The following is a 72,089-nucleotide window of genomic DNA, read 5'->3' as shown; positions in this document are numbered from 1 at the left end:
CATCTAAAAATTTTCTTTGGTGCAATGAAAGGTTTTGTTTTGCTTTGTTTTTATTTTTCTGGTTTGCCAATATGGCTATTTCAAGACAAATCCTCTGTTTGCACAATTCACACCTGCCTAGTTATATCCTTCTGTCATCTTTTTTGTTTCTGCAAAGACTGTGAGGAAAATAATGCAGAGTTCAATCATTCATATGCTTTTTTTTAGGACTAATCTGTCTTCACAGTAAAAAAAATCCTCAGTAATCTCAAGAGGATCCCTAGCTATTACTTGCTTTAAAGAATCTGCATCTACAGCCTAGGAAATATGTAAGCTGCAAACAGCTGATTTTCAGTTTTAAATAGATGTTTTTGCTAAATATGATTCCTTCCAAAATCATAAAGTAGCAGCAAAACTCCTTTGGGAACTCTTGCAAAAGTACGCACCAGAGGTGGGTGTAAAAATTAGGGACCAGGACTAGAAAGCTGACAGGACAATATTACAGTATAACAGAAACACAGGAGCTTGAAATGTACAATCGTCATAGTGACTGAGGGGGAAATTGGCAACTGACATTTCTTCTAAAAAAATTTTTAATGATTCCTGTGTTCAGGTACTGAATACTGGCACAAAGAAAGATGAGTCAATAATAGCCAAAACTGGCAGTTAACTTTGGCCAGCAGGGCCTGAAGAGAGATGTCCTAATAGCATGTATCAGTGCTGTAAACTGTTTCCACAGCTCAAAAGTTCCGGCGCAGCAGGGATGCCAGAAAAGTTGTTGTGTGGTCCCACAGGATGGCCTGGCAAGAGGCACACCGTCTCATTTAGTTCTAGTATCATTGTGCTATCAGTGATTTGCCAACCTATTACTTTCTATAACATTTCTTCAGGAGTATAAAATTTGTGGCAGACTGTCTAATCTATGGTACTACACTGAGGAAGACAGGACAGCTTAAAATGACTTAAATTTGATGCAGGGTATCTTCGGTTTCCATGATTTAATTAAAGCAGGATAGGAGACCACTTGGGGCAGACACCTCATGATGTCTTCACTTTCGGAATTAATTTTCCATGCCAGCTGTCTTGCCCCTTCTAAATCCATTTCACAGGCACTCCACTTCTGTTCTCCTTTCTTATTCAAAGCACTGTATGCTGTCTTGTCCATGCACTGTACTGAAGTCTTAGTTACACTGACACTATTGCATTCACCAACTATATTTGTACCTGAAAAAATGTATCAGATTTGACAGGTTCTGGATGCTATGAATTCATGGTGATTGACACTAATTATATTTCCTGCCTTCAGTTACTTGCTAATCACGTAAGTCTCTCCTTCTATGGGGTTGTGTAGGACTTCAGATCTGATGGGAAAAACCTCAGAATAAGGCAATGTGGGATAATGTTGTTCCAACTAGTAAATAGGCAAAAGTACCAAAATCCTGGAGCTAAATGAATGATCTTGCCAAATAGCCAGTGAAACTCCTCTGTTCCTGTCCCTCATAGTAAATATACCAAACAGTCAAAATTCATCTTCAGCTCTTCATTGGAGCTTCCTGGAGTGCTTTAATGTGTATCAGGATGAAGGTTGGTTTTAAGCTTTCAGATAAATTCTAGTTGCAGTGCAGCAAGCTTGCCCACTAGAAAAAGAGAGGGATGTGGTTTGAGTCCCATTATATGTAATTCTCTGAATAAAACCATTGAAATTCAAACTCTTTATTGCAGAAATGAAATATGAGACCCGTTTTTGTAATGCTGCTGAAGACTGCGTGATGCTTAAGCCTCGTTACAGACAATGTGAAGTGACTACATTGTCATAAGTGGGCCCTGTATGTGACAGTGGGGAATGTAAACCACTTCCTTTATCTGTAGCACTGAAAAAATGTTAGGAAGTAGGGTTTGTATTTGAACTGAATGGGGCCATAAATGCAGCCATCCACGCTGCTTGCTTTGCTGTCTGCCACAAAAAAAATAACAATAGATGAGCCCTGACCATACGATATTTATGCTGCATTAACTTCCTGTTAGATTCCACATATGTTTCAGGCCAGCAGGATGAGTACTGTGTATCCTTGCCCTCTCCCTACCAAAAGAGTGGGGAAACATCTTCTCTCTGACTGTAGACCTCAAGCCTAAGCAGTGCTGGAGTCAGACAGTACCATCCCACTGAGACAGCTGGCTTCCCTCTACAAGGCAGCAGGTTTTCACGTGGAGGGAGCTCTCCAGAGTGCTCCTGCTGAGTGATGGAGTAGCCTTGGGGCTCTCTCTCACTTCAAATACTTTCGGAAGGAATTTCATCCTCCCTGAATTTATAGAAGTATCTTGTGAGGAACAGGTACTTTATTAAATTTTCTATAAGAGTGCCAGGAGAAAAAAAAGTCATGAAGGGAGAAATGAAAAGGCTGAAAAGGAAGGGAGAGGTTAAAGTTGTCCACCTTCTGTAGGTTTTGTTTTTGTTTGGGGTTTCGTTTTGCACTCTTCTTCTCATTCTGTTAAATGACTGCCTTGCACTAAACATCTCCTTTGGCAAACTGCAGTAAGAATTATAGAAAAACCTTTAAATTCCCACATGAAACTAAAAAGCACTCTACCAGATCTGATTTATTCTAACATAATCAGTGTTGGCTTCCTTATATGTACAGCTTGCATCGGGTTAAGATAGATGGAGCATTGAATAAAATTTTATAGGATATATTACTCAGGTCTCACTGTATATCAGATTGAGTACAAGCATGAAATCTTTGATTTTGGGATACATTCCAGCAGCTTCTGACACTGGTGGAAAGAACGTTGTGGGCTTTGATGTCTACAAACTCAGCTCAGTCCTTAAAAGAAATGTAGTGAGGGAGAACCAATTCTAATTTCTAAACATTTCCATGATCATAGTTATGTGACAACTTCAAACCCAATTTGTACAGTTTACAAGGAAAAAAACATTTTTCTTTTAATTTTGAAAACTCAACCTGGGATTAGAGACCCAGGTGAATTTTTCCAGCTCATGCATCAGTTTGGAAAAAAAAATTACAAACATACAGCAGTTACAGCTTGGCTAACAAGTTTGCAAGTGATGCATAAGGCAGAATATTTCTCATTCTCAAAAGTTTAATTGGCTCCCTGGGGCAAACTGTCAAGAAAGGAAACCAATAAAACTCTAGATTTGAGATGGCCTAAAAGCAGTTTCAGATCAGAGAAAATGTAATCCTCAGCTCTCTGAGTTACCTTATTGGTGCACCTGGAAAGCAGGATTTTACACAATTTGTGAGTGTACAAAAATATTTACTGCTTAATAATCGTAATCGGTTTATGGGATTAACATGTTACTAGGTTCAACATTTCTGGGCTTACCTCCTCCTTGTCACTACAGGTACTACAGATGAGTCTTAGGCCAACAGGTAAACTTTAAGGAGACCTTGGGGTAGAACTTTGTTAATTGAAGTAGGCTGATCCTTATTTTTGCCAAGCTGCTATTTTCACTCAGCTTTTTTTTTTTGTATCTTTTCTTTTCTCCTCGGGTTCTTATACCTTTACATGTCAGCATTCATCTCTCAAAACTTTGAGTTACTGACTATTCCCTAATCATTCCTCTGATTCTATGTTTTTTAACTTTACATGATCTTGCTTTACAGATTCTTTAATTTATGGATTGACAATGTTTTTGACAGTAAAAGTGAGCCTATGTTATATAACTGACATAGGGTAGGATTCACTCCTGAGAGACTGCTGAATCTTTGTTGTTCTTACTCTTATTCTTGCTTACATTCCAGCTTCTACTTCCATAAAGAAAAGGTTCAATACGCAGATTTCTTGAGAACAGTTTCAGTTCAGAAGACCAGATTTATGGCAAAGCTGGAGAGGACTTAATTCTTTTCACAATGGATCTAAATTGTTTCTGAAAGGGGGAATCAGTTTCATTAAGCCTGGCTGAGGGATAATGCCAAACTATCACTGAAATTGAGATGACTGACAAAGCAGGAACTGATGCTGAGGGCCAATGCTGTGTTTTAATCAGAGGACCCACTTGAAAGCTCACTGGTCTCATGAGCACAGTGCTGCCACAGGGCAGGCTGGCTGTCACTAGCTTTCTCTACCAGCCAAGGGTTGGCTCCCAGTCCTGCCCATGCTTTGTTCCCTTCCCTGATCAAGAGCTGACTGCAGGCTCTGTAGGACTTGGAGTGGAAGCTGACTTCTGCTTGGAAGTTCTGCCCAGAGCCAACTGGCATGACAGAAGAGCTGAATATCAATGGTTTGTTACAGCTGAATGACCCTTTTCAGGACCAAGCACCAAGTGTTTGTGTTTTTCCAAACACTGACACTTTCCCAAGCCTTTTTTTCTTGCTAGCTGGCATCTGTGTTAGTGCCCAGAAGCTTTCCAGATTTGCTGACTGGCTGGAGTTAGGCTTCTGCTTCTTGAGTTGCTGCTCTCTTCAGCCAGTCCTTGTGGGAAAGAACTTGTGTGTGTACTACTCTACCTGCTATTTATGGAGGTCTGTTGTGGGTTGACCTTGGCTAGATGCTAAATGCCCATGAAAACACTCTATAAGTCCCCTCCTCAGCTGGACAGGGGAGAGAAAATATAAGGAAAGGTCAAGATAAGGACAGAAAGTGATTACTCACCAATTACAGACTCAACTTTGGGATTTGATTTCTTACCAATCAAATCAGAACTGGATAACAAGAAATAAAAACTAAATCCTAAAAGATCTAGAAGACCTCTTCTGAACAGAGTCCCATTGACTTCAATAGGTCAATAAATCTGTGGAACTTTACTCCATAACTTCTGAAATTAACCTATTAATTCATCATAATACCTTTTCTGCTGTGTTTCTTACACTTACTCATAATTTTCCTGTTATAACCTCATAAATCCTCCAAAGCTCCAATACAATATCAAATTCTCTGCTTGCTACAATTTAAACTTAAACTCAATTACCCCTGTTCCCAGCTTGTTTGGATAGTACAGTCCTATAGGACAAAAAGCCAAGAAAATGTATGGTAATTACAAAGCCTACAGACAGTATATCACCCTGTGCCACAGGCAGTGGCTTAAAAGGTAGTCTGATTTTTTTTATAAGTGGGTCATCATTTTATTTGATGACATAAGAAACACAGTAAACTGGATTTTCTGCCAGTAAAATGGGGTGAAACTGTACCCATTCATAGCACCTGAGAATTTTGCACAGAATTTTTAAAGCTCCCACAGCAGCATATAAATTTATAGTTTTTTCTATAATAATGTTCACTGTTACACAGTATGTCTGAAACCAAACCAACCTTTGTGAGACAGATGGTTCTTATTATTGGAACCAAAATGATTTCCTAAAAAAAATAATATCGCATTCATATTTTCCCAGAAAGGGTCAGTGATGTTATTTTGGGGTTTTTTTTGGCTAAGGAAATAAAAATGGGCACATGAAGAATGAGGGAAGTCTGGGCCAAGTTCTCAAACTGTACTCCCCATTGTACAGCTTTAAGATGGGACATGTATAAACTCTGTATTCATGTAATCTAAATATTGGCCTATATAAAGGCCAAACTTAGAGGTTCAAATTCTTTAAAAATATGTATGTTCTTTTAGCTGCTTTTTCCTTGTCTTGCTGTGGAGAAAGAAGGCACTGTTCAACATCCTACAGACCACAGGAAACTTTGGGTCTTCTGTGTGTGCCTCAGGGTTCGTCGGGTTTTATGTCTGTCTTGCAAACTGCTGATGAATCGAGACATTTCAAGGCCTCTTTCCTTTGTTAGCATGCCATAATAGTACAGCTAACCTCAAAATTAAAAATCAGTCTCTAGAAGAGATCAGACCAGTGAAACACTTTGAACACGGCAAGGGGTAAGCACAGAATGACACTTGGCAGAAAAATCCACTGTTCCATTTAAGTTTTTGTTTCAATTTGAAAAAAACTTCAGGAAAAATCATGGAAGTACAACTCCATCAATTTTAATTTCAAAACAAACAAACAAACAAACATACATTTAATTTCCAGCATGATGTTCTTGAAAATAGCAAGATATCACAGAGTAATTTAGAACATTAGCAAAATTCTTCTTCCAACAGGTAAAGTGTGCTGGTGCTCTGAGTCCACCCCTCTGAGGTACACAGTGGCACAGAGGGGAAGAGGAGAAATAGATGCTTCTATGTATTGACTACTGGTCATGATACTGATATATCAAATGAAAACTCAAGGCTTACGTTCTTTGGAGAAGTGCAGGACCTAGAAGCCATGTTCTATGCTTTGCAGTGATTCAGTTGTCCACCTTTACTATATGCACAGCCTGGATGATTAATTCCAGCTCTCAGAATAACTTTGTTAATTCAGTGAAGGGAATGTGTTTCCTGTTTTGTGGCATCTCAACAGCCTGATTCTCCAAAGGTAAGTATAATTTACCTCTTTTGCCTGGTTCATTTCAAGCTACTGGTTCCATAGAGAGAGAAGGAGCTGAAGAAATACCAAGAGAGCTAAAGACCATTTGGAAGTCAGTTTCTTAAAAAGAGTAGGAAAAGGAATTTCCTCCAGGATATGCAGCTTTTGAGTGATGAGTCACATAGGAAAGTATACTTTTCCTTCAGAGTAGCTGAATGATAAACACTCACTTTCTTCCATACTATGGGGTCTCCATTTGAGAGCCAATTACAGCAGTGTCAGGATCACACAGCAGTCAAGACCACAAGTTCATGCTGAGCTCTTGGGGCTTGGTGGCAGTTGACCTATGAGGAAAACAGTATCTACTTTCATACTGGCCACAAAACTCACAAAAATTTGGTATCATAAATTAGTTGATGGAAAATCTACCATCCAGCTATGTGAGCTGTGGTGATAACATACCTGGTTTTTTTTGGCTACTAGATTTTTGTAAATGCAGATCTATTGAATTCAATTCTCGCTTCCCACTCGCACAAAGAGGATTTATTTTGGGATGGCACGTGTAACAAGATTTTTGTTCTTGTGCACATTATATTTTTATCTGTTCTTCCTTTGCTGGGTGTAAGTGTCAACAATTTATCACTGGCAGAGAAAAAAAGTTTTATTCTCTATGGCAAAACAGCACAATTTAGAAAGTAGACTTTTATTCACATTTAGATGAAAGCAATTTTTTTCTTATTTTTGCATATAAAACCTTCTCCTTTGCTTCTAGTATAATGGTACAGCTAGCCTCAAAATTAAAAAGCAGTCTGTATCCAGAAGCCTTAGTGCATATATTAAGGAAAGTTTGTGAGAAGCATTGGTAAGAAGGGTCTCTTTGCAAAGTATTTATGCTTTAGGCAAGTTTATAACTTTTAATGCCTTATATTTCTGTACTCAGGAAGAGTTCTGTGACAGAAATATTATCTTTAGAAATTGTTGGTCATCTGCATTACCAGTTGTTTGAGAGACACTGTTTGTTCCCTAACAGAAAATTAAAATAACTCCAAAACCCATATAGAAAAGATGAATACATCACAGAATGCAGGTTTCCCTATTGCAAATATAATTTCTGCATTCAAAGTTTACCTGAGCATTTTGCAAACAGAAGTCAACTGTGACGGCAAGCCAAAAGCACTGTTAATCATCTGATTGTACATGCAAATCAGGCAGGTAGGGACACGATGATTCAGATTGGCACCTTGAGGATTCAGATGTTGCGGGCAAAAACTGTAGCTGGAATAAAGTAAGCTAATGTATCAAACATGAAAATGTATTAGTTAATAATTTACTATCCATAAATAGTACTCTTCCAGGAGCACAATTATTTTTACCCTGAGATATGAGAATCCATTTTTACGAGCTACTCTTTTATTGAATTATGCAGTCAGAGCAATAACAAAAGCTCAGTTGCAACTAGGCAACTGGGTGTGGATCTTTTTCTTTGAACACCTCTGTAGAATGATGATAGATTCTAGCTGCAGGCCACAATTTCTATGTCTCCAGAGTCTTGTCTGAAAGGGATCAGCTCCAGCTGCTCAGTCAGGCTTCAGATCACCATTGTACTTGACACATATGTTAAGATGATGAGCTTTGTCCCACAGAGATCATGGTCTATTAAAAAGAAAAAGAATGGAAGCAAAAAATTATCATTTCCTATGTCACCTCACCCAGTAGAAATCTACCTTTATTTTTTAATCCTGTTTATGTCATCCAAATTATACCTTGAAAATGGGTAAAAAGTAGTTTTTCTGATGTCTAAGTGATTTAGGAATGCAAGCCCAACTGGAGGGTCACTTCATAAAGATATTTCTCATCTCTCTAAGATAATAAACAAACCTGGACAATGAAAGTTAATGCTAGTAGAGTCAGAATATTTAGTAGGATATATATTCCTAGATGGTAAATGTAGAAGCAAATTCTGCAGGTGAGCTGCCTTGATTTTTCAAGTGTCCAGGGGTTTCCTTTATTTTAAACTTTGTAGAAACAAAGACCAAGGGGAGAAAAGAGAATTTTTCAAAGAGTGTCAAACATTGAAGTAATGCTGGGGGAGTTATTCTGACTATCATTATCTCAGAAAAAGTCACCCTGACAACCCAGTTATATTTAGTTTTACCTTGATAATCTGGGTTCATGGTTTGATTTTCATCTGGGGAGTCTTTTATCTTTCTGTCATTTTTAAAACCTGTGACTTCTAATTAACAAGATGACTCCTGAAAGCATCAGAAGTACTTCAAATGCCACTGAAACTGCAGGGCTTACAGAATTAAATTACCCAAATGTTTGGCCCAGGCAAGAAGGATTATTTCACTGCTCTTTTAAGAACTGATGCAGTTTCATGATATGTTCACATCTTCACTTTCGTATGTAGTCGACCTACCTGTGTGATAATGCATGCAAGGAAGATGTTTCTCCTTCCTCTCAGTGCACTTGGCAAGTGGTAGAAGCCCAAGATGTGTTTAGCTCATAGCCTGTTATGGTTTGATTCCCTGTTTTCCTCCCTCCTTCCTCAAAGCTAGTTATGTCCTAGCAGGCAATCCCAGCTTCAGACAGTAGATCAAGGTCTTGAAATCTCCAACTGTTTTAAAATCTTGAAAGACCAACAGTTTTAATGTGGGCATTTGAGTCAGGATGATTTCATTTATGTACCTTATGGATGGCAGAGCACTTTAATATATGCTGTTGTTTTTGTACCAATGTGGTGAAGAATACAAATGGCTGTTCAAAGAATATACAATAGTCACTGTATCATTATTGAATTATTTACTTTAATCAAATAATAGTACCAGGATATAAGCCAAATTAACAGTGTTCAACAGTGCTTACTATTCACATATCTTAAACATGTAAGTTTAAAAATTGTTCCTGTCTGACTGAGCAATACTCCAAATGGACACCCTTGTACATGCTATAAAACCCACTATATCTGATTTGTGAAAACCAAACTGTTTCTAATTACAACAAACATTTTCTGAGTCTTTCTTCACATTTCATAGATGTAAAACAGAAGGGCTTATAATTGAAGACTCAGCCAGGAATCTTGATGAAGTGAATGGAGAAAAAGTATTCGTAAACTCAAAGCTTATCTCTAAAAACCATCCTGACCAATAGAATTTTAAGCACCGTAAACCTCTGTCCATATTCAACCAGGGTTTAGAGCTGTATTTGGTCCTTTAGGAACTGTTCATCAATCACTTTGGTTCTTCTACTTGTAATCAAAGCAGTTTTGAAGTAATGAAACACCAAAAAGAAAGATCTTTGTCTATAAGATACTATTCTAATCTTGAAAATGTGGATTTCTCGCCTTGCCATATCAAGTGTTATGAGGTTACATGTAGCCAAGTTGTGATAAAGAACAGGTTAAATTCTTCTCCTGAGTACCTAAGCAGTGAGAGAACTTTACAAGACGGTCTTTTACTGATGAGACAGATTAGAAATTTGTCTGAGATGGCAGGGCAGTAGCCCTAGTGTCAGAAAGGACAGAGTTGCTGATAGGCTAGGGATGAAGATGTAACTAGTTTATAGTGATGTTGAAAAGTATGATGAGTATGATTAATGTGATTATAATACATGTAATCTTAGTGTGTACTTGACTGGAAGACTAAAATATAATTTATGGTTAACGTCAGGTTCCTTTCTACTAATGTTTAGCTTCTATTTCTGATGCTTAAACAAAAGAATAGAAACTTCTCCAAACTTTTATGTTACAATTTATTTTGATAAATTTAATCTAAAATAAATTATCATTCAATCCATCTCTAAAATACACACATATTTAAAACTTCTGGAAATCATAAGCTGAAGTTGGAAAAATTATATTAGCCTCCAAATAGTTTTTTTTAACTTCAGGTGTCCAACAATTTTGACTAGGCCACTAACTTTATATGATGAATTTATACTCCAGTCTTGGATCCAGAAATGCATTGATAATCATTCCTTTGGTGTTAATAAGTTTTGGACAAAACAACTCTATGCCTCCTTCAGATTTTCTTAATATGAGTAATAAGCTATGCCTATTATTTGTTAAGCAATATTGAAATGGATGATTCAGTCAAACACGAAAAATTCTTACTTTTATTTTAATGGTCATATTTTATTATGATCTGTTGTTTTTGATGTTATTTATTGCACACCATGCTCTAATCATGTTTGCTCACTGAGGTGCCCTGTTTTCTACAATAGGGACAGAGGTTTTTTTGGATTTACTTATAAATGCCTATGAACACTCTTAAAGATTAATCTCAGTCTAAGTGGTTGGTTTTGGGCTTGACCAGGTGGCTACTATATTCACACATATACTGTCTATGCATAGCTTAATTAGAAGTGTGTAATAGTGATTGTAACAAACTAAGTTGTTTCCATGCGTCCAAAACTCCCAAGTTTTTGTGTTCTCCTAGGGATAGCAGTCCAAGCCTGAGGAAGGATCCATTGGGGCGGTCTTTGAATAAACAGAGAACACAAAACATCTCCTCTTTTAAAGACAAAGAAAGTATTCATAGATACATCTCAGCACACCAAGAGTCTAACGTTTTCATCTTGGTAATTATTGTGGGTGTTACAGAGTAGAATAGTTTCCTTAAAGAACACTCCCTTATTGACGAATGTGCCTGTCCCGTTCTCCTTGCCTTTTACTCTGCCTTTTCTGCTCTATATAGAGCAGCCTCATGCTTCCACTGCTTTGTGTGAAAGTCGCGCATTCTCTCCAAAAAAAGGCTCAAGCATCAGCTAAACCTTTACTAAATTGTATGCAAGTTTTTAACCTGGGCTGGTAGCCTTTGGCATTTCTCTAGGTCTGCTATCAGCCCCCTGAGGTACTTATCCTGTTGGGGTATGGCTCTCCTGGCAAAGTGCACTCTAAAGGTTAATGCAAAGTTTGGGCACAGCTTAGCTCAGGTCCGATCATCCATACTGCAAGGTCATCTTGCACTGTCACAATTTTTGCTCTCAGTGCATCTCTACTTGGATATTTCACTGGAATTTCTTTGGTCATATTCCACAGCTCTTACCCACAACAAATTCTGTAAAAAAAAGTGTCTTTTCTGAGCACTGTGGGAAACTGAGATTAATCTATTTCAGGTGAATAAACTTCTCATTGTAGTGTGAATGATCTACAAACAAGAGAAACAGTGGTAAGTACCTTTTCTATTTAGGACAAATGGAAAATGTCACTACATCTGTGTGAGAAGGTTTTGTGATTGACTGGAAAGCTTTTGCTGGGGTGGCAATGCCTTCATTCTCAGACACTGATCCTTTTGTCAGTTCTCACTACCAGGTAATCCTATGAGCAGCGCTGTTTTGGATTTGTGAGCTTCCCTGTACATTGCCACTTCATGCTGTGGTCCGAACCTCTCTCCAGCAAGACCCTTCCTTGCCATGACAACAATATGTTTTATTTCTTTTGCTGATGTCTGACAGAAGAGAATCTTGCTCCACTGCAATTTGGCAAGCCTACAGGTTGCCAGTTCCATCCACCAGGGAATGGGGACTAGGTGGATGGAGGTGGGCAGTGGCAAACAGGGGCCGTCAGCAGTGCAGCAGGCTCAGTTTCCCTGCTTGAACCTGGCTTCCTGCTAAAGGATGAAACCTGCAGGTACAACCACTCCCTGCCTCTCATTTCTCCTTTCTTGGCTCAATGATCCCTCATGAGCACTTTCAGCCACACCCAACTACTAATTGTTCAGTAGATTGTTTTAGCAAAGCTTTAATTATCAGCTTATTAAGATTTTAATTACTAGGAGACTGGCAGAGGCTTAGGTCAGACTACCAATGATGTATTATTTTTTATAATCGTGGAATCTGCTTTCTGTTCATCCAGGAAGAAATCTGTTTACAAGCATGATATTTATAAGGTTTTATTCTTGTTTTAGGCAAGATTTACGTGAAGAATCATAAGGCGCTTCTAACATTTACTATGCAGCCAACTTGGATTAAACCTTGCATGAAAGATTTTATCTCTTGGTTTCCAAATTTGCAGAAGGTCTTATCCAAACTTGTTTTAAGTGTATAAATGCTCAGGCAAATCACTGCCTGTAACAAAAAGATAGAATGGCTTAAAAAACATGACCTTACAATGGAAAAACTTATATGTGGAGTACATTGGTGCAAGGAGAAAGAAAATCAGTTTTTGACTTGAATCTACAATGAACAGGAGAAGAAGTAATGAGGCTAAATTGTATCAAAGGAGATTTCAGATAGACATTAGGGAAAACTCTCTAATGGTGGTGATAATTAACTGCTGAAATAGCTTACCTTGAGAGAACATGGGCTCCCCATGGTTACAGCTTTTTAAGATTGAAAAACCATCTCTGAGAACCTGATTATGTTTCCCTGTTCCTAGTTTGCTGCAGGGTAATACACTACATGCCTTCCTGCAATTCTGCCTGTACCTTTATCAGCATTAGTTTGTGAAGTCAGAATGAGACTATAAATTTAATCAATCATTGTGATTTTATACTCAATTATATGTAGAATTGGTGATTTAGATGCATTTACATAGTGCAAACATTTTGACAGAATGGTGTTCGGGCAAAGCAGATACTGCAGTTCTGAAGTACTTAATAGAATCAAAACTACTGGCTTTTCTTGATTCCTCTCTAGAAAATAATTGCACTGTTTGTTTTATGGATGTTTGGAGATGTGTTTGCAAGGTATTTTGCTGTGAATTGCAGATTTACATGCGTTTTTTTCCTCATTAGGCTATGAAAAACATTTTGTGGACTGCTTAGGGCACACTGCTAGAAAACAAATGTGTATACTATTCTTTCACAAAGACAAAACTTTGGGGCATTGCGCTAATAACTCCAAGAGTATCAGAGAGGTGTCCAAGTGCTCAACAAAACTTTTGAGTGTGGTCTAATCAGTTACATAAAGGAAGGTTCAGATCACTCAGTAGCTTCCACACTTAGCAGGTTATTTCAACTGCTTTTGTATTCTGTGAATTGGCTAAATCAGATTGGGGGTTTTTTTTCCTATTTATAGCTCTGGGGAGAAACTGTTGCATCTGCTCATACTCACACATAAAACTTCACATTTCATAGGAAAAAGTATTTGCTACATAAAAATGTTACCTGCTTCAGAGGACAATGGATTTTTCTGCCAGCAGGGCCTTATGGTTTTGCAAAAGCTACTTTTGGAATCAGCAGATGTGCACACATGTGTGTATGTGTCTAAATTTATTTGCATAGGACAATATGGAGCCGTGCTTCAGCAAGGGATCTGTGTGAAGATTAAAGTCCCAGCTGGAACACAAGAGAGACAATCTTCAGGGGTATGTAAAACATCAAAGGAAAAGCAAAGACAAGTGGGCAGGCAAAGGAGAGAATGATTGGCAGAAGAAAATAGAAGGAAGGAAAGTAGACGGATATGAAAGTAGAACTATAACTGAAATACAGCTTCAAAAAACTTCTGAAAAGACCAGATGCTCAAATATGGTGCCAAGAGTTAAAAAAAAAAATAAAATCAAGAGTCATGTGACTAAAAATGACAAAAATATAAAGCAAAATGGCTTCAAAAGCCAAGTCTGAAGAATGCAGCTCCTTCTGGATATTTTTAGAGTGTTTCTAGAAACCCTCTCTCATCAACAAATGTGAGAAACTCAGAGGAATGTTGAACCAACTACAGAGAAGTGAGATAGGAGCTAGAGCTGCCAGTGCAAAAGAGAGTTTATAGTGATCAGGAATGGTCGCAACATTGGGAACTCTTCCTCATAGGACAATAATAAGAAAATCATGACTCCTAGAAACTGCTGAGGATATAATCAGGCCTGGAGCACGAATTGCTATTATTAAAGAGAGTAATGTTTATAACTATGAGCTGTAAAAAGTAGCCAACTAAATAAAAAAAAATTAACCAAACTAAACCAAAAACCAACAACAAACAAACAAAAAACACAACAGGAGAAAAAGTCCTAAATAGCTCCAGGGTAGCCAGGCTGTAGAGTCTTGTACTCTAAATATACTAACAGACACATTTAGCTCCATTATGGCCACAATTTGGGCTATTTGCATGGGTTTAAATGGAATTACTTACAGCCATGAGAATGGCTCTCTAATGGTGATCTGAACTCAAGGGAATCCCTGGTCATAGCATAAATTTTTTTCTAGCAAGCCTTGAGGAAACTGGTTTATTTTTAGGCAGATAAAGAGTTTAATATTGAAATCTCAGAGCTGTTCATTTATTCTGGATAGATTGTTTCTATCCAGAGGCCTCATAAAATGTTAATGAGCATATCTCTTATTTTCTCAGTAGAATAGGAAGCAGGGATTTAGGCAGCTAATTTATTGTCACTTACACAAGCATGCAAATGAAACTGGCCTTTTCTGAACCTAAAGTAAGAAATATCCTCAGAAAAAAATGTGAATAAAAATAAAACCAAAACTACATTCCTATTACATCTGTGATTCTCCTCCAACGAGCCTCTTATTTGAAAAGTAATATGTTTCCTGCACATAGTTTCAGGAACATTGATGTTTCTTCTTTCTGGATGTCTGGCTTGGATAGGTGTGAGACATAGATGGCAGATACAAACATCATGAAGGGTAGTTGGTGCTAGACCTTCCAGACTGTGGCTGCAGAGTGTGCAGGGGCTTGCCACTGCTGGCTTGGCAGCTACAAGGAGAGACACAATCCGCTGTCAGTGGGACACTCCAGTACATAAATGCTCAAGTGGCTTGCCAGAACTAAGCAGCAAATGAAATTTTGGTGCAGGAGATAATTGAAAAATGGAGAAACTGCTGTAGGAACTGAGAAAAAGACCTGAAGAGGGTTGCAGAAGGAGGGAACATGAAAGCAAAGGAGATTGGTAAGGGAGAAGGGGCAAAGAAAGAGGGAAAGAATATTTAATCCACCTAATTATCTTACAGCCTAAAGGCACCAAAAAGGACTGATGTAAAGTGCTCACAGTAGCACAGAGTGTAGCAGGAGACTAGAAAGTAATAGAATTTTTCCAACATGTAATATAGATCAAGTGTTAATGATGCTGAGTAGGAATTTGTTTTGAAGGATAGGCTGTGATATCTGCCAGAACTTTAGTATGTCTACTGGGAAATTTAACCCACAAGTGGCGTCAGACAGCAACTGCTGAAGATTTAAGAATTTTATCAGGAATCTGAGACTGAATAAGACATCTGAAGTGATGCAAATATGAGGTCTCTTTTAGTTATATTACTGATCTCTACTACAATGAAAATCCCCTGTTAAAAATATAGTTAAGCAAGAGAGCATCAAACCCAGTAAAGCCTCAGTATTGCCTTCGTATTCTTCTGCACTGTTTCCAACTGCTCCTCTGGCCCACCACAGCCTATGTTTGGTGGACTCCCAGGTTATACTGGAACTCAAATCCTGTCTCCAACTCAGGCTAACAAGAGAGAGAAGGAAGGAGATACTCATAGCAATGGTTTTCCATAGAAGCTGTAAAAACATCTTGAACTAGAACTAAAATATTATTTTGTCACATCTGTCTTACAGATGCCTGGTCTTTATCTATCCAAGTTGTAGGAGTTGACTCTGGGGAAGCTCTGTGTGAATGTTCAAGGTCAGCCAGGCCTTGTATAAATTATGGCACAGATTTCTCTCAATTCATAACCCAGCTGAATGACGGATGTTCTTTCTTTGCTTAACAGTACGTTAGGTCATAGGCTAAAGGAGGAATGAAATGTGTCCATCAGGTGCTTCTATTCCCTCCCTTCCTGCCATTAGTAGTCCCCACTAGGACTCTTTTCCTCCCTTAGTCCTTGTATAGCCCAAAGTAGCTCTAGGTCATAGGAGAGGGCAGCAGGAAATCCTGAAATAAGTTGCATAGATGCAAAATCCTATGTCTGCATTAAACACAAAACTTTATACAAAGAGATATAATAGGAAGTCTGCTCACTCTGTGTGGATCCAATTTCGACACATCTGGTTTTCTACAAAGCAAAAAAAATTGTTAAGCATGAGAGAGTAATTCAATTTTCCCGTTCTCAGTTTCTCCCATTAATTATGTGTGTAATTAATATTTCATTTGTTAATTATCAAAGGCATTTACAAAGTTTTTTATCTTAAGAACATCAGAAAGATATAGTATGAAGCAATGTGACTTCTGTGTCCTGATGTAGTGTTAATTTATTTTGTCTATTCAAAACTCTTCTACAAAAGAAATTAATCTGTACTGAAGAAGACATTTGCTAAATTATATAATGAAAAATACAATGAGCCTTTTTCATAATTCCTATTTTATATTTACTTTTATTCCTAATTGGGCAGTTCAATGTTAAATAATTGAAGGATACTTTTTAGAAAACAAATGGTGATGGAGTCAGTTGTTTCTTTGATGTCTCCTCATTACTTTAGTAAGCATGTTTCTACACCCAGGAGGACCTAAGAGTAACATTTGCCTTTACTACCTTTTTGACACCTCTTTTATTCACCATTAAGCCTGAAATGTGCCATTTTTAATGTTCTGCTCCTGGCCAATCTCAAAGGATTGGCTTAGGCTAAAATGTAGGTCTTGTAGCAGCCTCCTCTCTGGCTTGGTTGCTCAACCCTTCTCTGGTGCCTCTGCATGGACATCCTCAAGCCAATCAACAGCAAAAATCCTTGTGAGTTTTCATGACAAACCAAGCAGCTTCAGTGCTGCAGTGCATTGGCATGAAACAACTCTTCCTGCTGTGGTAGTTGGCTTGTCAAACCGACTCTCTCTGTCTCTACATGCCACTACCTGGTTCACTGTTTGCAGTAAGAGACTTAAATTTATGGTGGAGGAAACCATTTTTTTATAGTGGGATCAGAACATGTTTTTGAATGTACTTTAAGGTCTTGTGGCTATAACAGCCCACATATTTCACTGAGATTAAATGAAAACTATAATATTACTTTATACTGCCTTGAGGGTTTGTTTTTTAATCTGCAATTTGTATAATTGTTATAGAGAATAGGGTTGAATAAATCATAATAGGAAATGTAACTAAAGATATTATCCCAGCAGTAGGCCAAGCATGTTGCATTTTAAGACCAGGGAATTCCACATGGATCATGTGCATATGGTAAGAAGGATGAAAATTAACATTTATAGTAAGGCATTATAATTTTTTCTTCTCCTAAACTTTTGTTTGTTGCAGATCTGAGATAATGATATAACCTTATACTTGGATGACACAGAATACTTGTTGGCATATTGAATCAAAAATCATTGATTTCTATGGAATGACTGAAATTGTTTTATCACTTTCTAAAAAAAAGTCTTTTGTAAAAGTGTTGTAGTGTTAGCTGAATACAGAAGAGCTATTACAGATCATTTAGATCTGTATACATAAACAAACATGAAAGAAAAAAAAATTTCAAAACTTGGCAAGAATTTTCTCTAGTTGTGGGCCATTTTCAGTTTTATAATGAAAATAGAAAGTTTCTGAGAGCAGACATTTCTTCTTAGTAGAAACCCATATTTTCCACAAAAAATACCTCATCTGAAAATTTCAGCCATCTTTAAAAGATCCAGTTTCAAGGAGTTACTGATTTGTACCATCTACGTGTATAGGAAGAAGGATATTACATTTTAGCCATGTAATTTTAATGTCTGTCTGGCAAAGTACAGGAATGAATCACAGAATATTCTGTGCTGGAAGGGACCCACAAGGATCATCAAGTCCAACTTTTTAGTGAATGGTCCATAGGAGGATCAAACCCACAACCTTGGTGTTATTAGCACTGTGCCCTAACCAACTGAGCTAATCTCAAGGCTATTGTTATAAGCATGCTGGATTTCCTCAGGAAAGAGAGCAAATATCCTCAGCAGTATTGTGTATTTATTAAAAGACAGAGCGAAGAATTGACTTTCTGCATCATCCAAGACTGTAGTGTTGCAGAAGGTCCCTCCTTTTCCTTTTTGGTTTTTTTTTGGGTTGGTTTTTTTGCTTGTTTTGTTCTGGTTTTTTTTTTCTGTAGGTTTTTTTTGGGGGAGGGTGGGGGGAGTTTGAGAAGGATAAGCCATTAGCTATTTATGTTTCTATTCTTCATTTCTGAAGTTGGTCTGCAGAAGACAATTCCATTTTCTTACATCCCCAGTAGTGGCATTTATTTCACAGAGGATAATTGTGTTGTGGTCACCTGCAAGTCAGCACAGAATATAGGGATATATTACCAGATAAATCAGTCTTTTGAAATTCTCCGTACTTGCAAGAGAATCATAGGAAGCAAAAAAACCCAGCACTACTCTTTGAATCTTACCCTTCCTTCACCACCTCCCTGAATGTGAGATTTGCTTCTTGGTCCTGTTTCCAACCCAGACAAACCACTGCTACAGCCATTTTTGTAAGATATCTGTCAAGCAATCTTTACACATGAGAATGAGAGGAACAAAGCAACTGAGGACACTAAAGGATGCTAGCAGAGTCAGTGCCCTTCCAGGAGCTGCTGTCCCGAGGTGGGGGGCCCTCTTCCTCCCAGAAAAACACATTGTTACATAAAGAAAACCTTCCCCTACCCACTCAGCATCTTCAAGAAGGTATCCCCAAAGCATCGCTCATCTTCCTTTCTTCTTTCCTCTGTCTGGCTGGAAAGTCCTCACAGCAAAGTTCCCATTGATCTCTTGAGCCTCTGAAGATCCACTCCTGGGTGATGATGCTGAGTCAATGTGTGATGATGCTGAATCAATATGCTGCGTCAGGGCTGAAAAGGATAGGGCTTCCAAACAGATCCTGAGGTGACAAAATAGTGCCTAACCAGGTTTTGGCAGCATAGATGCTGTAGCCAAGCTGGTCCCTTGCTCTCCTCACTAGCAGCAACTACAGACACCTACTTGTTGTAGATTGTAAAGGTTGTCCTTTGCTTTCCTGCTGCTTCAACAGAGCTAAGACAGAACTTGCTGCCACCCAGAAACCAGCCTGCAGAGCATTGCAATTACAGCTTTTCCCTTTCTTTGTCTGCTTTATCTATATGCTTATCTCTGTGTACCTCGGGAAAGCTAGCTGAAATCAAAAGTTCACTATTACTTCCTCCAGCCACAGTGCATCAGCTACTCAAATTAAAGGACAGACCTGCTGTGAAATAGAAAGTGTTCCCCAACTTGAAGCAATTTCTCATAAAGATACTGTACCAATCAGTTCGATACCTGTGGCTTCCTACTAAAAGCAAATGATATTTCACAGCAGATAACCAAGCACACAAGGATGTATAAATTAAGCAAAATGCTCTTTATTTGCTTTTTGCCTTTAAGTTACCACATTGTGTGCATGGAAATACAAAGGGATTTTTTTTTTTTAAAGGCAGCCAATGGAAATACCTAGTCTTTTGGCTCTAGTACACATGAATTCTTCCAGTAATAAACCACGGTTAACTTTCTACTTACAATTCAATTTTCTACTTGAATTGAAAATTTTATTTGTATCAGAGTCACTTCCTGGTAACTAGTAAAGAAATGTGCCCAGTATATGAAATCCTAAGCCCAGGGACATAATAGTAAAAGTTGTTTTAATTTTTGGAGTAAGGTTGGATTTTGTATCATTTGTTCTTCAAGAACTTTATATGCCCCTTGAAGAATATCAACCCAGGTCATAAGTTTAGGTCATAAATACTAATTCTGAGTTCTTTTAAGGAAGCCTATCCTAACTACAGGTGAAGACAAGTCTTTTCAACAACTATATGTAGATTGGACTCATCCAGCAACTCATTTACAAAATTCATTGCCTTCCACTAGAAATCCCAGGCACGTCTATGCCCTTGCCTTCTCTAAAATAGAAGTATAACTGGTAAATGAGTTGACAAACTCAGATGTATGACATGAGTTGTCCTTATCATCAGAGAAGGAAAAGCACAACATTACAGGTACTAGCCATGATGTACACTGTGCTGCTAAAAGGCACTTGGATGCTGCATTAGAACGAGCTGCCTCTCTGATGTCCTGGGAGAGTAAGGCCAAGAGACTGTTCAGTGTTTCCGCAAACCTTTTATAAGATACATATGAACTGTTCTCCTAAAATATCACTTCCCAGTAGAGTGAGCAAACATATCCTTTGCATATTTCTATTTATAAATCTTACATATTTAGCCTTTTAATTATGTTTATTGGAATATATTACACTGAATTCTTACAGCATCTTTCATTAAGATAGAAGGATAATGGTAATATCTTTGGTGTATTCTTACGCTGCAATCATAATTAACTGTTTACTTCTCCTGAACTTTCTCCAGGATTTTAATGAATCATACCTTTGCATTCACCAAACTCCATTTCCTCCAGTTTTTCCTGTAGATTTTTCAGATTATTTATTTTTCTGTGTTGAAGGTTAAGGTTTTCCTGTTTCTGCTTGATGTCCATTGCCTAATTCCAAAGAACATGAACCCAATCCTCCTGCTGTATAAATTAGCTAATCACCATCAAATTTGAAGGAGATCACTTCCACTATCTTAAGATGTATAGTCTCTTTGTGTCTTTAAAAAAAAAAAGAACAAAAATTAGTGGAGCTTTTTACACATAAATAGTATATTAAAAAAATCAACAATACCAAACCCCAATCCTAAATATCACAACACACATTTATAAACATATACAGCTTGATTTTGAACTCTGGCCAAACTCTGATGAGCAAATAGTTATTTTTTACTCTACCAACCTACACCACACATTTTTATCTCCTATATATCTTAAAGCCACATCTCTGACCTTCACACAGCAGCCAGCAGGTGAAACAGGAGGAACAGGCTTCTCTAGCATGTGGGGAGAGCTGTAGAACTGCATCTCTGGTTGATGATCTCTTTCCCCATATTCTGTACTGCACAGCTACAGCACTCAGGAAATCCCTGACATATACAGATGAAAGATAAGACAGGTACGTGTCACCACATGGTAATGTCTACTCTGCTGCTAATACTGTCAGATACTATGAATCTCCAGTCTGATCCAGCATAGCTATTTTTATTTTAAACTCAGTGATGGATTATGGATTCAATCACCTGGAAACATCTAAATAAGATCATTAAAAATCTCTAGACAAAAAGAAAACTGTAAAATAAAAGTTGCAAAACAACGAAAGACTTGTGTTGTCCACCCTGTAGAAGTGACAGAACAAACTGATGTGAACTGAAGGGCTGAATGATGAAAATTAGTGTGTTTTAATGATCCAGTGATATTCAGTAGATGGCAAGAGAACAGCTGTGAACATCTGAAGTAGAGATGACTAAAATGACAGTGCTGAGAAATAACTGTAATACACATCAACCCAGCTCCTGTCATCTGAACTCAGCTACTTTTCAATTGTCAGAAAGGCAACTAAATGGGACGTAAAATCCGGTAGATTTCCTTTGAGGTCATGAAGGGATGGATTCTTTGCCACCACAATATCTGCTCCACAGAGGCAACTCTGCTGTAGCTGTCAAATTCTCAAGCTGCCTGTCCTTGAATGTTATTTTGAAAGAATAACAGCTTTTTAATTGATCATGGTTACTGAAGGTCATTCTTCTTTCACTGGCCAGTGTGGCATAGTGTCCCTCTTTTTTCTCCCTCAACAAATCACATTGTCTCTTTGCCTGTTTTCTGAAACACAACATCTGCTATGCCAGGATGTTTTGTGGCAGTTGATATCTCAACGGCCTGCGTGACTTTGACACCAGTAATGATGCTTCCACCTGTGAGTTGGCAGCAGGTGTTTTCCAAGCTTTCCTGCTGATCAGGTTGCTTGCCAACAGACATAGTTCACTTATGCCCATAGCTGTGATGGACATGCTCTGTTTGGCTGCTTATTCTTGTTTTGCATTATGTTCTGTGAAGGGACTAATTGGTTGAGGTTTCCTTTAGAAAGCAGAAGATTCCTGCTTGACAGGGTATAGGTTTGCTGTTAGAGGTGGAGTTCCTGTGGCACAAGAGAGAGGAGAGAGTTTCTTCTCAGAGCAGTGAGCCCTCAGCTCATGCATAAAGTGAGAAACTATTTGAGGAACAGAAAGCTGAAATCTGGGACTTTCGGATAATAGGAATAGATACTGCAGGGCCATAATGGATTGCTTGGGGTTGTTGCAACCCATAAGTATTGTGTTGTTGGAAACCAAAACAGGAGCAACCATGTACTTGCAAGGAGAGATTGGGCTGGAGTCATCTTTGCTATATCAAAAAACCATTAGCATAGCCACGGTAAGGCAATGGTTCCTTTTGCTCCATTTTGTCTCCATCAGTGAGCCTCTTACATCACAGGTGCAAAGTTGCAGTGGAAATGAAACACTGTATCAAAAACATTGGGAAAATTTATCAATCACATCATCCTTATCCATATTTCTACTGACTTCTGGAAAGAACCATAAAATATTTGTAGTGAAGAGCTTCTCTTAAAAACATACGAAACTGGCCTGTCCATAAAAGACTAAGGTTGAATCTTGCCACTTAAATCAGATGTATCACATATCTATTAATTCCACTCTTTATTATAATTTCTACTAATTTTCTCTACATCTTTTAAAAATAGACATCTTAATGTCACCCCTGAGTCCTAAGATGCAGCTGCAGTTTAAGTGAGAGGGCATACAGCATGATTAATAATTCAGCTATTTCATCCCTGACTTCCTTTGAAACCCATGAGTGAATACACTCTGGTCCTGGGGATGTGTGACTGTTCATTTTTTTCAGTCAGTTCCAGTGTCCCTTCAGAATCACTTCAGTTGATGAGTCCGCCATAAAGGATGATAATATCCCTCATTTTTTTTGCCACGAACAGTGATGCAGAAAGAGTTTCTACCATTGCTGGAATTGCTCTGTATTCTCTGAGCATGTCTTTCTTACCCTGATTGTCAGTGAACCCTACAAATTTTCTGGCAGGCCCTTTGTTTCTGATGAGTATTAACAAATACTTATCAGTAGTTTCGATTACTTTTGCTAGTTGATCTTCAATGTCCTTGTTGAAGTTTCTACACATACAAAGGGTTTATATAGCTACATTCTTTCCTATCCAGCCATTTTCGGGTTCCTCTATTTTAAAGCCACTGATTTAGTCCATGTTCCATTAAAATCTAGTTTATTTGAGTTTTGAAACATTTCAGTCTTTGAGGGATCACTCCAGGACAAAGCCTATGCAAAGCCTTCTTGGAGAATTGGCAAATGTAGGGTCCCTTCATAATGCTGTTCTTCCTCTACATCCTAATAAAGGGTCTAATTTCATTTCTCACTTCTCCAAAGCAGGAGTCATCAGCAGTCCACCATCTGCACAGATAAGAAGGGAAAAATATGTTTCCAAAGGTTCTTCGGGCATGTTTTTAGCTTCAGCAGTTTCCAGGAAATAGAATGCTTCCAGAATGACTCTGACAAAACAATTTATGTTTAATTAATAATTAGATTTTGTTTTCAAATTTGCAAGTAAATATTTATTTGATGTTCTTGAGTACCTGTTCTTTCTCAGATATTGTACATTTCTTGTCATTGATTCCTACACCCACCAGCCTAAATCTCAAGACAGAACATGCTATTGAGTCGTCTGTGTATAAGCCTGGACTCTCGTTTGAATAAACCACGTAGGAAATCAGAGTCTTCTGTCCAGTTTGTTCTTGATATCCACACAACATTTAAAAACTTTAAGTGTTCACTGCTTTAAAAGAATACACCAAAAGTACTTCACATCTGTGAGACTGAAACCGTACTGCATGGGAAAAGCAAATACTGAAGGATGAATTCCATTACCAATAGGGGACAAGTTCCAGACTGCATTCACCTGAGAACCAGTAGCTCTAGTCTAGATTCTAAAAGGACAAACTCGCTGTGAGAAAAAAATTGGAAATCACATGGCTCATCTCTATTCTGCAGTGATATCTCAGGGTAGCTGTCCTAGGAAACTATTAAGATGTGGAGGCTTGTGAATGTGAGCTCAAACAAGATAACATTTTAGAAGCAGTTCTTGGAAACAAAATTAACCACAAGTCTCAAAAAATTTTCATGTCCAAATGTAGCATTCATTTGAAATGATTTATTTTCCCTTCAGTCATTTGTTTATACATACACAAGCCGTCCTCACTCATCCTATACATGTAGACATAAACAAATTAATTAATTGTTTTGTCCAACAGCCTAAAAAGGAAAGAGTGAGAGGGATTTTCTGCTTCTAAGTACTTGGAAACTGCTAGTTTAGAGACTTGATAGTTGCCAGAGCGACAAGAAAGAAGCAAATCTTAAAATGGGAACAAACATAATATTTCCTTGAATTGCAGGATATGCATTAGAAGCTTAATCAATCTGCACATGACAAGGCTAACAATAAAAAGTGTTATATCTGTCAGACAAATCATATGGTAGGGATAGAGGCCAAACACTAGCAATATCAAAACAGCTTTTTTTTTCACTAGAGAACAGGAGATGTCATTGGATATCTGAATCCACTTCTGGACAAGTCAAGCATACAATCTGTGTTGGTACCAGTTATATTAGGGAAGTGTGGAAAACATCTAGAGGCTAAATTTACGTGACTGTAAAAGGAAAAAGAAGTGTAGAAAGACAAACCTGGAATATAGACTCTGTGTTGTTGAGTCCCAACACCTTCACCTGTCACACCACAAGATCTCTTCATAAATACATCAAAAACCCATTCGTGGTATGTGTTTTGTTTACCCTTGATACTCCTTCTAAAAGGCTATTCAATACTCTTTTATAAAAGTTCTTCAAATTTCCAGCCAAATTTAACTAACACCCAGTTCAAACCAATCTGTTTTGGTGCTAGCTTTGTCTTCTGTAGAGGTAACCTTATTATATCCTCAGGGAATACATTTATAGACAGCTCTCAGTCTGGGCTGAGCTCAACAGTCTCTTCTGATCATACTGGTTACTTCCCAAGTATTGCCATTCTATTCCCTCTGAACCACAGGGCAATCACCTCTTGGAGTCAACATATGCAACTGAGTGTTTGGGTTGTAGGGACACTTCAAAATGTGAAGATTTTGCAGTGCTCAGTCATGGCTTGCTTTTCTGAGCAACTGTGTGTCGCTGGCAACAACAATCACTAACAGATCCACTCTTACAGTGTGGTCTGGTCCTTCTCCTCGGTCATTGCCCATGGATGAGCTCCTGACTTAAAATGAGTACTCAAATTGAGAAATTTGCTTGCCATTTAACTGAACTCTCATTTCACCTCCTATTAATCACTTCCTCCTGTGGTTTTGGGGTTTTTAATGGAGATCTGATCCGACCTTGTCCATTTGCAACATGAGGGGTTTCCTCACCACATTTCTAATTTTTATGCTAAGATCATTACTGAAAATATTAAACAAGGTTTATCTGGAAAAATACCTGAGAAGAACTCCAGTAATCTCCCTCTGTCCAGCCAGATATTTTCCCTTTCTACTTTTCCTATTGCCATCTCACCTCTAACCAACTCCTTAGTCAGGTTACAGTTTTTGTACTTTAATTTCCAGCTTTTCCACTTAACCAAATTCCCATATGACACTGTGTTCAGGTTTCAGCCAAGGACACAGTTAATTTTTTCCAATAGCTAGGAGGGGGTGTGGCTGAGAGAGTGTGACCAGGATCCTGATGTTACTCAATACCACCATGTCTTTGCCCTGGGTGGAGGAAAGGAACTCTCCCTCATTTCCAAGGAGAAGGGCGTTCCAAATGGTGGAAGAAATAGTTTCTTTGTCTTATATCTTTTGTTATTAATATTGTTGCTGTTACTCTTGGTGTTTTTTTCATCTCATTGCTTTTTCCAGTAAATTTTTCTGATCTCAACATGTGATCTTTGCCTTTTGTGCTTTCAGTTGGAGGAGGAGTGGGAACAAGTGTCAGTGTGATTTTAGTGGGACTACTGAATTGGAGAATACCATTCTTAAACCATGACACACTGCTGGTTGACAGCCAGATAGATGGTTTCACCCCCCTTTCTGTTGTCTAGAAAATCAATTATCATATTAAAGAATGTTATCCATTTTTTCTGATAGCATCTGTTTGGTAAACTCCTTTTACGTCTTTTCCATTTACAACAATATATAAGTTAGAAAATTCCTTCAGGAACAAATTTCATTTAAATGCTGAGAAGCTCTTAATTCTTGAAAAGCAAGTCAAACTGGTGAGTAAAAATGGTAATGTAGACTAGAAAGAAACCCATGTGCAAATCTTCATTGTTTCATCTCTTACATGAATGTGTTTGCCACGCTTTGTTTTGACATTGTTTTTGAGCCAATTTGAACATAAATTCCAAGGAGAGCCAAACTTGTTCAGTTAACAGCAAATAAACAGAGGGAGAGGGGATCCACTCCAGCAGTGTTACACAGGGAAATTGCCTGTTGCTAAGAGCTGCTCTTGTTAAGGGACTAGAGGTTTGCAAAGCACAACCATCCCTGTGACAGGGAATGGATATACTTTCCCGAATCTTCTGAAGAATATAAATAAATTACATCTGATCTAGGGGGACACATTATATACTTGTTACTCACTGACATGTATTTTGAAAAGAATGAGTTTGAACAGAGGTTTAAATAAAAACAGACAAGTAGGTACAGAGCCTGGTATGTTAGAGCAAGACTTTTGTTTTGAATAACTAAGTTGTACAGTAATACAAAGTATTATTCTCATAATAACGATGATAGTAATAATAATAGTATCACAAACACTTCTACAACAAAGTACAAAATTAAAGATAAAAGTCATCTTTGTCTTGGAGCAAGATGCAACATTAAGTGGGGAATATTGAAAATGCCTCAAAGACTTGGTAAAACCCTTCAAGGCATATATCTGTATTTGAGAAACCAATATTTCTTTAAAGAAATACATCCAAGTTTATTCTGGGTGATAATAAGCTGATGGGGAGGTATTTTTCCTTTCTACACCAGCTGAGGTAGTTGCTCGTGGTAGGGAGAGCAAGTGCTGCCTATTCTCATCTGTGTCAAACACAGTCTTTATCCATCATTCTAAATCAGACCTCAGGCATATCTTTCCTTGTTTCCTATGCATACCTGCTTACAGGTCTCAGTAACTTCCACTCAAGAGAAAGTATTTTGCTTTCTGCTGCAATGTGAATACCATTCTGCCCCTACATCTATAAGCCACTGTGGGTTTCCTTATGTCTTTTATTTGCAGCATTAGAAATTAAATTACCCCTCTCAGAATTTCAAATAAATAAATAAATCCCCATCTCATTCATCCAATCCCTCTTAGAAAAAAAACCCCATAACCTTCTTTTCTAATAAACACGATACTCAGAGCAGGAAACTTCTATCACTTCAGATGAGCTGCACCTCTCATCTTGCAGAGGTCAATACGGTGCAGTGCAATGACAATGGCTGACTCTCTTACATTATTTTTTTAGAGTATCATCAGCCCACAGCAGCCAAGCAGCAAGGCTGCTCAGAGCAGTGTTCTGCACTGGGTAACACATTGTCATGGCAACCAAACAAATTGGTCAACCCACTCCTGCTCGGTTCCATTGTTGCGTGGTGTGTAAGAGAAATCACAGCATGAGCATGAATGTGTCTTTGAGCTTCTGTGAGACTGAGCCAAGTTCCTTTCCTAATCTGCCCTTGGGCACAGTACCTCTTGCTGAAGCACTAGGCCTGTGTGCCTGCTCAGCGATGTGCAGAAGCATAGGTCCATGAGCTCAGCAGGTAAAGATGAGGTCTTGGGAGGGAAATCAAACCCCAGGAAACACTGATGATCTTTTCTCCTACATATCATTAGATAATATAGAGAAACACGCTACTAAAACAATGACAGTAAAGTGGGGATGGCTGAACCAAGTCTTGTGGTGGAATAACTGGGCAATGTGGTGATGTAGCAGGACAAGTGGATGAGGGAGTCCTCAGAGGATTGTGAAGTGGTATGTCTGCTGAACACTGCTTTCTTCTATGTCTGTCTTGTGCTTTCCTCACTGTTCCAGTCTTGTTCTCCTTCCTCATTCCCACTGAATTCCCATTCTTTTCTGTATTCTGTAATAACCCTTTTTGACACTTCATCTTCTACTCCTGTGGTCCTAGAGGCTCACACCCACCCTGCCACCCTCCGTAGCTTCTGGTAGGACTGTTTCGTTATCACCTATCTTTTGCGTTGCAAGATACTTTCTATCATAGAGTTTTGTTTTCAGACAGATGAGAACTTAATCATAGCTATTCCAGATGGAATTATGTGTGCCAGACATCTGGATAAAGAAGTTATTTTCTTGAAGTTTACGTAATTATTGTCAGCCAAAATTCATAAAAAGTTTCCAAGATTTAAGATAGAGTTGACATGGACCTGGGCCAAAATTATGGTACTTTTAAAAAAATTTAAACAATTTTCCCACATTTTATGCTATCCTCATGATACAGAGAAGGGATATGCAGTTTATCAGAATATGCTGCAGTTTCCTTCAGGGCATGCTTCCTGTTCTCCTTATGAATATCTGCTCTTTTCCAAATAAGAAATAATCCCTGAAAAAATTGCCATCCACACATCTCAACAAAGAATTCTTAATGTTTACCAGATAAGACCCCAACAGATATTGTTTATACTGTGCATGTTGCAGGCAAGAGACCAGAGTGCAGTGTTCCCCAAAGGGAGGATGAGACTGAGAGAGTCCAAAAAGGATAAGCAGACTCTTGAGATGGGAGCTGGATCAAGAGGAAAACCAAGACTACTAGATGAGAAGATGAGTTTAAGATGATGAGCAGAATCATAGAGTCATCAAATGATTTGAGTTCATAGAGACCTTAAATATCATCTAGTTCCTACCCCCTTCCATAGGCAGTGACTGTTTCCACTAGACCATCAAAAAACCCCATCCAACTGGCCTTGAACACTTCCAGGGATCGGACATCCACAATTTCTCTGGGCAACCTGTTCCAGTGCCTCACCACCCTCACAGTAAAGAATTCTTCCTTATATTTAGTCTGAATCTACCCTCTCTCAGTTTAAAATCATTACTTCTCTCACCACACATCCTGATAATGAGCCTCTTCCCATCTTCCCAGTGATTGATTAGATGTTTTCAGAGTGCGAGCAAATGAGAAGAAACAAGAAGGGTTCTGGATTTTATGATAGTCCCAGATACAGGTGAAGAACTGGGATTGGACAGGCAAGCAGATTGTAGGGAGGGACCCTGAAATGAAATAGCACTGGGTGCAGATTTACAGACGAAGAACTGAAGAACCACTTAGGTGAGACTAGGAAGACAGACAGCCATGGGGAGTGTATGAGAGGAGATGCAGTAAGTGAAGAGGCTCATGTCCCCAAAGAGTAGTGGTGCAGTGCGTGGAAAAGGAAGGACAGCACATGTTTTAGGAAAGGAGAAAGTGGGAATGATTGTAAAGGAAGACTGATGTAAGAAGTCCAGGAAAGGGTAACAGTGACTGAGACAGGACCAAGAGCTATAAAACACTCAAAAGAAGAAATGCTGGAAAGATGTGGCAGGAGAGATTGATCTTATGGGCAAACAGCAGGACCTATGCCTGGAATGGAATTAAGAACTCATGTTTTGCCATTCACATGCTCTTGGCAAATATGTGTGAAACTCCTTAACAAAGGCTCTCATTGGCCCACCAAGAATGACTATTTGCCATGACCAGGTGTTACTTCACTAGCTTCAAACTGCAGAGTTCTGTTATGTAGCTCTAGGTGTTGCCAACACACAAACAAACAATGAAGACACCAGGATGATGCCACATTGTGGGATATTCTGCTCCTGTTTCTGATTTAAAAACAAACAAGCCATTAAAAAAAGAAAAATGCAAGAATATTACCCGCACACTAATTTTAAAGCATCGTGAAGCTCATAAAACGGCAGTTATGCACTTCGTGCACTTCTCTGTGCAATCTTTTCCAACCCGCTCATATGACTTTATTATAGTGGAAGGTTTAATTAAATGTTATGCACTTTTATTGCAACAGGAATTGGGGCTCAGTTTTATGGAAGAGCATGTGAAAATGAACCACGGCTGTGCTGTGAGAGCTGTACAGTCCACAGGCCCACAGGTCAGAAGCTGTGGAAGCAGGAGGAGAAAGACTGTCCTCTGCTTTAAATGTTCTGCAGAATTATATTCCACCCTTTCTCTCTCCATAATGTTGGCTACGATGCCAGGAAAGACAGTAGAGCCAAACTACTCACGTGTGGCAATTACGTTTACTCATTATCTGGGTCTCTCACTTGAACCTGAATTGATAAGGTGCTGCACTTTCACCATTGCCTTTCATGTCTTTGAGAGCTGTGCTTTGAATGTCTAATGTGCTAAATGCACTGAAAAATGTTTTCTACTGGCAACTCAGAACAAGCAAGAACTGAGCTTTTTTCACTTCTTTTGTTTCTCAGTCCTTCGGATACAAAATGGATGTACGAATACTGTCTTATGTTAGAGAGGTATTCTGAAAATATGTTCATTTCTATTTGGGTAGCTGTTGGATGTTAATATGAACAGCATGAAAAGTCTCAGAGAAAGTTTGACAATTCTGTCTTTAGAACAAGTTTAGCAAAATGTGAGAGATAAGGTACAGGAGCCACATGAGTAAACAAAATACTGAAAACCTATTTAAAAAGTGAGTACTCAATCAGGCGGATGTGCTATGAAAAAACACAGTATGTAATGATGAGATTGCAGATGGAATTAGAAAGCATAATCACAAAAAGCCAAATTAAGTTTGCACGCGGATCTTAATTCTTGCATTTCCCATCTGTTGAGGGCTTGACTTTTCAGCTTCAAAACCAACATAATAATATAACATCGGACAGGTTTTTTACGTACTCCTGCTTTCTGCAACAGACACGAACAAATGTTGAAACAATAAGAAAGCCCCATCCCTCAGACCCATAGGGGTAGTGAACTCTCCTGAATCATCATGGTCATGTTATTTTGGCATGGTTGTGTCGTAGTCTGTTGTCCTACTTTCATTATTGGGTTCTTTCACATTCTTTGTGAGTAAGAGTGTAGCTCTCTACTTAGAGAGGGCCCTGTGCAGTCCGATTACAGTCCTGATTGCAGTTGCAAGGTCTTTAATGCAACACAAATATTACATCATCTTAGTATTTTACTAGGAGCCCATCACAGACACTGGTATTTTAGCGATGCAATATAAAAAGACATTCCTTGACTTAAGGAATTTATAAATTAAAAATAAAACACAGCTTTATAAATAAGACACAGACACATAAGAAAGATACAAACAGATTAAACAATAATAATAAAATACAGTGGTCATACAAAAAAAAAATCAGTAGTCTTCTGCATTTATGCAAACATAATTGAAAGCATTGTTGTGTCTTTTATATCAGACCTGCTTGCCACTACTTTCCAGAACTGCAGTTATGGGGATATCTGTTTATTTTCCTCCTTGTCACTGGAGGCTTTTACATATAGCAAAATGCAAGGGATCATGTAATATATTATAGATTCTTTGCTCTGTTTCCAATTCCCAAAGCCCTGTTGCATCCACTGCTTTATCACATCTAAAAAATTAATGTCATAAGGTATAACAAACAGGGAGACTACATCAACATCTACATGATAGTAATGGTGAACATTACTACATCAGAAAACCAAGAGCTTCAGTGTTATTGCATTATGCAAGAGAGCAGGACTCAAAAGATTTATGACACATTTCTGTTTGGAGATGGGAAGGGAATAATGGGAAAATCACACTTTTGAACAAAATGCCCAATAATTATTGCACTTGGAAGAGAAATGTCATATTTGTGCATGTGTTCATCATTCACGAACAATATGTAGATAAAACATTTAATTAGTTTACAGAAGACCTGCAAGAGCGAACAATGTATAGTTAGCACAGTTCATGCTAGCAGAAAAGAAGATTATAAAAGACAAACAGAAAGATGTCGCTGTTTCAAGAACATAAGCACATAGACCTTCCAGCAGATGATCCATATTTCATATCAGTTGAGGGAACTGAAACCATGCCAACTTCTGACACAAAGATCCAGTATTTTCCTTGCCAATAGCCATCACTGGAAATTCAGAATGCGAGGGAATTCTGTATTTAGTTTCATTTTTTTACATGGCCTGTTCTGAATAGCTCCTTTTTTTTTTTTTTTCCTAATTTCTTTCTTCCTCTTTTCGAATCTGTGGTTCACTCCAAAGGTGGAAATACAGTAAGAAGAAGAAAGACGGGTGTGGGAGATCTGACCATACATACCTGACTTTGCCATGAATGTGAATTTGAACTAGTTACTTTCCTTCTCTGTGCCTCAGCATTTCTACTTGTGAAATGGAACCAACAAAAAACTAGTGCAAAAGCAGGATCTCAGCAAACACATTCTTGCTTGTCAAGTTATTTGTCTTTATATGATTTGCAAAAATCTTATGAGTTAGATCTGATTTGGAAAAAGCAAGCTAACTCAGTCTTTCCTTGGCCGCCTTGCTTAATCTTCACCACTAAGGAATGGAAGTGTTTCACAACAACTGTGCTCTTGCTTAATTAATTTCTAATTTTAATCTCAAACCATGCTTAATAAAATCATTCCTAATTCTGAGCATTCTACATTAATATACTGAGTACTGGATCAGCTTACTGGCGTAATTGATTTGTTTCATTAGAATCTTTCACTGAAAATTGTATTTCCAAAGTTATAGAATATCTTAGAATTGACTCTGGAATTAAAGGGCAAAAGGTCATGTTTTTTGTTATGTAAAAAGTCAGGCTTCCTGACTGTAAGTGTTTACCAGCATTAACAATTTAAAATATATTATTTTGGTACTATTAACAAACATTTGTCCTTCACTTGCAAATTCATTCAAGATAAGGCTAGAACGAAGAAAACTGGGAAGCTCAGAGCTCAGACATGAACTAAAGCAAAGGAAATAGGTTGTATATCTTTGTGGAAATTACTTTCTTGATATTACTAGTGTATAAAGGGTTGACAATTTGCCAATCTCTATTTTTCTTGGCCTTGATGCTAGACTGAGGAAAAGAGCTTCTAGCTATGGCAAAAAGGACTGCTTCTGGCATAGATTTCTTTTTTATTGCCATCACATATTTGTTCTCATTTGGGTTCTTTTTAATTCTCAAATAATTATTTTTATGGCACCAATTGTTATAAAACCTTATCTTCACATTTGCAAGTGGAATGGTAATCTTGAGGCAGTTTCATGTGTCCCTTTCCCAGGAGATAAAACTACATTGATAGAGAACATCAGAAATTTCATCAAAACTGATCACTTTCAACTGATGATTATATAATATCCTGTTACAAAATAAAAAATAAATAGATCTAGAAAAAATGCAAGGAAACCATAGTAATGCAAATAGAATTTAGTTTAGGTTCCATTTTATAGTTTAACAATATCATTAAAAAGAGCACTGAAAACCATAATGATAAGACACCACATTAAAAAAAACCAGCAGCAGACAAACTACTTAGAAACAGTATGGAAAAGGAAAGAATTGTACAGCATAGCAATGTTTATAAGATAAGAAGAGGGAACTTAAAAAGAAACTGTGAAATGGGACTATGACAGTTAAGCTCACCTTATTTTTAGAATTAGTAAAGGCATATAAAACCCTACTAAACAGAAATTCAAGCAAATAAACATATATGTTGGAAAAAGCTGAAAAAAACCCAATCAAACAAATAAACAGCACAGAGTAGAGGAATGATCTGGTTTCTTTGTCAGAACACAAATAATGCAGAAACACAGGAAACTTTGCTGGTAATCAGCAGACAATACCCATATGTGAGTGTGTATAAATAGCAACAATGGATCTGTTAGGGTTTGTATGAAACGGAAGTAAACGCAGCATCTTTCCTTTAAAATGGCACAAAACCAGAGAACTAAGAGTGAAAACAACAGCTTGCTTCTGTAGCTTGCAAAAAATCCTGCTGAGATCAAGACAAAAATCAAAGACTGAATAGCAGATAGAGTTCTGACAGTAGTAATGAGTCTAGAAAGGCGAGTGGATTTTTTTTATTTATTTTTTTGCCACCTAAAGCCTCCATCGGGGCCAGTTCAAAGCTTTAAAAACAGCAGGCATCTCTAAGTATCAGAGTTCAGGTTGAAACTGTTAGCATCAGAACACACTAGAGGTTGCAGAGTGTAAAATTTTGTAAATTGTCAGAACACCTCTATTGATAAATGATAATTTTATAAAAATATTTCCTCATGCATTTATTTTTCTGTTATATATTTCCCATATATCTGTTTGTTTTCCTGTTCACTCTCCATATATATATATCATAGAGAGAAATATGTATTATACAGACTAATTTTAAATAGATTCTACACACACTCAGAAATATATGGCCATGCTTTCTATTTCTGGATTATCCATATGTGGACAATTTTCCAATAGACTTGAATGGTGGTTCAGTGTTGAATTCCCCTCTCTCTGATGTGTAATCTTTGATGGCTCTCTTATCATTTCAGATTCCATGTAGGTAAAACTAAGCTATTCATTTTGATATATGTCTGTCTCACAGTGAGTTGTCTATTTTTCTTTATAAATATCCTTTCAGCCAGAAGACAGAATAATTTATTTTCTCAATTCATAAAACCATAAGAACATAGTGTCTTACAGAGAGATTGTTTCTCCCTTTCTTGCTTTCTCCCCTGTGTACACACAGTCAGCCCCTGTCCAGCAATGTAGTCTCAGATCTAGTTATGTTTTATGTAGGAAGTAAAATTATTTTTCTAGCCTCAGGAAAGTACTTAAAATATATTTGAAAATGCAATACTACTAACATATCAACAAAAATGTTCTGTTTACTGGCTGACTATTAAGAATCTACATTTATATTCACAGCACCAAGTCTTTCACTGCAGAAAAATAAAAGATAACAAGATGATGTGATTTAAAAACTGAACACTATCTGCATCTCCAAGTTGGTATAGCATGTTGGATATATCGGACATATTATGATACAAACTTCCTAGCTGCTATTAACGTCTGTCAGATTGTCAATCACCTTTTAAAAATACGTAGGATTCAGGCTTTTTTAACATCAGTTTGCAAGGGAATGTTTGCCTGACCAAAATATATGGCAGGACCATAAATGATGGCTTTGACAGGGACATCTTGGATAATCTAATTCAAACACCTGCTTCAAGCAATGTTGGTTTCATATTAGTCTCCTTCTAAGTTTACTTAACCTTTCCTTAAAGACATCTAATTATTTTGCCTCTACTATGGTGACAAATTGTCATACTGTCTGATCAACCTCAGTGTTAAAAGAAAATGTCTATATACTCAGCCTAAATTAATCTTTCTTCCAAGTAAAGTTCTGGCCATTATTTCTGTCTATGACAAGTATTTGCATTTCTGAATTTCCTGTTTTCACACATTATGATGCATATATGTTTTAGAATTTCTCTCTCTTTGTACTAAAAATTCTTTCCATGACTCTCCCACTGTCTTCAACGAACCTGTCTACATTATTCTATACTTCAAGTATAGGCAGCCCACTACTGCTATATAAAATGACAGTAATATCTTCCAGCTCTTTGAAAATTGTCTTTGCTTAGATTTCTTTAAATATATATGTATTCTTTTCGTAACAGCTTTGGATAAGATTTCGCTTTTGTTTGCATTAGTGACAAAATCATATTTTCTGAATATATTTTATTTTCTTCTATGCCTATACTCCTCCAGTTTCTCATCTTTTGTGCTGTGAATAGCAGGATGGAAAAAAACTACTAGAAGAATAAAGTTTTTTCCTGTTGCCTTGATTTGCTTTTTATGTAGTAGTTTCTTGACCCTGTATTTTAATTGCTAGGTTCATGCGTCTGTCAGAGTACTAACTATGAATGCAGAATCTTACTGAATATTTCAGGTTTCTACATTTAGGACTCTTTCTTTACAATATCAAAGAAGGGCTATGATCTCAGGGATAGCAAAATCTCTGGCATTCCTAACACTGAGAGAGGGGGAAAATTGCATTCATTTTTTGATCAAGACTGCTACAGACGGTGGAAAGCTGCCCTAGTGATGAAAGTTTTGCCTCAGTCTTCATAGCAGCCAAGATTTCAAGTAATGTACTTTCCAAAACAGCTGGCAGAATTCTCTGTGCTATAGTAATTGGGTGATAGATAGCACTGAGCTACTCCTTTGACAATACTTAGAGAGGGAGGCTATGAAGATTTTCAGTACTAGGAGAGGGAATGGGTTTGGCTTTAACTCCTGTAAATTATTGCTGTATATTTTAGCTCTACACATTCTGGCTACTGTTCCAGTGGGGAAAAATTACCATTCTAAAAAATATATACTTTGGCAATCTCTAGCTCACTGTTGATAGCTGCAACTTCTGTGTGTAGTGAAATCTGTTCTGTGCAGAAAAAAATTCTGGTTTATGTACTCTGATACAGATGGTGATGGACAAGATGCCTGTCTTCCCACTGAAGTCTGAAGACATCCACCTGTTGCTTTCTGTGAGGACAGAAACATGTTCTTGAAAAGGATACAGTGGCAGCAGAAATAATTTCATGTTTTTCTTGTCAGTCACCTGCCAGCACAGTGCACTGAATCAGCTCACTGAGGAGCCAGAAGTAACAGAGGTTAATCTGGCATGGGGGGACAAATGCCACTGTGCACCTTGACATGGCAAGGAGGTTAGAGGGAAAGGAGAGAGAGGATATTCTGCTCAACCCCAACAAGCTGGAAGCCTGGTTCAGCCCATCTGATCCCAGCACACATGAGGATGGGACATCCTAACAGAAAAAGAGTTTCTTAAGCTCCAGTTGCGTCTGATAAGCTTTCGTAATGACCAGCACTACTCACTGAGTACAGTATGAAGTACAAACTTGTAAAACCAGGTAACAGAGCCTAAAACTTCGTGTCTGTGTATATTCATGGCTGATGAGATCACTTCAAGGGATAAAGAATAAACCTCTCCACTCACGATAATGTTAGAGTTTCTGATATAATCATTTGCAAAATATTCCTACTTTTCCGGGAAGGTGGCGCTGTCCTCTAACAGATATATTTCCCTTTCTCTTTGCAATATGTATTAGAGTAGTTAATCAGTTATTTCTTCCCCTCATGTGGAGGTCTCACATATGGTTTCTACGTGACTCTACTGATAGCCTCGGATTCTAGCTATCAGAGTTTGTGGGGACCTTTGGGAGCTGTTATACTAATTATTTGCTTTGTGTTTCTCATCACTGATGCAGATTCTCCTTGTCTAGATTCTTGCAACAACAAAACAAAAATTTGATTGAACTTCTCTCCAGTCAAAAGGTGTTATATTAGTAGGATGTTGGGAGTACAAGAACTCCTAGCCAGAACAGAACTTCAAGGATTCCTTGCCGCTTTTGCATTTTCAGACTTTGAAAAGTTGCTTGCATGTTGCTGACCAGAAGGTTGAGGAACTCTGTTTCTTTGTTCAGTGTACAAAAAGAAGTTCTTCCCAAGTAAAATTCTCATTCTCAGTCTGCTTTTTCCACTATCTCAGTCCTTGAACATGTTTGTTATTCTAGTTTAAAAAAAGGCAGGATCATTGTGGGGCATTTTCTTGGAACAAATGAAAGATTGTATTAGTTTCTGGACAAGGATCCATCAAGACTTTTTTTCTGGATTCAGTTGTTGCTGGCAGTGTCTTGGATGATCTGATGACCCTGATTCCTGTAAAATGTTCCAAAGGAAATATCCCAAGGTTTCCATGAAACTATGTTTCCCAAGAACCACAGACTGTTAGGAGATCACTAGACCAGCACTCCTCAGTCTGTGCTCACCACTCAAGTATTTTCAGGTAAAGAAATGAGTGCAACACCTTGGATGATCTCCATACCTAGACAACTATTGCATGAGATTCTTTCCTTTCCAATTTCTAATCCAAAGACCAAAAAAAGTTAAAAAAAAAATTAAGGTTATCCTCAGTGAAATCACTAACATCTGCTAAAACACAGTTACTATAATTTTCAAAAACTATTGTGAAGACAATGGAGATTTAGATCAGAGTGCTTTTGGCAGTAAACAAGCTAAGTAAAAATGATTTACAGTTAGGTTTGCTCGGGTGGAAGCAGGAGAGAGAAGAAAATTACCCTGGATTTACAGAATGCTAGGGATTCTGTTTTGGAATTATTTTTGGATTAGTATCTGGACTGTTCCAGCTGATAGACTCCAACAAAAAGGATTATGACTTATTGGAAATGGAAATAGTTTTTTATTTAAATGACAGTTGAAGAAAATAGAAGAGATGGAAAATTCGAGATTTTTACTATTTTCAGCAATCCAAGGGGCACCCTGAGAAATGGAAGAGTAAAAAGTAGATTTATTCTAAAAAAATAGGCAATTTTTTGCTTACCAGTGTATCTATGGAAAAAAAAGCAAGAAGAAGAGAGCACAAAAATCGAAGTTTGCAATACCCATTACAACATCATACACAGCATTGTGAGAACAAGATTTTCCTAATGAATTTTGTAAGATATCATTTTTGAACAATATAGCTGATATTCAATAGTTAACTCAGAAAATAGAAGAAATGTGTCATCATATGTCATCAGAGTATCTATTTACAATGCAAATTAGAGCACATAATTTGACATTGATGAGTGCATGGATAAAATCTATGAATTCTACAGATTCTCTACTCTTAAGATTTTGTAAAAAAAGAATACAAGGAGAAATTTTTGAAGATAGAAAGCAGAAAGATTAAACCCTTCCTTTGACTAGTTGGTCAAACTAATATAGGAATATCACTAAATATCACTGAAATAACAGAATACTGGTAACCATTTTAACTACCCAGGTTATCTCTTGGTCAAAAAATGCTGAGAAGCTCTAACATAACAAGGCTTCTACACCAGCAAGAAGAGAACTTATGGCCTATGAGAGGAATAAGAAACCTTGGACCTATGACAACATGAGTGTAAACAAATAAGTAAGAAAGCCAGAAAAGCAAAGGGAACAGACTGAGAAAGAGCTGCTGATATTAACCCTACAAAAGCACAGGCTCACAGAAAGGCAGAGTAAAGGATTAATCAGTCATCATTACCACTGCACGTTTTCAGTTCTGTAGGGTGTCATTGACCATACCCCAGCAAAGCTTGGTCTGGTGAGCTACAGCAAAAGCTGTGAGGCAAAGTAGTGTTTCAGTAGTAAAAGGAAAGCAAGATAAGCTGGGAACCCATGGAGACAATCTGTGCCCATAGAGTCAGACAGGCACAGCTTATCTCAGATACCAAAACTTTTGGAGAGCTCTGAAGAAGCAGTATCTGCCTCTCACACTTTACTCCTAAGTGTTATCTTTAACCTATCCCTCGTTTTCTGCTCTTCCTTGTTCTGGCCTTCACTTCCTCCATTCTGGGTTAAAACTAAAAAGCAGCATTACTAGCAGCAAACCTTTTCAACCTAAGTGACATCATTGTCTTGAAGTAGAAGTAAATAGACTATCTGAAGCTAATGGGTGCTTTCCAATGTGTATATTTTCAGGCAGGTAACCTTGAATTAGCCCATTGTAATTCTAGAGGAAAAGCAGATGGCTGTGTAGGGTTTTTTTTACCATATTATAAGGATCTCTAGTTGCTTCACATAAAAGCAGACAAATTAGTAAATGAGGTCTGGTGGAAGAAAGCACTGCATCTGCAGGCAGAAAACAGGCCCCTCAGGAATCCTAAAAACCAGCAGAACTTCTTTAAAGGAAGAAAACAATGAACAAGAAAGAATACAAAGAACAAGAAATACCCAGTCTATTTCCTTAAGGGACAGCGCAAAGGAAGAATAAAGAGATATAAAAGCAAAAGGTACAGAATAAAATGGAGAATTTAAATTGCCTTGTGGTGGAACTAATGTTTCTTCTCGATCTGTTCTGTGACTGCTGAAGGTAGAATTTGAGGTGCTTTGGTGGGATCTTTTTTTAACTCTCAAGCCTCAGAAACACACAATATTTCACCTTCCATTCTTTTTTGCTGGGTCTTTTCTGAAAGAGTTGGAGCTCTGATGCGAATGACTAAGGAGAGAAGCGTTCAGACTTCTGAAGACAAGCCCCAAATGAGCTCTGTGCGGACAGCCGGAGTTAAGTTTTAAGGAGACTAGAGGCGTGCTTAACACTCCTCCCCTCCAGCAGACCTCCCTTCTCCCGCGCCCTTATAGGACTCCTCCGGAGCGCAAGGTGCGCGTCTCCTCCGGCCGCCCCAGCGCAGGAGCGCGGGCTCGGAGGGGCCGGGCGGACCGGGGACTGCCTCGCCCCGTGGGCAGCTCCCCCGCCCGCGGGTGGAAGCGGGCAGCCCTCCCCGCCCTCCGTCCCTCCTTCCCCCCGCCCCGTGGCGCCGGAGCTCGGCGGCGCTGCGGGCGGGGGGTGCTGCCGCCTTCCCGGCCCCGCCGTCCGCCGAGCTCCCCGCGGGGCGGCCGGAGCGCAGCGGCCCCGTCCCGGCCATGGGGCTGCGAGCCGCGGGGCTCCTCGGCTGCTGCTGCCTTCTGCCCCTCGTCCTGCCCGCAGCGCAAGGTAAGGCCGGCGCGGGGAGCGCGGACGGGGCACCGGCCGCACCGGGATCCTCTGCCCGGGAAATGTCGCGGTGAGGGGAGGCGAGTTGGGAAAGTTTCGGGACTTTGCCGGGGCCGGGCGGACAGCGGCGGTGGCGGGAGTCCTCCCGCAGTCCCTCGAGGGCAAAGGCTTGTTCGGTCCTTGCCCTGGCCAGAGATGCCGGTGTCTTTGGGAAGCTTCTCCGTCGTAGCAAATGGAGTGCGTTTATCCTGCCATTGGCGTAGTGTGTCAGTGGCTAACGGCGATATTTCAGAGGGGTATTACTTGATGCAAATACTTAAACAAACACAAACAAAAACTGTGACTATCTTCTCCTTAACTTATATTATTTATGCATGAGTTAATGAAAGTGATTATTTTTACACGATGGAGGGTTGAAAAGAATTTAACACTTTTCTTGGAAGTTGTAATTTCTTTTCTGATTAAAGGTACTTTTGCGTTTCAAGTGGTACTGAAACAATGAGTTTGGAGCTGCATGTTGTGAAACGACATCCATGGATCTGCTCTGACATTTCTCTTAACGTGGTGTATAGGGATATTACATACACTTTGCATGTGCTAAAGTGACTTAGTGTTCTTTTGCTGTTAATTCTATATGACATTTCACTTGCCCTATAGGAACATTCTATAACATGTTCTAGATTAAGTTAATTTAAAATTTTATGTTGCAAAAACATTTGTTTGTAGTAAAAAACCAGTACATTATGCATTATGGGTTCTTTTAAAACATCAGTAGTGTGTAAAGGACATGATGTCATTTTTTTTTTTTTGAGTGCTGATTTTTCTGGCTTGATATTTATAAAAAATCTCTTCTTCCAGGCGTGAACTGTAGAACTGGCTGTCACCCAGAGAATGGATTTTGTGAATCTCCCAATGAATGCAGGTAAAAAGATCTGTCAGACTGTGCTATTAACACAGGAGTGGACAGCTTCAACAATTCATAGTCCTGGTAAAACAGATAGAAGCTGAAGTGGTTTGCTCTTTGAAAACATGGAACTGTAATGGAACAGCACTCTACGATACAGTTACGATACAGTAACTGCAATAATAGAGCATAGATGTCTAGATACCTTTTTAATTTACTTTTTCCAGTACGAAGAATTTACATTGATTAGCTTTTTTCTTTCTCACTGAATGAAATGGTTTTCTTCACATAAACTCCTTCTAGTATCCCAGAAACATTGATGGTATCCTTTTGTTCAAATAGTCCAATTTGGTATACAAAGGTTTGTTTATTGTGCCTCAAAAAGAGGAACATCCTTGTAATGTTGTTTATTAAAAATAAACTATGTCTCTATCTTGTCTTTTATCTCTTTCAGGTGTCAACCTGGCTGGCAGGGTGCTCTTTGTAATCAGTGTATTCCTTTCCCTGGGTGTTTGCACGGTGGCTGTGCCAAGCCCTGGCAGTGCATCTGTGAGGAGGGCTGGGTTGGCAGCCTCTGTGACATAGGTTTGCACATCCTTTCCTGTTCTTGAGCAAATGAGGGAAGCAGCCCCATCTGGTGCTGAAGACACGCAAAGTCCTGGAGAACTAATTTTAAAATACTGAATGTTAACTCCAGATAAGGGGATTCCTGGCAGCAGCATGTAAACCTCGAACTTTTATAATAATTTAGGCAGAAGCATGTAGTATCTTTTGTAGTTGGCATATGTGTGAGCTAAGTGTAAACACATGCTATTTTAAACATTGATTATCATGGGCAAGGCTAACAAATAACTGCTCCCTTGTTAATATAAGGCCTTTTTGTAGAAATACAGTTGTCTTGTATACATTAAATATAATTTGAAATATTAAATATAATTTGAAATATTTATGTAGCAGATTGTATATATATGCTACTTTCTTAATACTTCTTGAAAACAAAACCATTGTGCTTATTTCTTCCTTTGCTTAACCCAGTGATGGTGCAGTGGAGTAACATTACTACAACTGAGGAAAAAAGTCTGCTTGAACAGGCTGCCACTTCCCTCTCAGGTCTGAGAGGGAAGAGCTGTGTGTGGGCTCTCTCACCCCTTGCCACTCAGAATGAGCCAGCTTACCAAGTTGAAGAATTGACCTTTGTTGAGCTGGTTTATTTTGGCTAACACAGGCCAATGTTCAATCAAAAAGATCTGAGGAGACAGAAATCACATGAACATCCAGGAGCATGCACCTGTTCTGCCCACATAGCTGCAGCTGGAAGAGGACAGGCATCCAGGGGTTCATTCTCTTTCCATGCCTTTCAGGCTTTTGTTGGTATATGGCTTATAATTTATAGAGTATTCCCGAGTTCTCCAATCCGTACCCAAAGCAGTAATTAATGATGAGGGTTTGAACTGGATAAGATTTTCAAGATGACTAAAAGGCTCAGATGATTTTAGGTAGTTCACATCCTTGCAGTGACATGGACTTTGGTGCAAGGTTCTCAGGTACTCATTTACGTTCTCATCACATTTTGCAGCTTGTACTTACTGGCTGCACACGTGAGAATGGAGAGGCTTCTTAGTTTAAAGCTAGTCTTAGTGTGTTTACAGGAGCTGTGGTAGCAGTAAACTCTCAGATGCTCTGGATACATCTCACAGATGTGTTTGTACCTGAGATAGCCACCTAAACTCATTACAGTTGGTGAGGAGTAATGGGTCCCTCTGTGACCTACAATCATAGATTTCCAAAGCTAGACAGAACAATCTGCATCTGCCACCTTAGGAGGCTCAGTTCTATTGCTTAAAGGTACCATCCTCACAGCTACTTTTAAAAGCTTTAAGTGCTTGGCTGAATTTCTTAGTATTAATATATCTTTGCAATTCTGAGCCTTGCAATGTTTTCCTCTTGCAACTGATACATAGGATGCAAAAGAATGCATTGAAAATTATTACCCATCTCTTTATGGAAAAATATTAATTTAATACATAATGATTAACATAGTCCTATAATACCAGAAAAGATATCCCTTCTTAAGTGCAGAAACTATTATTTCTCTCAACACTCAGAGGCATCTCAGAGTCTTCTTTGCTGATTTGAATCTAGTTCCCCATGAAGAACTGCCAAGAATATTCAGCCGAAAAGACATAACCATCTTTTTATCTGCAGTGACACGTTATGTTGACAGTCTTTCATCTCGGTGGTTTTACCTACTCTGAATGCATTGGTTAGCCACAAGGGATCAAGAGATCTCATCTTCTTGCTACTGGAAAGTTGCTACAAATTGTTATCCTGAGACCTCTAATGAGTTGATTGCTCAGCCCCTGATCTCATCATCCTCTGCCAAAAAGTTGGTGTCAGTTCCCTGGTAGTGTAAAGTCATTACAGGCAGCTACAACTTATTTACAGGTACCACTGAATGAAAGTTCATTTGGTTAGAAAAATGGAAGAAAAAACCCAGATGGAAAAACTGGGAGGGTCTGAAGTTCATTGGCCACTACTGCAAACACTTGAAATATTTGTAAAATACAGATATAGTTGCAGCATCTTATTTGTTTGCTAAGCATAGGAGTGAAAAAGATGATTGGGACTAGTGGTGATATCTTTTTTTTCTGTTTTCTAGAAAAGTTACTGTATGATCTCCTTGTCTTGTATCATGGAAGCTCCTTTCTGGAGTAGTTTTAGATCACGAAGTGATTTGCTAATGCCTGTAATTGGGTAGCTGGTTCTTTTAGTGTGGGCAGCCTGGTTCTCAGTGCAAGTCAAAAATGACCTTCCCAGTACTTCAGAGGCATGCAGGTTATACTTTGGGCTTGATCCACTGTAAACCTGTAGGTACGAATCAGAATAATTTATGACTATTATTGCAGTCACATGGACGTGACACTTGAAGAAAGACATCTGTGAATTGATGTCAGTGTTAACACTGCTGGTTAATCTCTGCAGTGGAGTGCACCAACCTGTCCCGCTGAATGCCATGGCATCTTCTCATCTTGTGGAAACACAGCCTCGAAGTCAGGTATACGATCACCCGGAACCAGGCTGCACAGCACAGTTTCCCTCTGCAGCTGATACGCACTGCACAGTACAGGAGCCACATCAAACACTGCCCATAGCAAAGGGAAAAGCAATTTAGTCAATTTATTTCCAAGAAAAAATGATAGCCCAGTCAGAATATGTGATCCACCTTGCTAAATCAGATCTGTCATCTTGTCACCCCTGGCTGTGTCTACACAGTCATGTTAGCAGGTCCATGACCTCCTGCTTGAATGCTCACCTCAGTTTGGCTAAAAAGCCAACATATGGTGTGAGCTGGGAGTATACTGTGCTGCTTATCACTTGACTGCTTTGCCAAGGGCACGTGTTGGTAAACTGCCATCAGAGAGTGCACATAAAGCCTCTAATGCCCATGCTAGGCATGCATGAGACAGGAGTTAAAAATTCTGCTGTGACACACCACTATTGAGTGTGTCTTCCTCATAAAAACACTTAGTGATTGCTTCACGTACTGCAGCATGACAACTTAATTTTAGGCAAATATTAATTAATTTATTTGGAATATGAATTTTGCCATTCATAATACATGTGTAAATGTAACATTTATTTTTTTGGGTTCTCATCTTAGACTCAATTATCACTTGAAGCAAGCAAGTCACTTAGTTGTTTTTTTCCTCTCCTTTTGAGAGGAAAAATAGAGACAGTGGGCTAATTGAGACTGATTATATATTGTGTTTGAAAAAGACCTGGTACAGCAATGTTTTAAGTTGTGTTTTAAAATTAAATCCCTGACATAAAATACTGACAGCAATCTGTTTGTATAGATATATATACATACCTATATATATATATTTCAGACAGTTTCCATGCTCCTGCATCAAAGTACATGCCTTATTAGCTGCCTTTAGAGCCTGAGAAAACAGCTGGCAGACAACATTGCTCCAAAAAGTATTCAAGGTTACTTTGGTCCTTGTGAAAATGGGAGCTTACACTCAAAGTGCATGCTAAGTTGTTGTTTTGCAATGAAAACAGGCTAATACATTAGAAAATAGAACCTTTTTTCCAGTGAAGATTGTATTTGAAAGCTAAGGCTGTTGTTTTGCTATGGTTAAAATTTTGCAGTACCTCATGATACCTTCTAAATTTTATTTTATTTTATGCTGTGGAAAGCAAAATATAGATGCTCTTAAATCTCTTTTCATCTTCTTAGAAAGTGTGTATGTGCACATGTGTGTGCAAAGCATTAGAAAACTTCCAGTCAGCACTTCTCTACAGCTGCTCCATTAGCTGGCTAAAATATGCACTTTTTTGTTTATTTAGTTTTAATTATTTTAAAAATTCAGTAATTGTTTGAGTGGGAAGTGGCTCAGCAAGGAAATTGTAAAGAAAATGAGATGTGTGACTTTGGATCCAGACATCATACAGCTCTCTCTTCTGGTACAGTTATGTAAGGGTTGAATGTAGCCCAGCCAAAAGATGAAATTTTAGCAGATTGTTTTTAACTTGCTGATCTCTGTTTTTATGAAATGTTTGCTCATAAGCACATAATGATATGGGCAGGGAGCGGGGAGAATTCCGAGTTCCTGATTGCTTTATCAGAATTCTGCTCATGGAGAAGCCAACATTGTGAAAGGATGGCTAGACTACGTAGAAATTTTCTCCCATACTAATATTTCCTTTCTAATGTTACTTATTTATAGAATGGAGCAATTCAAACATATTTTGCAAGGGGGAGCTAAAAGGAGGAGAGCTGAAATTGCTTCCAATAGTTGAACAACTTGAGCTCCATTTTAACAGAGGAAGGAATAGATCAGCATTTATTAAATGCATGATGAAGGACTATTAAAGCTATATTTTATTTGACTATTGCATACCATTTACTGACTCTTTCTCTTTAGGCTGACTGAGCCCTTTTGGGTTTTTTTAAACAGATATTCACCCATGTTCTGCAAAGCCCTGCACCAATAACTCAACGTGCATAGAGACTGGTGATGGAGGATATATTTGTCTGTGTGCCCAGGGATTTACAGGAAAAAACTGCCATCTCAAGAAAGGACCATGCATTATTAATGGGTAAATATTCGTTTCTGATGTGAATTTAAAATCCACACTTCTACTGACTAGTATTTAGAATTTTTTTGCTAAGTGGAAGTATCTCTGTGCTAAAATAAATAATGCTTTCATAGTGATGATATTATTATTAAACTTTAAAAATCTGATCTGTTAATATTTTAAAGATTTACAGATTATCAGCACGAGTTTATGTGCACAATTTGAGTACTAAAAGTGCTAATTTGCACATCTTATTGCGGTGAATTTATGTCTTCACATGATTTTTGTAAAAAACAATTGAAGTAACCTCCCATCCTGTGCTCCCACCTCTAGTGAGGGATAACTGTATGTACAAAGAATATACACTGATGAGAACAGTAGCCAAAGACACAAGCTGTCTACACGAAAACATCTAGTCCATCAGTCTGTCATTTTTCTTAACTAACAAATATATATGTCCGTAGTTTACTGAAGGAGATAATCTCACTTCCATCAGAACAGGATGTGGGGACCATTGTTCTGCATTCTTTAAGAGAAGTGGGACATTAGGAATAGCGTTGCCAGTAGGTTGAGGGAGGTCATCTTTCCCTTCTGCTCAGTCCTGTTGAGACACATCTGGAGTGCTGGGAACAGTTCTGGGCTACCCAGTATGAAAAGGACATGGCCATACTGGAGTGAGTCCAGTGAAGAGCCATGAATATGATTAAGGGATGGGAACATCTCTCCTATAAGGAGATAGTGAGATCTGGATTATTTAGCCTTGAGAAGAGCAGGCTCTGAGGAACGTACTCATGTATAGGAATACCTGATGGGCAGAAGCAAAGAAGACAGAGACAGATTTGAGGTGCTCAGTGAAAGGGCAAGACTCAGTGGACTAAAGAACTTCCAATGCACTGCTAGAAATGCTTAAAAAAAGGAAGACCTTTCAATGTTAAAGAAAATGTGAATTGGTGAAATCTTCTAGCTTGTCAGAGATCTAGTCCCATAAGCATACAGAATGCCTTTCTGTTGGATACAAGCTTGTTAAAACTATCACCATAAAATCACAGTTTTCTTTCAGGAGATTACCTTCTTGCTCTCTGTTGGTACCCTCTGATTCTCTTTTTGCTCATCAATAGATAGTAATGAATATTCAGATCTACCTTATGACTGAATCTTCCTGAAGACTTGTACACTCTTGTTTAAGGAACATTAACACCTCTCACTCTCTCTGGCAAGAATTGCTATTCTTCCACAACTTCATGTCAGTGGAATTTTTTTACTATTACTTTTAATTGGTAAATTAAAAGCACTCACATAATGCTGTCTGGCTTTACTTTCAGCTTCTAAAATAGCTGCTCTCACTTGCCTATTTTTTTTCATTGACGATGAGGAAATTTAAGTTCCTTGAAAGTGCAGTGAATCATATCCAAGCTACTTGCCTAATATAGGGGATGTGAATAGCTTTCTCTTCATCTGTAGAGCAAATATTTCAGTAATTCAATGTGAACATGTATCCTAACTATCCCAAAGAACAAGTGAGTTCCAAAAGTACAGCATCAACAAAATAACACAGATTAGTTCCATGTAATTCCTTAAAATCCTTATGGTTTTAAATTACCGAAACTACATTTTTGTGTTAGTACTCTGTGTTTGAACTGTATGCTCATGAGCTAGTCTGGAAATCATGAACAGTTTTTCTTAAGGAAACAATATAATTGAAACAGTGATTCTTTTTCTCTAAGAAGCTGTCTTTTTTCAGGAAAATGAGCAGCAGTGTCTGAAAATCTGCTTTTAGTTCAAAAAGACAACTGTTCTCAGCATAAGCATTCTGTGTCTGCTAACAATTCACAGTCCCCCAGAGAGTGCATCCCACATCCTGGAAAAAGACCTCATCAGATGGTGTACTTTCATTCACATCTCACTTCCCCTCAGTTCCTTTCTACCTCACTGGTAATGTTAACAATGTTGATATTACTAAGCATTGCTGCTGGCTCCTTAGTTAATATTCACAGATGGAACCAAGACAATTCACAAATCGAAGTGTTTGTTCTAGTCTGTTTACATGTATCTGCGTTAGTGACCTCTGTGATATTTTGAAGTTTTGCTTTGAAGCAAAGCAGCAAATGGTACTTTCTAAAAAGAAAACACAGTATCTGGAAAGCAAAGAAGTGGTATGTACATGTTTCCACAACTAACCCTTCATGTACCATGCCTTGCAGTGTTAAATGCCAAAAATGCAAAGAAACTGAATTTAATCAAGGAAATAAATACTAAGGCTTCATTTATTTAAATATATTTAAATTAGGCAAATGCAATCAGTATTAGTAATAAACAAATAAATAAAATTTTTTAAAATTCTGCATATTTCTTCTTAATTGTTCTTTATTTCAATTGCTCACATTTCTGTAAGGTTCAGAAAAAAGTTTACACTTACATTCTCCAGCAATTTCTTCTCATTTCACTAGAAAATACTGAAATTCAACCCAACCATGAGGGTTCAAACCTCTACATATTGTCATATCCAAAACAGCTTGTCCAGTTTTCCATGGGAAAGAGTACAAGAGCGTGCTAAACTCTCCAAGAAGTCCATAACTACTCCAGGACTGTACAACTACAACTTCCATTTTTTACTTAAAGGAGACATAGTAGCTGGTTATTCTGTTAAAATTCCTTATCACCTCGAGTTATCACTAACAACGGCTATGCCAAGGGGACAGTGACACCTTTTGCTTTCCTAATACTGCTTCCAGACTTCCAATATGTTCTTCTAGTAGCTTTTTTTTCCAGCTAGCATCTACAGTGAAGGACAATACAAGAGGAAAGAGCAGTTTATGTGGAAGCAACAGAAAACAGACAGATGATTCCGCTGTCACAATACTCAGACTCTCCTGAGGCCACCAAGTACTTCAGTCCCCAGTGAAGCCAGAGGTGCTTGGAGTAATCTCTGTCACAGCTAGTCCCAGAGCAATGGGTGGGCATTTGAATAGCTCAACCTTATTCTGACCAGAAGTCAGGGACCACTTGTAATCAGGAGCTTATATGTCCTTCACAGTCATCTCATTCAGACATCAACAGATCTCTTAAATTCCTGTGTCCCACCGTGGAAATTCATAATGGCCTGTTCTACTGACCACTGCATATGTGAAATGTCTGCATCTATGAAGCTGTGATGTTTACTATCCCTGGGACTTTCCCCTGGAAACATAACACTTAAAGAACAGCTTGAACTTCTCAACTATCAACTAGTACTGTGCTGTGTGTCTTCAGGGATACATAAGTGTTTTAAGAAAACACTTTTAAGAAAAGTGTTGTCAAAGAGGCTTGTCCTAAGCTCTACCAAATCTTTTTCATTTTTTTACAAAGTAAGTTTTAAAAGCTTTGTTCATATGTGATGAGCTGCCGTAAAAGTGGGGTTTGAGATTTATTTGTAAACCTGGGACCCAGAGACCCTTCGCTTCCAGCAGAGACAGTTAAAGTCTAAGCCCACTTTGCACAGATCCACTGAATTGACACATTTGTACCAGTCAGTGGGTAGGCCTATCCTTTGGCGTTGTGCTTAGTAAGGCACAATTGCATTGTAAAGGTAAAAAAGATCTCTCAGTTAATTTACGTCACTTAAAACGTAGTACCAAGCTATTAGTTGTTAAGTTCTTAAAGAGTTTGCACAAATACTTGTTTTCCTATGGTCCTGGCCTCACATTACAGCTGTCTTTGCCAAATCTGAAATTATCTCATTTATATTTTTTATTATAATTATCAAAATTTTTGGCTGAAGAGCAGTTTGTAGGAAAGTATCTGCTTGCTTCTAAATTTTTTTGTGTCATGAAACACCAGGGATGCACAATAAAAACATGTAGTTGCTATGGCCGAGTGTTTTGCTCTGTCAGTGCAATATATAGATTATTTTATGAATAATCAGGTAGAGAAGAAGCAGCCATGCTGCTCATATCTTTGTTCTGTCTTGTCTGAATAGTTGCTGAGCTAAATAGCTCCAAGCGTATGAAAGCAGTGGGAAGCTTAATTTGAATAAATGTTTGAAATAATTTAAAATCCCTTCACAGCTCTTCAGAATGAATTTATATACTAGTGTACTAATCCTGCCCAAAGGGTCAGCAGAAGATGTTATAATCTGTATTGGCAAAGCTGTTGAACAAACTCATTCTTGATTCAACTTCATTGACTAGTGGATTTGCATTTGGAATTGCTCTTTAAAGAAAACCAGCTCCTTTTGTTATATAAAGTGTTTCATAATAGCTCCTTTCACTAGACATCAATTTTGTCTATTTGTTTGTTATCTTTTCTAGCTCTCCCTGCCAGAATGGAGGAACATGTGTTGATGACAACGGTTTTGCACCACATGCTTCCTGTCTGTGCCCTTCTGGTTTTGCTGGCAATTTCTGTGAAATCGACAGAGATGACTGTGAATCCAACCCTTGTGAAAATGGAGGAACATGTACAGATGTTGGTGTGGGTTTCAGCTGTTCTTGTCCCCATGGCTATACGGGAAAGCTCTGCAGCAGCCGTGTCATATTTTGTGCCAGTGGCCCCTGTGAGAATGGAGGCACTTGCAGTGAACATCCCCAGGGAGGGTTCGAATGCATCTGTAAACCAGAATTCATTGGTGTTACCTGCAAACATCCCAGCAAAAACACAAGTCTTTCTGGAGTGAATATGGAAAGAAAGCATATGCAGAATTACAAGCCACCCTCAAAAGCTCATCATAGATCAGTGCATCAACAGCAAGAAATCCTGAAAATAACAGTGAAAGAAACAATCCAAAATGCAGATCCTTTTCTGAGCAGAAGCCAGGTCATATGTTTTGTTGTTCTAGGCTTGCTTACGTGTCTTGTTGTCTTGGGCACAACCGGGATTGTTTTTTTTTCAAAATGTGAAATGTGGCTTGCTAATGCCAAATACAGTCATCTTCTGCGCAAGAAAAAGAACTTTTTTCTGAAGTCTAACAATGGGGAAAACCTCTCAGTTAATATTATCTTCCCAGAGAAGATCAAGTTGACTAATTACACTAAGAACTACACTGCCATCTAGGCCCTTGAAAGCCGAGCAGCAACTTGCGACTTTTCATAGCAATATGTAAAATTTGTTGCCTGTGGTTGGCCTCAGTATTTGTGGGTATATTTCCTGTAAATTTTGCTGGGTGATAATGAAGAAATGTAATGTATCTGTCTAGCTAAGGATTTTTTCATTCCCCAAAATAAAAGGTAAAAAAAAAAAAGGATAAAGAGCAAGGAATGTTAATTTTATTTCTTTTTAAGGCAGCTATTTTTTGTAAAATAAAAAGTCTTGTTTACCATTGGAACTGTATTGTAGCTTTCTTGTCTTGTGCATAGTGTATTTGGCAAATACAGTACTTGTAAATTACTTAGTAATGCTTTTTTTTTTTTTTTAAATAAACAGCAGTTAAGGGCTATACTGGTTTATTTATTCATTTGTAAATGTTACACTACAGCAAAGTCCAGCAACAATTGTCCCTGCTTAATTCTTCTGCTATATGTGATAAAGACTTTAGAGATTGTGACAAGAGGAGCAAATTCACACTGGTGCCTCGGCTATTCAGTCAGTTTTGCTATTTTTACATGCTTATAAGAGAGATTACTCTTTCTATAGATTCATACAGGTCTTCAAGGTATTAATTTGAGGTCAAAGGTCTCTTGCTTGAAATGCTGCATCTATAAATTGTTCTATTTATCTATTTTAAAATGTTAAAAAGGTGTTCGATGTCTTTGATCACACTTGCTTTTTAGAGAACTTTTAGAGATTTAAAGGATCTGATTCTGACTTTTCTATAAATACTCCTTAAAGAACTCTGCCTATAGAAGTATCCTTCATGCCTGTGTCATGGGGAGAAATAAAAAGATATCATGTGTCACCTGAAATAGAACAACTGCTTTAATTCTTCACTTCTGCTTTTTTTGTCGCATTTCAAGGAGAGGACAAGGTTTTCAAGAATCAAAATCAGCACTGGCAAACAGGCAAAGGGTCATGAAAGCCACAAAATTCTCAGGGGCCTGAGGTCATTAATAAGTCTTAACCTCCCTGAGGAGCCTCACATGGGGCTGTCACCCATCCCCTGCCCAGGTCCGTTTCAGGCCAGCCCTGTGCTGTTCTGCTCTGAGCTGTGCTGTAGGAGCGCTGGTCTCCACCCTCTACCTGCTGGTGGACCTTGGACTACCTACTGTTGGTAGCCCATCTGCTAGATGGACCCTTTGTATCTGTACTCCAACCCTGTCTCTGGCCCTGTCTCCTTTTACTCCTGACTGGAGCCCATGGATGGACGCTGGACCTGGCTCAGCACTTGCTGTGTCTGGAAGTGCCAATGGACACCGTTACCAGCACTAGCTCTGGCAACGCGTTCAGCTTCTGTGAGACTGGGCTGTTGGTGAGGGCATGGGTATGTCCCACCCTGGGGCATGACCCTCTTGGGTCTCCCACCTTCATTTCCTAACTGGTCAGCCTTACACTGACCACCCCTGTAAGAGAAAGAAACAAAGAAACAAGAAAAAAAAAACAACCAAAAAAACCCCAACAAAACCAAATCATTTTGAACTGCAATGCCTAAAGATATCTTTAATTGCTGTTAAGTAACAATTTATTTCCCCAGCCACTCTAGATAGGAACTATTAGCAGCTTCTTCTAAGCTCTCTATTCCCAAATCCACTAACACCTACTCAATTAAAAACAAACAAACAAACAAAAACAAACAAAAAACCCAAACAAAACAAAAAAAATCAAACCAAACAAAAAAAAACACTTTAAAGCATGCGGTATTGCTGATAATATTTGCACGTATCATAGCCTTACAATGTAGTGCTAATAGTGTTCAGATACTACTATGGAAAATTAACTTCTAGAAAACAGGATGAAAATTTTAAAGGAAGCAGATTCTCTCTTTCAAAACTCTTGTTGGGAAGACAAATATTCATCAAACCCAGCAACTTTTCAGTTAGTTGTAGTGAAGTCTGAAGGTGACATAGAAACCCAAATGAATATAAAACCAGGTAAACAGAGTTGAATTTCAAGCCATGAAACATGATTCCCAGGAGTTGACACATTTCTTTTAAAACAATATATTTTAAACATAGAATTCAGTTTTGTGCATTTTAATGTAATCTGTTCTGTGATTAGAAATATGTTAGGCTCAATTTGGAGATAATCAGAAACATGGATAACTCCATTAGGTAGCTTGCAGCTTTGATTCAGAACCAGTTACAGCTTTAGATGCCTGCTAGGAATCAATGATTAAATTCCTGAGTCAGCTGAACACCTTCACCTCCCTTTGGGCAGAGGCTCCCTCAGCATTTACAGCTTTGTGTGCTCCAGGCCAGAGCAAGGCTTTAACTAACAAAGCTTTGTATTTTAAACATACAAAATTTAGGTAATTATAATTCATATTTATAAACTGTTACCTTTTTTTTGGCCATGGTGACCTAGTTGGCAGCTCCTCCATCATAGTGTATTTCTTTGTATGTGAGCTGAGCATCTGCTCGGCGTGAAAAAAGAGATTTCAACTCCCAGTATCCTACCTATCGTTCGTGGTGTCAGTGAACAGTACAGAAGGCTGCTATTGTCCTGCTATACTCTCCAAAGGGAAAAAGTGTTACCTTAAACATGAAAGTCTGGAAAAAATAATAGCTGTCTTTAGCTTCTCTTTTCCAGAAAAGAATTAAACATATGTATGTTTGTTTCTCATATCTGTGCTCTTAGTGTAGTGAATAGCTCCAAAGACTTATCACCACATCAGTCAGAGAGAACTGGGATGATAAAAAAGATTTAAGTTATGGTGTCTGAATCAGTAGCCTGCAACTCGTCTCCAAAGCAAGAAGTTTAAAACAAGCGTTGTGCATAAACACTGGCATAAAAGCAAAGAGAAGATAGAGCATTGATACCACATCAATTTTATGTTAATAGTACATATTATTTATTAATGGACAGAGAACAACATATCTATGATACCTATTGCCAGAGGTACCAAGCTATGTTGCCATGTCTCACCTTTTGATTTCTCAGTCTCTCCCTTAGTCAGCGATGATGTCTCCTAGACTCAAACTCACCTCTGCCTTACTGCCCGTGAAAAGAAAAAAATTAATAAAGACAACTGGGCTGAGGGATGGGTTGGGACAATGGGACAGTTTGTTAAGGACAGTAGCTCCCTCTTGTCCCCAGGGTATGGGAGAATATTATTATGTATGGGAGAATATTATTATGTATTTTTATTTTACTTTTCTCCCTTTGAGCCATCTTAGCTTCTGTTCCTGCTATGCTAACAAAAAAAGACCATTAGATGTTCTACAAATACCTGGTTTTTAGAGACAGGTTGTGGATGTTTTTCTACATTGTTTGTTTGTTTGTTTAGGGTTTGTTTGGGTAGGGTGGTTTTTTTTGGAAGGGGGGAGTGTTGTTGGTTTGGTTGTTTTGGAGGAAGGGGATATTTCATAGCCATGGTGGGGGAGAGGTCTGTCTGCTGTAAAAGTAGAACATATGAAGAAATAATCATCGAATTCTGGACAAGGATGCCTATATAGAGAATACATACATGGCCTTTCTTTTTGCTACCATTCTTGATATCCGTCTATAAACCAATAATGTATGCAGTTTTTATCAGTAAATATCCTGTTTGTTAATGCTAAACCGTCTGCTGATGATATATCCACAGCAGTGGATCAGCTAGTTTGCTCTCCAGGGTTGATAACCTGAGTTCTGTTTTCAAAGAAATATTTAGATCCAGGTGGAACATGGTATTCCTATCTAAAACAGACCTTCAGCTTTTGATTATGAAACTGGTTAAGGACCTGGCTGCAGATATGTATACAAACTGTCCCTGAAGAGAACAGCCCAGATTACACTGCCCAAGTACAATACTTCACAACTATGTCATTCCCTCTCCAAGTTCTCAAATTTGCCTTGGCAAATTTATTTACCAGCACTGCTTTAAGAGCAAAACAATTTGCTGCAGATATAGAAGTCTCTCTCTTTTTTTTTTTTTTTAAAAAACACAGGATTTTCCTGGCAGAACTACATGCATATGCATCCAGAGAACATTAAATCATTGCCTATGTACTATACGTACAGTGTGAATTTTCCAAAACACATCTCATTTACTATGCATTTCTTGTGAATGAGCCATGGACAAACCTTGCATTCCTGGATGTCATGCAGTTAAGGAAAATATCCAGTTCCACCTGGCTTAGGTGAAAGAAGAGTCTTGAGAAAAGACTTTTGTAGTCGCTCAAGCCATATTAGAGTCAATACTTGAGATCCATGGGCCAGTTTTGTTGCATCTCTGTGGCCGTCAAATGAGATCAACCCAGGAAATGCACTGGGTATTAGATTTAGCTCTTATCAAGTAATATTTTGAAGTTTCTCCTGATTTTTTTGGAAGGAAATGAAGATATGGTTATTTTAAAATTTTTCAGGAGGCAGAACAAGACTGCATATAAAGGGGAACATTTCAGTCCCAGATATAAACTGAACTGTTGCTCTGGGATTTGAAGGAACCATTGAGTTAGTTAATTTTGTTCATTAGCTCTAAAACTCAAAATGATCCTCGAGATGGAGAACTTGTGCTGAAGGTTATATCTGAGTGAGGGTCCCAGAGAAGTTCATAGGAACATAATGAAGAGTGTAGTCCTTATCCATTGCAATCCAGACAAATTTTGTAGGCATAGAGCAACATTCTTAGATTTTCATGGTCTCTCAAAGGCAAGTTTGAGCAACTTTAAAGATGCTAAAATATGAAGGTGATATAATATAAAGAAGAGGGACTAAGCCAGGCTTAAAGAGGAGTTTTTATTGGGCAAAATATGTTTTTATAATGTTTTGCCCCATGAAGCTTGGATACTGTTTTATTCTTTCTCTCTCCATCAACTTTCCTCTTTCAGAATTACGTGCTTGATATTAATTGCAGCCTTATACTGTGTTTATCCGCTTGATGGCAGCATTTGAACATAGAACCGTTTGAATCTCTTCAAACTGTTCCCTTCGCATTTTACATCGCAAAGTTTGTAACCCATTCTCAGTGATGGGTTACGGGAAAATGGCAAAAGGAGAGCACGGGGACATGCCAGTAGCTCTTTGCCTATAGGTAACCACTGCTCGTGACAAGGTGTGCTGCAGCATAAAGACAGTTTCTCCCACAGAATTGCTGTTCTCACTTGAAATTAAACCGACAGCAGAATGTAGCCATTCATCTAACTTGTACATGGCTTTTGATAGACCAAATGCAGACAGTATAAACTTTTAAAGTGTTCAAGGCCGTGTTGGATGGGTCTTTAAGCAACCTGGTCTAGTTATGTCTCTGCCCATGGTAGGGGAGGTAGAATTACATGCTCATTAAGGTCCCTTCCAACCCAAAACATTCTAGGATTCTATGATTTATAAACAAAACTACCTGAATGAAGATAGCTTAAATGAACAGTCACTGAGAGGAAATTAAGAATAAGGAAAGGAAAACCAACGAGTATTTCATATAAATTCAGGTAAATTAAAAGATTTTGGTACACTAGTATACTCCTGGTCTCTCCCATTTTACTTGTCTATTTTTAAACCCAAAAGGGCATGCACAGCAACTTTATTAATGATCTCATATTCATTCTCATGCTTCTCACACCGTGTGGTGAAATTTTTCTTTGCTCGTCTCTGTCTTACTGCCTTTCAAAGATGTTTAAATTAGAAAAAGGTAAATACATGTTTTAATTTTTTAAAATTTTTTTTGTGCCAAATTCAAGGACAGAACTTCACTGAGATTTCCAGATCAGATGCAGGCATCTCCCAGCTTGCTGGTAATTGTACATATAAAATATTTCTGACAAGAAATAGTTAATATTTCAAGAGGCTAAATAAATGTGGAGTTGATTGGACTTATTCCATTCTACCTTCCAGTGTTTAAATTACTGGAAGTATTTCAAGAGTCCTGCATCTTATCATGGGCAAGTGTAAGCTTTGAAGGGATTCAAAGCCACTACTCTCACCTGTGCCTGGTTTTCTTCCTAAATAATGGGACTTGGAGGACTAAGGAGATCTGACTGATCTGGTGGCTGAGAGCCTTGATTGCTGAGAGATATGAGAGGCAGGCTGTTTTCAGGGTGTGTTGGAGCTGTCCCTGTAGTTTTGAGCCCAAGAAAGAGTTAGTGATGCCTCCTTGCTGAGAGAGAACAAAGATTGCCTGGAAGCCAGAGATGAAAGCATAAGGAGTCACGTGTGGGCTTACTGTTGGGAAAGAGCCATAAAGGAACCAAGTCTGATGTGGAGCTCTGTCTGAGGGAGTTTTTCTTTAGACAACTGCAGGGCTGTTATACTCTAAGAGATTAGCTCAGCAGGGGAGATCTTAGTTTTGCGCTTTATAGAGCACGTGCAAGGTTGGGGGAGCTAAGAGCGAGAAGCTGCAGTTTTATCAGGTTTGCTCTGCACAGCTGCCTGCAGGCTCAGTCCTGTTTTCCCCTTTAGAGAGCAGGAATTGTCCAATAGTTTCAATGAAACTGCTGCTGTTACCTTGGGGTGTCGTCTTCCTTTTGAATATCAGTTCTTTTGATATTTTGCTCATTACTGCACGGATTCTGCATTGATCTTGGCTGGAGACTTTCATTTTTCTATCCTACGGTCATGATCTTCATTAAAAAAGAAACAAACCAAAACTGATGAGTCAAAAACTGTGCAAAAAATTCAGGCTGTCCCCCAGCCTCAAGACTTTCCTCTCCAGAGAATCCAGTAAGAATGGTTCGAGATTGTTAACTCTGTTGGCCAAGTTACAAAATTACGATGGCTTTCCAGTAGCTCCCTCCAGTTCGTAAGTAGGTAGATTCAGGGTCATCATGTCCACTGATACCATTTTCAAAAGTATGAGTTTGGGGGTAAAGGGATTTGTTTAACACTATGCATGTGTCTCCAATACATCTGTCTTTGAAAGTAACTACATTGGCATGACTAAAAGCAAACAGAGTGGTAGTAGAGCAGTTAACCATGGAAGATCATGCCCAAATCAATGCAGACTTAATCCACTAACAGCTTTAGCAAAGGGCTTCATGTTCTACTTACCAGAGGCACACAAAAAAGAAGAAAACGGAGAAATAGCCTAGTTTAAAGAGACAATGGAATGGTGAGTCCAAGCATTTGCTTTGAGGATGTGAAGTAAAACAGTGGGATGGTGTCCACAGAGTCCCAAGACAGAAGAGGAATGAAGGCCACCCAGTTAACCTGGAAACAATGAACCTCAAAGTCCTTGTCGTTCTACGAGGCGTGACTAGCTTGAGGCAGGGGAGGAAATCTAAGTAGGTGGCATAGCTAGGAGAAGCAGGGAATTTAGGCTTTTTTCTTTCCTTCTGTTCCCCCTGAGATGTGGTGGTTAGATTTGCGATACTCTACCCAATTGCTTACAGGCGGCAGGGTGTGTGTGACCATTACAAGATGATGAGGACCTGGCCATCCTGTTATGGATGAGTGTCTAGCATTAGTCTCACAGTTTAAAGAGGAGGCTGAAGAGGAATTGAGGAGGCTGAAATGGGATTGACGATATTCAGCAAAGACTATCCTAAATGCTTGAGGTGTTGAAGGGCCGTCTGTATCCTAATGATGCCTACAGCTAGGCAAAAATGGTGTTGTTCTATTGGATAGGACTGGGTTGTCTTTCAAAAAAGCAACTGTAGCTTAAAAGGATTCCTTGCTGTTCTTTCTTCTCACCAGTCTTTGGAAGAACTTGATGTGGAGGAGACAAAATGTTATTAAAGCCTGTGGTACAAATGTTGGAGCATTAAACTATCAGCCTAAATAGGTCTTCAGATGTATTCTCATAATAAACACTTACATATGTTCTGTCTCTTATGGGCAGTGTTGAGTTTGCAAATGGGTGAGTTTCCACTGAAAAAGTTCCAACTAAGACTGTCCACAAGCCTCTGCCCAATCAATATTCATGTTTTTCCTACGGAAATACATTTTCCCCAAAGTTACAGTGAATCCAAATCATTATGTATTAAAAAAATAAAAACTAATAATTAAAAAAAGAGTAGTTTGAACATGGACAGTGTGTGCTTGAATGCTTGTAAGGTGCTTTAGCAGGCTATGGCTGTGGTAGTGAGCAATGCTGTGACTAGATGGTGCACTTGTCATATCATACGTAGAAGCTGCAAATAGAGTGGTGATAGCTGCTCCTTATACAGGTATTTGTGGAAGCTCTGGCAGTGATTACTGTGTGTATATCTGTCTTCATGTTCGGGGAAGGATAATTACAACTATGGGAGAAGTGGGAACTCTGGGTTTTGAGAACATATATTAAGAACATATATTCAACATAATAAGTGCACTCTCCCCCTGGCAAAACAAACAAACAAACAAAAAACCAAACAACACAACAACTAACAATGCACTCTCAATGCACTGTAATATTTCTGTCCAATCATCCAGCAAGCCTTATTTGCTACTATTTGTATTGTCTTGGTGGCACTTATACTATAAACCAGGCCTGTACTGAAACTTGTCTGACAATTCTCTTTCTGTGAGCCTGTGTCGGAGCTGCAATAGCAATGCTTGAAGTAAATCATTGACATTCAGTTTTCCCATGCTTAGTATCTGGCTCTCAGACTAATGTTGTTTTAAGTCTCAGCAAAAAAACCAGCTTGGTTTCCAAGAATAAGACATTGTCTCTTCTATTTGTTATTTAAAAATAATAATCTGACAGTCGTGTTGAAGCATAACAGTACTATTCTGAGGGCTACTCATACAGACTTGCTGTCCTTTTGACATGAGTTTTACTGGGCTGTCATGAATTTCTAGTTATTAATGCAATAGTTAAAACAACAAGTGTGAGGGGAGCCAATGCCAGGTTTATTGGAAACAACCATTCCACGTAAATGTCAAGCCTCTTAAAAGTAGACGTACACCTCCTGCAGGTCAGAGATCAACCCTCACAGCATCTTAGAGCTTCTGGTTGAAATACATTCTTTCACAGATAGCAAGTTTTTGTGCCTTAACTGCCCTGGTTACAGACTGCATGAAGCTGCCCATCCTGGAGCAAATAAAAAAGTAATTTGAGTTGTTTTGTCTTTCTGTTTCAGTGAACTCAGGATGCCTTATGTTTGTTGTGAGCTGCCAGTTGCACATGATTACAGGACGCAGCTGGCTGTGGTGACCTGTTATCCTGCAGAAGCATGTGGTTCTCTGAACCTGAAGTGTGAGGGACCTAAGAACCTTACTCTGAATTCCTTCCAGTGGCAGAAATGGGTATTTTAAGACTGTTAGACTGAAAAGCTTCATAATGTTTATTCAAAGCCTGCCTGAGATCCCTGCTCATGAAAAGGGCAAGTGGGAAGAAAATACATTTGCAGTTTGATTCAATTTTTGCATGTGCGTGTGTGTGTGTCTGAATAAAGATTTTAGGATAAAGCTCCTATTCTGAAATTAGAACTAAAACTGGAGCCACAAAGGGCCCTAGGATTGCATTCTCATTTGACTGAATGCATTCTTTTCAAAGTTCAGTGAGAATATCATATGGTTACTGGGATATATGAGTTTAGTCCTTCACAAGGCACTGTGCATCACCCATATGGCAAACTTGTTTTGCCTTGGCACACTACTGCTCGTGCAGCTCAAAAGTTTTGGCTGGAGCAAGGCTCCAGTAGTTCTTTCATTCTATCCAAATGGTCAGGTTTTTTTTAACAAGTACACTCTGCAGAGTCAATTTCTACTTGTGAGATATCATTTTGACATGAGCCAACAAAAAAAGTGCTGCGAATGACACTCTTTTGTATGTGCTAAAAAGTGTAACTGAATTGATTATATAAAAAAAAAAAAAATAAGAGAAATAACTACCAACTTTTCTGTGAAGCAGCACTACTGAACGGCTAGACTTGCTCGGTTTTCCTTTTGGATCCTTTTTGGGCCTACAGGGAAGCCAGAGAGGGACTCTTCATCAGGAACTGTAGTGATAGGACAGGGAGTAATGGGTTCAAACTGAAAGAGGGGAAATTTAGATTAAATATAAGGAAGAAATTCTTTACCCTGAGGGTGGTGAGGCGCTGGAACAAGTTGCCCAGAGAAGCTGTAAATTCTCCATCCCTGGAAGTGTTGGCCAGGTTGAGTGGCACTTGAAGCAACCTAGTCTAGTGGGAGGTGTCCCTGCCCATGACAAACCATACTATGATTCTTTCCAGAACAACTGAGTTGCTGAGACTGGACAGTGGTGGAAGAGGGCTGAAGGATTTTCTCAGGTGCAGGTGTTTTAGAAAGACTTGTCATCAAAGTCACCACAAAGGCTGGATGGTAGCACAGGTTTGGGTTTTGAACTCTTTCTTCATATGAAAAACACTGATATAATTTTGTTTTAATTTGTACCAATTAGAGACATATCCAGTTGAAGCATAAGATAGCTAGACAATACTTTAGTGTGCACTGGTTTTGACTCTCATTCTGAATTCTGGTCTGAGTTCCTTCTTTAATCAATAGCACCTAAACACTTTTAGAATAAAATCTTCAATTAACAAATGTCACCTCATTCTTTTGGAAGTCCTGTGAGAGGCACTTATTTTTATTTTCCTCAAAATTAAAGAAATGATGCCTAACCAGGGCCCTAACTTCTGGTTATAATTTCTGTCATCGGGCCCCTAGACTTCTAGGTTCTCAGCCCTGGGACACATCTTTTCTATGGACTTGGTTTGCTCCATGAATGATACAGCAGTTACAAGGCAATTGCTAACTGTCCTCTGCAGAAAAAAGTCAATCTTAGTCACTCTCTGTGTACTGTCTTAGAGCTGCTGCCCTACTCAGTGCTTCTTGAACTATTGAAAGACTTTTATTCCATAATGAAGATTTTAAATTTCAGAAGCTTAATTCCTGTTTTTTCTCTTTTGTGCACTAGTTTTTGTGTCTGTGCTGTGATGGTAAAACACATTGCCCAACAACCAGTGGTATTGATTGCAGCTGAGTAAACCCTCTTTAAGCTTACTAAACCAAATGAAATGGCGTTATGTTTTCCAGCAGGGATATAGACTCTGTTAGCATAAAATAGTCAAAGGGTAGTTGATGATACATATTTATCAGTGCAAGAGCAAGTTTGAGCTGGTAAAGCATATGTGCTGAGGAGGTTGAAGAAACAGAAGGTTTCACAGGGGCAGGGAGGTGACTTTAACTGTCATGTTATGACAGCATGTGTTCATTACTTTTCTGGGCATGGCCCTTTGTTCTAGTGCCTTAATGGATGTGCGAAATCCTACGTAGCACTGAAGCCCCAGAGACTCAGAGTACGGTATTAAAATGAAATAAAATAAAATAAAATCTACTATGTAGTGCTGGCTGAGTGTTAAGCTGCACGCTCAGGAGAGCACGGAGGGGGAGAGCAGAGTAGCTGTGTCAGCTCAGCGCTGCCCCTGAGGCTGTGAACTCATTCCCTAGTTGGGTTTTTAGGTCAGGACAGTGATGCTTTGATGGAGTTGTGCTATTTCTGCTTCCACAGCCTGTGCAGTCAGAGTGTGCTCCTCCACTCCTCCAGGTACTGTGGGTTACCCAGACCAGCTGACCTAGTGCTCCTGAGTCATTTGGCTTCCTTGAAAACCCCATCCTTAAAACTGCCCTACTGAACCTCAGGGAGAACCAGTGTAATGCCAGTGAAAAAACTCAGTTCTTTCTCGTGTTCACATTCAGTTGCTCTCTTCTCTTTTTCTGCAGCTTTATCATTTAAAGTAAACTAAGCCAGTAGTAGTTAAATATGAAAATCTGTGAAGTTTCTGTTCACAGGTACTGGTATCATGAAAAATGCAAAGTAAGTCATCTCTGTTTTGACTGCCAGTAGACTGCCTTTACCTACATGATAAGATTTAAATTGTGCAAGCTGGGAGGCAAGTGTATTTTTCACTGTGTGGAAGCAGCAAATATTGATGGAACAGAGCACTCCTGAAGAAAAAGGACTCTCCATTGCTTAACAACTTTATAGAAAGTCTTTGAGGGAACAAAATGGGGTAAACTCAGGTAAAGCACCTGCATGAAAACATGTCGTGGTACTGAATAGTAAATGGATGGAAATCCAGACATACTGCATGTCTGGATGTTCACATGAGCAGTGCACAGTCAGAAGTCAGTTCTGCATCTTTCTTTAGTCCAATCATTCATTTCAGTTCCTTATATAGAATCAAGCCCCAATATTGTTTTCTCTCTTCTAGAATAAATCTATAAAATTATACACACACACACAGAGAAATTGTTTTACTAATAGGCAAAGTTTTTAACAATGCTAACAAGAAAGGAGGGTCAGTAATGATACTGTATTCATTCAGATGAGAGTAGAATATCAACTACCTTCATTCTCTTTGGGCCTTCTCTTGCAAACTTTTGTGCTGGTGTTATTTATAGAAAAGATCATGAGAGATACCATTTGTGTTTAGCACCTGGACAGAGAGGATGCCGGTTTGGACATCCACAAACTGAATTGAAACTTTCCTTTGAACTTTTGGTTCTCTTGAATTATTATGTTTTCTTTTGGTGCCAAGTGCAAGAGATATTGCAGAAGAAAATTGAAAACACAACCTGATTTTTTTAGATCTCCATCCTGTTCTTGTGGACCAGAGATTTGGCTGACTATTGAAGCATCTGGAAGCTCCCAAAATGCATCTTCAGAGGTTTTAAAGTCGGCTTTTTTACAAGATGGTTTCCAATGGGCTGTGCATCCTTCTATAAATAACATCATCATCTGTGTGTACATCTGCACACATAACAGTTGCACTGAGCCTACCTGCAGACAGATGTCATTGATCCAAATAAAGTGATAGTTGTGTCACTTTTTTCATTTGCAACAAGTCTCTGACTGGCTGTGTTCCCACAGAATGATTTATTTTGCCTTCTAAAGAGCAGAAAAGTTTCTTTTGCTATAACTTTGGGCTTAAGTGCCAATGGCTTTTGAGAAAGGGGCAATAGTACTGGGAATTTTATTTAGAAAATGTGCATATGCAATGAACAAAAATAATCTGTGCTAATGACAAGCACTCTTATAAGAAGAATTTGAAGTACATGTGGCTGTTTCAGCACTCCCCATCTCTCATTCTATTTAAAAGTCCCTGGCAATATGTTCATCCCCTGGACAGAGGGAGAGGACAGACATTATTTAGCGAAGGGGCGGTTATCTGATTTCACTGACATTTAGAGAACATCAGAATCACAACAAAGCTGGGGTGAGAACTCTTTTGGCAATTACTGCAGACATATAAATTCAGTGCCTAATACTGATGACACAGAACAGATTTTCCTGTTTGTGTTGTTGAAACTTCAAAACCAACTCAGAGCTGAGCCTCTTTTCCCATCTGTACCTACCTAGTAAACAAGGGGGACAAACTGAGCCAGAGCAAAAAGGGGGTTTTGTACAAGTGTCCACACGATGGATTTAATAGAAGAGTACAGATATTGATTTTTTATATGAAGAGAAGTTTCACGGTTCCATCTTGCTGCTAACTAGCATGTAGAGTCTTATTTGTTTCTTTCCTGTTCCACAGGAAAAAAAATCTGACTTAAGGTAATACAATTTTGTCCTCCAGCTGGTTGGGTGAGCAGGATTACATGCTGAAACTCCCAGGAAGGAGGTTGCACACAGATAAGCTACCTTCCCACTTTACATTTGTGATCTTCATACAGAGCTGGTCACAGAAGTCTTCAGCCTTGACTCTCTTGTCCTCTTCTTAAGACTAGCTCAGTGTAACTTGGTCAAGGTTTGCAGTTTAAATATTCCTATTTGTCTCTGGAATCTGTTTGAGGGTAGAAGTACCATGAACTGATAGCAAGAATAAAAAACAACAACCTGTGTGCTTTTCTGTGGCTATTCCGCAGAATCTGTAGTTCAGCATCTTTCTTACCAGGACTGCCCTAGGTGATTTCAGGAATTCACACTAGCCACTAAAGGATAGGTGGAGAAACAGCCACCAAGCTAAGGCCGAAGCAGTTCCAACACTTTCTGAAGAGGTGCTGTGAGAAGGATTGTAGAAGCTGTGAGAGGGGACTGAAGAATAATACTGTGGCATTCAGAATTCACTGAAGCATGGGACTGAAGCTGATAACCAGAAAGTCCAAAGATAAAAGAGTATTCCAGAGGAAGCTGGAAACGTTGTTCAGTCACCCTGATTCATACAATAAGAAATTCTAGGTGTAATTTCTGAAGGCTGAGCTCTTGCAAATCTGCAAATCTTCTGTCATAAACTTAGACAAGAAATGTACTTGGTAATGTAGAGCTATTTGTGCCATCTGGCAGCTGTCAGCTTTCTCTATTCACTTCCCCCCTACTAATGCAAAACACGGGAACTGGACCTTTTACATCTTGCTATGTGAAAAAGTTTGGTGTCTAGAGGCTTTCTAAGGCCAAACCATTGCACTGTTCTGTTGCCTGCTATCTGGACATCCATTGCAAACATTAATAAGGGTTTATCCTGGTCAGCAACAACCATATATTCCTCCTTCATTTAATATTCCTTTACGGCAGTGTGTTTGCCAAGAACATTGCACATGTCCTCTCAAATACCTGAAATTCACCTCGTACACTGCTTCAGAAGGATTTAAAAAACAGCTGGTGTTTATCTCATTGCTATCTCCATTTTTAGCTGCAGTTTGCTGACCTCCACCATTTTATCAAAGATTACATTTTTTTTCCCTTTTTGCCAGAACACTTACAGCTATTCTCTAATCTTTTTTTTAATCAGTGCTGACACTTTGCTATAAGCCACCTGTGACATAAGCGATTAATTTGCTTGTTTTCCATTTGTGTTGTGTCCTGTGAGGAGAAGCACTGGGTCAGGCAGGACCTTCAGGTGAAAGTGGAGAGGTTGTGCCTTCTGTGGAGAGGACAAGTGGGCAAGACAAGGCAGTAGGCAGGAATAGCTGCAGCAAGTAGCCGTAAATCTGCCCTAAAAACAGGCTGCTGAGAAGGCAGTGAGAGACAGTGGCCAGGCCTTCATCGGGAGGGAAAGACACAATCACTGGAGTGGGCACTAGATTTGGAGTGGATAGAAACTTAAACCTGGAAAAAAGATTGTTCCCCAAAAGAGGCATTGAGCAAAGCCTGTTCTGGAGCAAATAGATTTCCGTATTTCTAAAAAGGGGACATTATAAACCTAGCTTTTGCAGATTAAAGGTTATATTTTTCTTTGTTATTTGTTTCCTTTGTCATTGTGGGAGTACAGACTATAGGGAAAAAAAGCATAGACACCCTTGTCTTAAAGCTCTGGTTATTGTGGGCATGGTCCTGCTTTTCAGTGCAAGAATAAGCAGAGGCATGATTTCTCTGGTGACATTGACTATTGCAGGCTGGGTGTCAGCTTTATGGAATGTGCCAGCATTTTCTTCACTGTGATGGTGGTGAGGCACTGGAACAGGTTGCCCAGAGGAGTTGTGGACGTCCCATCCCTGGAAGTGTTCAAGGCCAGGTTGGATGGGACTTTGAGCAATCTGGTCTAGTGGAAGGTGTCCATGCCAATGGCAGGGGGGTTGAAACTAGATGATCTTTAAGGTGTCTTCCTTGGAAGGGACCATTCTATGATTCTGTTATTTCAAGATAGCAATAAAAAATAAAGTACGAGGAGCTGTGCAGAACAACATGCTCTGAATTGACATTTCATTGCTGGGATCATCCCTGCCTGGCAAAGATGCTCTGGTTCTGTTCTCTGGAGGCTGCTCTAAAATCAAAGGCTTTTGATGTTTATAATGTAAATTAAAATCTCATGTATTTCACAAACTGGCCTTACAGCACCTCTCTTTGCCCTGAGGTGCTCAGCTACCTGGAAAGCCCAGCTCAATGCACAACTGAGCTGAATTTAATACCCGACAGAAAAAAGGAAATCTCACTGTAATTCTTCGCTGCAGCTACACATTTCAGATGAGAATAGTATAGGAAAACAGTAGCAAACAAATCCCTGCAGCTTTTCAGCAGAAAGGTAAGATGGCACAGGAACCTTACTTTTTGGGACTTTTATGCCTTTAGATTGGAAGTAGTACTCATGGAGCGCTCCAGAGTAGTGCAATTTTCTGCATCAGGATGTCACGGTGCTGTGAGTATGCCTTGTAGGCAATTGGTTGCCAATCCCCAGAACAGTGCCAGTTTCAGAAATGAAAGATGTTGGTGGGGGTGCTGCTAACCACACATCTTAGGTTCCAAAAAAATAACATATTACCTGGGCGAAGTCCATCTGCTGAAGCTGTAAAAATTCTGAGCTCTCAAAGTCCATAACAAACCTCACTGTGGAAACTTGATTCTCCACTATTCAAAGAAATTTTCCCTGTTCAGCACCTTGCCAAATGTCTACAAGGTTCTGGCTTTACAAATTTCTATAAGTTCTTTCTCAATTCCATTTTACTTTTATCCTACTCCTCCAAGACACCAGATTACCTCTGATTGTAGTGTATCCCATTTTTCCATTTTTAACTGATTTTTGAATAGCTGTCCTCTGAATATTGCTTTTTAACTGTAACATAGTATCATCTGTATTTCTAAACTAATATCAGGGTCCCATTGTGACACACTATATGCAAACAGGGCAAGAGAAAAATCACTGTCCCAAAAGCACATAAACAAACTGTAACAGAGTGAAGGATAAGAAAGTGGGAAGATGAACCACAAGGTGGGTGAGATTTGGTTAACAGTTGGTTGTGACTCAGGAAACAAATCTGAGCTGGATAATCAGAGCTGCTATCTTACACCCAGAGCCTGGTGCCATAACCCCAGCTTTATCTGATAAAATGGTGTGGTAGGTTTGTAAGCATCCCAAGGGTTGGCTGCATGCAGCAATATTTGAACCAAGATTGCAAATATGTCAATTCTGATTCCAGGACTCCTCTATAACACTTCCCTGTGATTGTTTCCTCAAAAGCAGAACTAAAAGAATTAAACTTGATAGAAACTATTTTATTCCGTTTCATATGTTTGCAGCTCCTACCTCCCAAGAATCTGTTCAGCTTGCTAAAAAATGAAATTGCTACAGATGGATATTTCTTTCAATTACTGTAAAAACATGTAACAAAGCCTCTGGCATGCCAAGAACCAAGCATCAAAGCTCAAGAGCTTACATATTCTATTAAGTGGTTTAATATTGTAAGGAAGAACAGAAAAAATACAGTGTTTCGCCCCTCATGGCTTCCTTTAGGAGATCTCAGGGAGCCAAAAGGTTGCACTTTTTCTGGTCTCCCTGCTCTAATATTAAAACACTTAATACAATATGTAAGCACTTGAGCTTTGATGCCTGGTTCTTGGAATGGCAAGTATAGTTCCTAGTGGTTTGATGGTTTGGGGTGGTCTGTGGCAGATTATTCTCCCCTCCTGTTGAGATACCACAGGAAATACAGGACTGGTGCACAGACTTTTCTTTTTTGTCTTGGGTGTAGCTGCTACTTTCCCTTGCCCTACTACTCATAACCTCAAAAAACTTTTCATTCAAAGGGAATAGCTGCAGAAAAGGTAGGTGGATGGGCTCACAGCTCCTACTCTGCAACAGAGACTTTCTAATAAGTAGACCCATCTGAGGCTGCATACTGAGACACACATAGCATCAGAAATACAAAGAAAGATGAAATTTCAGCTCACTTTGACAGAAAATTATTTTACCTGTCTCTTTTTTTTCAACTTGCTCTGAGAAGCTTTGGTAATGATTTCAATAGTGTCTCTTTGGTCCATCTCTCCTTTTAAGGTTGGATTCTTCTCTCACTCTTATTACTTTTGTATCGGTACAACTTTAGGCATTTGGACACCTAACAAAGACACAAGTTTGTCTATGGCCTTAAAATATGCCAGTCTTTTCTAATTTTAATACCAAGAAAAGGAATAAGTATTTCCTAAATTCTGCACTCTCCCTTCAACACTGGCCTAAATCAATCTCTCTTCAAATGCTTTGTGATTGTTATAATGAAATACTCTGGCTGTGTATTAGATGTAGAAACATGTTCTTAAGCCTTGTTTCTAATTTTAGAATGAGTATTATGAGGGATTTCTATTCCTTGTTCATTTAAAATCTGATTTAATAGCAGTAGAAAAGGCTATTGAAGATCACCAAAATACTCAGCTAGCTTTGATAAACCTGTGTTTCTCATTAAAATGAGGGGAAATAATTGTTTGTGAAGTTTCTTTCCTTCCTTATCCCATCTGAAGTCTAGACAATTTCTTAGCTTAAGTTTTTATTGATTTGGAGGAGTTTTTAGCTACACTATTGAGTGTATCCAACAACAATAAACATTTAGAACTTCACACACCATCTCTAGAGTTCTTCAAAAACTTGTAGACAAATTTCTTGTCTGTGCCAGAAAATCTGTGTTAAAATCACAGATCATGGATCATAGAATGGCTGAGATTGGAAGCACCCTCTGGAGCTCATCTGGTCCAAGCCCCCCGCTCAAGCAGGGCCCCCTAAAACCATGTCCAGGTGTATTTTTAATAACTCCAAGATGAGAGAATCTGTAACTTCCCTGAATAACCTGTGCTAGTGCTCGACCATCCTCACAGTAAAAAAGTGTTTCCCCATGTTCAGGAGGAACTCCATTGTTTCAACTCATGCCCATATCCCTGTAATTTTTGGCACAAAAGTTAAATATCAAGTTAAAAGGACACTATAGCTTGTTTACTTATCACAATGTATGTTTATATTAAGATTCAAAGAAGGGAATTGTGCAAGGCATGGTTCAGTTTGGCTTTTCAGCAACCTAGTTAACACACAACTGATAAGCACAGTATACAAAGAATTCTCATGAGAATTACCTACATTATAAAATAGGAACACAAAATAGCAAGCTGTTATACTGGCAATACCTTATTTTGTAAATTTTAAATGTTACGAAGTAAATTATACCCATTCCTTAAAACACTTAAATTTTTGTGTCTTTCAAGGTAATTCAAGGTTTGACAGTGCTAAGTATGATGATACCGTAGTAGAAGAATAATGGCAATGAGATATTAAGCAGAAAAGATATTCAGGGCACACTGTAGAGTGCATTGTATTTTAGTATATTTTCTAACTTACATGTTAAAAAATCAGAAATTCCTGTGTGGTTGAGTGCTAGGACTGGTTATGACTTTATGAAAGTCTTGTAGACATCCATGTACACCAGCACATCATAATTACTGCTTCAGAATATTAAAGAGTGAACACGAATGTTTTAAATCATAACTTAGCAGCTTTTATGTTTTTATGTTTATGTTTGCTTTACCTGCTTCTTAGACACACTAAAACCATTTAATAAAGCTTTGCAATTCCAGATTATAGGACTTTCACAGAGAAGCCCTCAAAGCACTTCACAAATTCCATTCACAAAACCCTGTGGATAAAGATTATACTCACTGTAGAAGACCAGTAAGTTAAGAAACAGGGTTTCAATAATCTGCTTAAGGTAACTGTGGAGTACAACTCTCAGTTCTTAATTTTATCCATTGTTCTAATAATTTCTTTTTATATCCTCATTTATTATTCCTGAAAATATGTTTCAAATGGCAAGTGAAGTTATTCATAAAATCTATAGAAGTAGGCTTGAAAGAAGAACCTTATGTAGTGATATCTTTGTGTTCAGACCTGTTCTGCTGTAGTCCTGGTTTCTTGCAACTGTAGTTTAGGCTATGAACTGCTATACACTTTCACCAATTTATCCCTAGGGGAAACACTCTTCTTGTCTGTGATGAGAGTCCACATTATTCAGTCTGTGCTGACGGACTCCAATAAGTGTTATATTCCAGGCTAAATATATTGTTTGGTTATATATAAGTCCCTGTCTCTTGGTTCTTTAATTGCTCTCTCAGGTACAGATCTCAAACTTTTCACCTGCCAGCTACTGTTAATTTCTTCTGTCTCTCCTCTCAGACTGTTGTTCATAATACAGTTTTATTCCAACCACTGGCATGTCTACCACTCTTCAGCATACCTGAGGAGACAGATTCAATAAGATTAAAGCCCAGCAATGTGTTACTGTCATTAAAAAGGGAGTGGAGAATGGAATATCACCTTTTCTTCCCATGGTGGATCTCAGTCTACTAGGTCTTTAAACTCACCACAGCACAGTCATCATTCACTAATATTACCAGAATAAAACTGTGTATGTGATTGAATGAGACATAATATGCTGATCATAACATATTCAAAAGAGGTGCAGTAGCCATGCATTGTGTTTGCTAAGATTACACAGATCCCAAGCACAACATTGGCCACATATCAATGCCCTGGAGTACTGTAACTTTAAGGTGTCCTTAAATAACTTGCAAAATCAGCCTAGAAAGAATAAAGATCAGATAGAGAAAAAATTTCTATTATGTAAGACATGCATATTCTTTTAGTCTAGCCTTTTTTGTGGTTGAGCTGAAACAAAAGAATACATATTTCCAGAGAAAGGAATTAAGAGAGCAAATTGTAATGTAGAAATCCAAGACTAAATTGTGCTTTTTTTTTTTTTTTTTCCTAAATTGCTGAAGAGTTGTACAAGAGTTTTTGTAGCCAACACCCCACATCCAGGAACTATCATGGG

The 72,089-nt window shown here is 38.6% G+C and overlaps 1 protein-coding gene across 1 annotated transcript; it reads left to right on the top strand.

Moving 5' to 3' along the window:
- The first annotated feature begins 40,515 nt into the window (after positions 1-40,515).
- On the top strand, positions 40,516-52,058 carry DLK1 (delta like non-canonical Notch ligand 1). Its single transcript, XM_017807703.1, has 5 exons — positions 40,516-40,657; positions 41,516-41,579; positions 42,016-42,146; positions 46,526-46,667; positions 50,933-52,058. Exons 1-5 carry the CDS (start codon positions 40,588-40,590, stop codon positions 51,672-51,674), a joined length of 1,149 nt encoding a protein of 382 aa, XP_017663192.1. The 5' UTR covers positions 40,516-40,587; the 3' UTR covers positions 51,675-52,058.
- The last annotated feature ends 20,031 nt before the right edge of the window (positions 52,059-72,089 follow it).

The sequence above is a fragment of the Lepidothrix coronata genome, unplaced genomic scaffold, assembly GCF_001604755.1.
Source record: "Lepidothrix coronata isolate B3197 unplaced genomic scaffold, Lepidothrix_coronata-1.0 Scaffold19, whole genome shotgun sequence".
NCBI classification, from domain to species: Eukaryota; Metazoa; Chordata; class Aves; order Passeriformes; family Pipridae; genus Lepidothrix; species Lepidothrix coronata.
This window is presented reverse-complemented; position numbering and strand designations above follow the sequence as displayed.

Bases quoted from the DNA above. Each gene is read 5' to 3' on its own strand.
- DLK1 (XM_017807703.1), top strand. From the start codon at position 40,588: ATGGGGCTGCGAGCCGCGGGGCTCCTCGGCTGCTGCTGCCTTCTGCCC. The intron at 40,658-41,515 runs GTAAGGCCGGCG...CTCTTCTTCCAG, and splicing joins CGTCCTGCCCGCAGCGCAAG to GCGTGAACTGTAGAACTGGC. The intron at 41,580-42,015 runs GTAAAAAGATCT...TATCTCTTTCAG, and splicing joins GAATCTCCCAATGAATGCAG to GTGTCAACCTGGCTGGCAGG.